The sequence below is a fragment of the Mastacembelus armatus genome, chromosome 17 (assembly GCF_900324485.2).
Source record: "Mastacembelus armatus chromosome 17, fMasArm1.2, whole genome shotgun sequence".
NCBI classification, from domain to species: domain Eukaryota; kingdom Metazoa; phylum Chordata; class Actinopteri; order Synbranchiformes; family Mastacembelidae; genus Mastacembelus; species Mastacembelus armatus.
In genome coordinates, this window is record NC_046649.1 from 24471538 (window position 1) to 24543626 (window position 72089).

At 37.5% G+C, this 72089-nt stretch overlaps 1 long non-coding RNA gene and 3 gene segments (V, D, J or C); 2 read left to right on the forward strand and 2 right to left on the reverse strand.

Annotated features, from left to right (window-relative positions):
• Positions 1–679: 679 nt before the first annotated feature.
• LOC113134419 (M1-specific T cell receptor alpha chain-like) lies at positions 680–44939 on the forward strand. The segment is given in 5 exon segments: positions 680–755; positions 42846–43037; positions 43241–43276; positions 43367–43474; positions 44649–44939. Coding segments are annotated over 5 exon segments (399 nt in total).
• Positions 44940–50574: 5635 nt separating this feature from the next.
• On the forward strand, positions 50575–53749 carry LOC113134446 (uncharacterized). Its single transcript, XR_003296066.2, has 2 exons — positions 50575–50913; positions 52033–53749. It is a non-coding gene; the product is annotated as an uncharacterized LOC113134446 (long non-coding RNA).
• Positions 53750–65414: 11665 nt separating this feature from the next.
• On the reverse strand, positions 65415–65915 carry LOC113134430 (T-cell receptor alpha chain V region CTL-F3-like; the record flags this gene model as incomplete). The annotated part of the segment is given in 2 exon segments: positions 65415–65719; positions 65810–65915. Coding segments are annotated over 2 exon segments (351 nt in total), but the record flags the coding sequence as incomplete, so codon positions are not given.
• Positions 65916–68339: 2424 nt separating this feature from the next.
• Positions 68340–70632, reverse strand: LOC113134427 (T cell receptor alpha variable 3-like). The segment is given in 2 exon segments: positions 68340–68870; positions 70487–70632. Coding segments are annotated over 2 exon segments (402 nt in total).
• Positions 70633–72089: the final 1457 nt, after the last annotated feature.

Genomic DNA, 72089 nt, shown 5'->3' on the forward strand with positions numbered 1-72089 from the left:
CATTTTTAAAAACTGAGTGTGAGCCGTGTTTGCTGCAGCTTTTTGTACTGAGGCTTCAGGAACCAGTGGTGGTACGATCTTTGGAAATGACAACAAACTACGTGTTTATGAGCTGAAACTCCTTTTACTTTGTTGACAGACGCATCATTACAATGATAAATAGATCAGAACCCAAAGATTCTGCTCTTTGTCTTTACTGCACCTGAAATATGAAATTACATCTGAGTTAACGTGTAAAAATATGGTTTACAAACAGCATCTAGTTGTTGGGACTGGACTGGAACTATTGAGTCGGACGTAAAAATGCTATTTTTGTAAATGAAGTTTGGTTTAGTGTGCAGAGTTTGTGTTATGCTGCTAAGTGCTGTGTGACTACTGGAGGTGCAAATCAATACAAAATCCTCTTTGGACGTGGAACCAGATTAGTGACTGAACACAGTAAGTAGATTAATATTATTTATAGACAGTAGAACACAAACAGAACTTTGACAGTGTTTACAGGAATGAATCACGTCATTTATGGAAAAGTCTTAAATTAGGATTTAATGCAAAGATCAAACCGACTACAGTTTATTACATTATTTTAAATATCTTATTTAAAGTCCAACGTTTAGCTGTAAAATGTTATTGTTCTAAATGGAATCTGCCTCAGTACGTCAGTCTGAGTTTGTGTTATGGAGCTTCATGATGTGTGATGACTGGAAACCAAAATAGGCTCATCTTTGGAAGTGGAACCAGTTTAACCATTGAGCCCAGTAAGTACAGATGGCGATCAATAACTTTATCTGTGTGTTTAAAGTTAAATTGGACACATCAAATCAGAGTAGAGGATAAAAATTGTGATCATAGTAAAACACATTAGTAGAGAAAGTTTCGATATTGGACAGAAAAACATTTATTTTATTTATGTGAAATTAACAAAACAGAAAAGGCTCAAATTTAAAAATGATGCATTTCTAAATGAAGTTTGGTTCAGCTCATCTGAGTTTGTGTCATGGAGCATCATGTTGTGTGAAGACTAGTGGAGGACAAAAGATCATCTTTGGAAGTGGAACCAGTTTAAACATTGAGCCCAGTAAGTAGATGATGTTCAGTGTTCAGGCTGAATCGAACTGAAGCTGCTGAGCAGTTAAAAGTTGTTCTGACAGTAATAATCAAATTATAAAAAATCCATCAGCCCACACAGTATTGATCAGAATCATCAATGCATTAGTTCAGAGCATCAACACTAAAACTACAATTAAATATTTGGGTGTATAATTTAAAAGGTAAAATTGACATTTTTTAAATGGAGTCTGGTTTGTGTTATGGAGCTTCATGTTGTGTGAAGAGTGGAAATCAGTTTAAGATCATCTTTGGAAGTGGAACCAGTTTAACCATTGAGCCCAGTAAGTCCTGACACTCGTCATAAACAAACCAACCTCAGTATTTGACATAATAATATACAAAAAGTGGAAAACAGATAAAAACATCATCAACACGTAGTTATCTGGACTCGGTCTGTGACATTGACCTTGATCATAATAAGCAGAAATATAAAGTAAGAAATGATTAATCAATAATAGTTATCATTAGGTCGGTATCTGTGTCTGTATGCAAACATCAGAATTTCTATATTATTCATGATTTTCTAGTGTTTTTAGTGACTGGACAGAATTCTCAGTTAAATTGATGTTTTTCTAAATTAAGTTTGGTTCAGTTCATTTCTGCTCAGTTTGTGTTATGGAGCTTCATGTTGTGTGAAGACTAGTGGATATGAAAAGATCATCTTTGGAAGTGGAGCCAGTTTAACCATTGAGCCAAGTAAGTCCTGATACAGACTGAACATATCAGTAACTAATTATTAGAATTATCAATACATCAATACATTTAGATACTTCTAGTAAAATTTGAATGATTCAGGTTAAAGTCATTTTTCAGTCGTCAGTTTTGTGAATGGAGTCTGGTTCAGTTTGTGTTATGGAGCTTCATGTTGTGTGACGACTGGTGGAGGTGGAAATAAGATCATCTTTGGAAGTGGAACCAGTTTAACCATCGAGCCCAGTAAGTCCTGATACAGATCATCAACATTATGAACATGAGACGTGATTGAAAACAAACTAATTTGACTTTCTAACGTTATAAAATCAAAAAACAAATGTTCGTGTTGCGTCTGTAGATAAGTTTCCGATGAGCAATAATCACTGACAGATTGTTTGATCGTAACAATCTTCTATCGTCACACAGTCGTCATGTTGTTCGTCAGGAGCACTGACTTTAATGTGCTGTGCTTGTCACCCTGGACATTTATTTTTTATATGTATTTAGAATAATTTATTATAAAGAAAAACTGGGACTTTAACTCAGCGCACGTTGTTAAAGTGCTTTGTCTTTTAAGTAGGATTTGGTCGTGGTGGGAACTGAGTTTGTGTTATGGAGCTTCATGTTGTGTGAATACTGGAAACAGAAATAAGATCATCTTTGGAAGTGGAACCAGTTTAACCATTGAGCCCAGTAAGTCCTGACACTGGTCAGAATCATTAGATTTTAAAAACAAACTGAGGTGTTTTACATATTTACACTCAGAACCAAAATACTGGATAGAAAAGCTTTTTAAACTGGACTCATGACTGTGTGAGCCTAAAGTCATTCAGTGGAACAGTTCTGCTAAAATACATCCGTCATATTATTTATGGAAAAGTCTGAAATTAGGATTTAATTCAAAAATCAAACTGACTGCAGTTTATTACATTTGTAGATTTAAAATCACATATTTAAGCATAAATTTAAATTGTAAAAATTCTAGTTTTTCCAATGAGGTTTGGTTCAGTTCGTTACTGCAGAGTTTGTGTCATGGAGCTTCATGTTGTGTGAATGATGGAACAAATAAGCTCATCTTTGGAAGTGGAACCAGATTAACCATTGGACCCAGTAAGTCCTGATACAGATCCTGTTCAGTGTTAAAATGGTTAAATGATTCCGATCAGATCAATATCACCAAAGTACAGTTAATATTCACATATACATTCTGTTTACTGTGTAAAAGTAAAAACAGATCATTTTCCAATGGAGGCTGGTTCAGTTTGACTGAGCTAAGTTTGTGTTATGGAGCTTCATGTTGTGTGACGACTGGTGGAGGTGCAAGAAAGATCATCTTTGGAAGTGGAACCAGTTTAACCATTGAGCCCAGTAAGTCCTGACACTGGTCAGAATCATTATGTAGCTGGAGCGTCAATAATAGTTGTAATTTCTAAAATAGTATAAAATTGTCGTCAGTCCCAAAACTCGTAGGATCAAAACATTAGCACCAACAGCTAAAACACTGATTTGATGAAATTTCTCTCAGCATGTCGTTATAAAAAGATCTTCTTGGTCAGAATAATCAAATCTGAGTCATCAATGAAATAATCAAGGACACTGATCAGAAAACAGCTTGATGTCAGCACCGTCAGAGGTGAAACCATCTGTTTCTAAATGAAGTTTGTCACTGCAGAGTTTGTGTTATGGAGCTTCATGTTGTGTGAATGTTGGAAATCAAAAGATCATCTTTGGAAGTGGAACCAGTTTAACCATTGAGCCCAGTAAGTAGTGAAGCAGCCCATTAATAGAATTTCTGTGAAGCGTCTGGAAAAACAAAGTTTAGTGTTTAACATGTCGACACTTTGAATTTACCATCGTTAGGCAGCTTATTATTGTCAGTATAATTTCATCCTGCAAACAAACGTCTCAAGGTAAAAATGATGTTTTTTTAAATGAAGTTTGGTTCAGTTGGTCACAGTGTTGAGTTTGTGTTATGGAGCTTCATATTGTGTGAAGAGTGGAGGTGCGGGAAAGATCATCTTTGGAAGTGGAACCAGATTAACCATTGAGCCCAGTAAGTACTGACTTACTGCATGTCTGATATTATTTATGTGGTAGGATACATAAAGAACAGTTCAGGATCATTAAGTCTTCCTGAAAATAATTTAGTGTAAAACTGTCAGAGTGAGAAAACTACAGCAGTGTCATCCTGCCACAACCAAAGGTTCAAGTTTCTTTGGCCATAAATGGTTGAAAATGATCAGAACAGAAACACCAACATGAGCATTTATTAACTGTTTATACCGTCAAAATAATGTGTTTTCTCAATGGAGTCTGGTTCAGTTGGTCACTGCTGAGTTTGTGTTATGGAGCTTCATGTTGTGTGAAGACTGGCACATATAAGCTCATTTTTGGAAGTGGAACCAGTTTAACCATTGAGCCCAGTAAGTAGAGATCCTGATGATGTTCAGTGTTCAGGCTGAATCGAACTGAAGCTGCTGAGCAGTTAAAAGTTGTTCTGACAGTGATAATCAAATTATAAAAAATCCATCAGCCCACACAGTATTGATCAGAATCATCAATGCATTAGTTCAGAGCATCAACACTAAAACTACAATTAAATATTTGGGTGTGTAATTTAAAAGGTAAAATTCACATTTTTTAAATGGAGTCTGGTTTGTGTTATGGAGCTTCATGTTGTGTGAATGCTGGAGGTGGATATAAGCTCATCTTTGGAAGTGGAACCAGATTAACCATTGGACCCAGTAAGTCCTGATTCAGATCCTGTTCAGTGTTAAAATGGTTAAATGATTCCGATCAGATCAATATCACCAAAGTACAGTTAATATTCACATATACGTTCTGTTTACAGTGTAAAAGTAAAAACAGATCTTCTTCCAATGGACGCTGGTGCAGTTTGTGTTATGGAGCTTCATGTTGTGTGAATACTGGAGGTGGAAATAAGATCATCTTTGGAAGGGGAACCAGTTTAACCATTGAGCCCAGTAAGTAGTGAAGCAGCCCATTATTAGAATTTCTATGAAGCGGCATTAAAAACAAAGTGTAGTGTTTAACATGAAGACATAAAAACTGTGCAGTAACTTTACTGCACAGTTTTTATGTCGACACTTTTAGTTTACCATCGTTAGGCAGCTTATTATTGTCAGTATAATTTCATCGTGCAAACAAACGTCTTAACGTAAAAATGATGTTTTTTTAAATGAAGTTTGGTTCAGTTGATCACAGTGTTGAGTTTGTGTTATGGAGCTTCATGTTGTGTGTATACTGGAAATAAGCTCATCTTTGGAAGTGGAACCAGTTTAACCATTGAGCCCAGTAAGTCCTGACACAGACTGAACATATCAGTAACTAATTATTAGAATTATCAATCCATCAATACATTTAGATACTTCTAGTAAAATTTGAATGATTCAGGTTAAAGTCATTTTTCAGTCGTCAGTTTTGTGAATGGAGTCTGGTTCAGTTTGTGTCATGGCGCTTCATGTTGTGTGTATGCTGGTGGAAATAAGATCATCTTTGGAAGTGGAACCAGATTAACCATTGGATCCAGTAAGTAGTGAAGCAGCCCATTAATAGAATTTCTATGAAGCGTCTTTAAAAACAAAGTGTAGTGTTTAACATGAAGACATAAAAACTGTGCAGTAACTTTACTGCACAGTTTTTATGTCGACACTTTTAGTTTACCATCGTTAGGCAGCTTATTATTGTCAGTATAATTTCATCGTGCAAACAAACGTCTCAACCTAAAAATGATGTTTTTTTAAATGAAGTTTGGTTCAGTTGGTCACAGTGTTGAGTTTGTGTTATGGAGCTTCATGTTGTGTGAATACCGGAGGTGCGGGAAAGCTCATCTTTGGAAGTGGAACCAGATTAACCATTGAGCCCAGTAAGTAGTGAAGCAGCACATTAATAGAATTTCTGTGAAGCGTCTTTAAAAACAAAGTGTAGTGTTTAACATGTCAACACTTTTAATTTACCATCGTTAGGCAGCTTATTATTGTCAGTATAATTTCATCCTGCAAACAAACGTCTCAACGTAAAAATAACATTTTTTTAAATGAAGTTTGGTTCAGTTGGTCACAGTGTTGAGTTTGTGTTATGAAGCTTCATGTTGTGTGAATACTGGTGGAGGTGTAGGAAAGATCATCTTTGGAAGTGGAACCAGATTAACCATTGAGCCCAGTAAGTCCTGATTCAGATCCTGTTCAGTGTTAAAATGTGGGTTAGTAGAAAAGATCACAGCTGTCAGGTGGAAATTATCACCTGGACAAACAACTAAAACTGTTCTAGTTTCGTCTGGATGATGCTGCAGTTTATCCAAAAATTTACAGACGATTGATTAAATGATTCCGATCAGATCAATATCACCAAAGTACAGTTAATATTCACATATACATTCTGTTCACAGTGTAAAAGTAAAAACAGATCTTTTTCCAATGGAGGCTGGTGCAGTTTGACTGAGCTAAGTTTGTGTTATGGAGCTTCATGTTGTGTGAAGAGTGGAAATAAGATCATCTTTGGAAGTGGAACCAGTTTAACCATTGAGCCCAGTAAGTCCTGACACAGACTGAACATATCAGTAACTAATTATTAGAATTATCAATCCATCAATACATTTAGATACTTTTAGTAAAATTTGAATGATTCAAGTTAAAGTCATTTTTCAGTCGTCAGTTTTCTGAATGGAGTCTGGTTCAATTTGTGTTATGGAGCTTCATGTTGTGTGAAGAGTGGAAGTGTAGGAAAGATCATCTTTGGAAGTGGAACCAGTTTAACCATTGAGCCCAGTAAGTACTGATCAGAAACACTGCTGGGATCAGGTGTTTGAAAAGTGATTTAGTGGAAACTTTAACAGACCAACAAACAGATTCAAAGGAAAAAATCCTCTTTGTCTGCACCGATCGTTAGTGTGTGTGTGCAGGTTCAGGCTGAATCGTACTGAAGCTGCTGAGCAGTTAAAAGTTGTTCTGACAGTAATAATCAAATTATAAAAAATCCATCAGCCCACACAGTATTGATCAGAATCATCAATGCATTAGTTCAGAGCATCAACACTAAAACTACAATTAAATATTTGGGTGTGTAATTTAAAAGGTAAAATTGACATTTTTTAAATGGAGTCTGGTTTGTGTTATGGAGCTTCATGTTGTGTGAAGAGTGGAAATCAGTTTAAGATCGTCTTTGGAAGTGGAACCAGTTTAACCATTGAAACCAGTAAGTCCTGCCATCAATCAGAAACCTTATTTAAACAAAGTGTCTTCAAACACAAACTTTAGTGTAGGGGATTAGTTATAGTCGGACTGGCTCAGAATCGGCCGGGCTCAGAATCAGCCGGGCTCAGAAAGTCATAACGACGTGTCTCCAAAACATCAGCAAACAAGAAAACAGTCTGTAAATAACAAGAATCGTCAAGTTAAAATTAGAACCGAAGACGTTTTCTTAAATGTTCTGATCATGTTGATCGATAACTTTAATGTTTTTAGGAAGTGTCAACATTTACATTTTATTGATTATGTCATGATTACAGGTTATAATTTTAATTTGTTCTTCACTGGGCAGCAGTCCCAGTTTTAAAATTAATGTTTTTCTCAATGAAGTTTGGTTCAGTTCATGTTATGGAGCTTCATGTTGTGTGACTGGTTCTAATCAATATAAGATCATCTTTGGAAGTGGAACCAGTTTAACCATTGGACCCAGTAAGTCCTGATTCAGATCCTGTTCAGTGTTAAAATGGTTAAATGATTCCGATCAGATCAATATCACCAAAGTACAGTTAATATTCACATATACATTCTGTTTACAGTGTAAAAGTAAAAACAGATCTCTTTCCAATGGAGGCTGGTTCAGTTTGACTGAGCTAATTTTGTGTTATGGAGCTTCATGTTGTGTGAATGCTGCTGGAAATAAGCTCATCTTTGGAAGTGGAACCAGATTAACCATTGAGCCCAGTAAGTACTGACTTACTGCATGTCTGATATTATTTATGTGGTAGGATACATAAAGAACAGTTCAGGATCATTAACTCTTCCTGAAAATAATTTAGTGTAAAACTGTCAGAGTGAGAAAACAACAGCAGTGTCATCCTGCCACAACCAAAGGTTCAAGTTTCTTTGGCCATAAATGGTTGAAAATGATCAGAACAGAAACACCAACATGAGCATTTATTAACTGTTTATACCGTCAAAATAATGTGTTTTCTCAATGGAGTCTGGTTCAGTTGGTCACTGCTGAGTTTGTGTTATGGAGCTTCATGTTGTGTGAAGACTGGCACAGATAAGCTCATCTTTGGAAGTGGAACCAGTTTAACCATTGAGCCCAGTAAGTCCTAACAGAGCCTGTAAACTGTGTATAGGAAAGAAAATAACTATAAAACCACCAATTCATTTCAGTCTGTGTCTCTGCTGTAGATCAGCTGCGAAAATTTACAATCTTATGTTTTTAATGGAGACAAATCACTGAACTTCCTTCAGTCTCAAATACAAAATGATTGAAATGATTTTAAAATCTGAAGATTTAGCTGCAGAAATATTTTTTCTATTTTCTAAATGGAGTCTGGTTCAGTTTGTGTCATGGAGCTTCATGTTGTGTGAATACTGGTGGAGGTGGATATAAGCTCATCTTTGGAAGTGGAACCAGTTTAACCATTGAGCCCAGTAAGTCCTGACACAGACTGAACATATCAGTAACTAATTATTAAAATTATCAATCCATCAATACATTTAGATACTTTTAGTACAATTTGAATGATTCAGGTTAAAGTCATTTTTCAGTCGTCAGTTTTCTGAATGGAGTCTGGTTCAGTTTGTGTTATGGAGCTTCATGTTGTGTGAATACTGGTGGAACTAAGATCATCTTTGGAAGTGGAACCAGTTTAACCATTGAGCCCAGTAAGTCCTGACACAGACTGAACATATCAGTAACTAATTATTAGAATTATCAATCCATCAATACATTTAGATACTTTTAGTAAAATTTGAATGATTCAGGTTAAAGTCATTTTTCAGTTGTCAGTTTTCTGAATGGAGTCTGGTTCAGTTTGTGTTATGGAGCTTCATGTTGTGTGAATACTGGTGGAACTAAGATCATCTTTGGAAGTGGAACCAGATTAACCATTGAGCCCAGTAAGTAGAGATCCTGACAATGTCGACACTTTTAATTTACCATCGTTAGGCAGCTTATTATTGTCAGTATAATTTCATCCTGCAAACAAACGTCTCAAGGTAAAAATGATGTTTTTTTAAATGAAGTTTGGTTCAGTTGGTCACAGTGTTGAGTTTGTGTTATGGAGCTTCATGTTGTGTGAAGACTGGAGGTGCGGGAAAGATCATCTTTGGAAGTGGAACCAGATTAACCATTGAGCCCAGTAAGTCCTGATTCAGATCCTGTTCAGTGTTAAAATGTGGGTTAGTAGAAAAGATCACAGCTGTCAGGTGGAAATTATCACCTGGACAAACAACTAAAACTGTTCTAGTTTCGTCTGGATGATGCTGCAGTTTATCCAAAGATATACAGATGATTCATTAAATGATTCCGATCAGATCAATATCACCAAAGTACAGTTAATATTCACATATACATTCTGTTCACAGTGTAAAAGTAAAAACAGATCTTTTTCCAATGGAGGCTGGTGCAGTTTGACTGAGCTAAGTTTGTGTCATGGAGCTTCATGTTGTGTGAATACTGGAGCTGGAAAGCTCATCTTTGGAAGTGGAACCAGTTTAACCATTGAGCCCAGTAAGTACTGATCAGAAACACTGCTGGGATCAGGTGTTTGAAAAGTGATTTAGTGGAAACTTTAACAGACCAACAAACAGATTCAAAGGAAAAAATCCTCTTTGTCTGCACCGATCGTTAGTGTGTGTGTGCAGGTTCAGGCTGAATTGAACTGAAGCTGCTGAGCAGTTAAAAGTTGTTCTGACAGTAATAATCAAATTATAAAAAATCCATCAGCCCACACAGTATTGATCAGAATCATCAATGCATTAGTTCAGAGCATCAACACTAAAACTACAATTAAATATTTGGGTGTGTAATTTAAAAGGTAAAATTGACATTTTTTAAATGGAGTCTGGTTTGTGTTATGGAGCTTCATGTTGTGTGAATGTTGGTGGATATAAGATCATCTTTGGAAGTGGAACCAGTTTAACCATTGGACCCAGTAAGTCCTGACACTGGTCATAAACAAACCAACCTCAGTATTTGACATAATAATATACAAAAAGTGGAAAACAGATAAAAACATCATCAACATGTAGTTATCTGGACTTGGTCTGTGACATTGACCTTGATCATAATAAGCAGAAATATAAAGTAAGAAATGATTAATCAATAACAGTTATCATTAGGTCGGTATCTGTGTCTGTATGCAAACATCAGAATTTCTATATTATTCATGATTTTCTAGTGTTTTTAGTGACTGGACAGAATTCTCAGTTAAATTGATGTTTTTTTAAATGAAGTTTGGTTCAGTTGGTCACAGTGTTGAGTTTGTGTTATGGAGCTTCATGTTGTGTGAAGACTGGAACTGGAACTAAGCTCATCTTTGGGAGTGGAACCAGTTTAACCATTGAAACCAGTAAGTTCTGCCATCAATCAGAAACATTATTTAAACAAAGTGTCTTCAAACACAAACTTTAGTGTAGAGGATTAGTTATAGTCAGCCGGGCTCAGAATCAGCCGGGCTCAGAATCAGCCGGGCTCAGAAAGTCATAACGACGTGTCTCCAAAACATCAGCAAACAGGAAAACAGTCTGTAAATAACAAGAATCGTCAAGTTAAAATTAGAACCGAAGACGTTTTCTTAAATGTTCTGATCATGTTGATCAATAACTTTAATGTTTTTAGTAAGTGTCAACGTTTACATTTTATTGATTATGTCATGATTACAGGTTATAATTTTAATTTGTTCTTCACTGGGCAGCAGTCCCAGTTTTAAAATTAATGTTTTTCTCAATGAAGTTTGGTTCAGTTCATGTTATGGAGCTTCATGTTGTGTGACTAGTCAATATAAGATCATCTTTGGGAGTGGAACCAGTTTAACCATTGAGCCCAGTAAGTCCTGATTCAGATCCTGTTCAGTGTTAAAATGGTTAAATGATTCCGATCAGATCAATATCACCAAAGTACAGTTAATATTCACATATACATTCTGTTCACAGTGTAAAAGTAAAAACAGATCTCTTTCCAATGGAGGCTGGTTCAGTTTGACTGAGCTAAGTTTGTGTTATGGAGCTTCATGTTGTGTGAATGCTGCTGGAAATAAGATCATCTTTGGAAGTGGAACCAGATTAACCATTGAGCCCAGTAAGTAGTGAAGCAGCCAATTAATAGAATTTCTATGAAGCGTCTTTAAAAACAAAGTGTAGTGTTTAACATGAAGACATAAAAACTGTGCAGTAACTTTACTGCACAGTTTTTATGTCGACACTTTTAATTTACCATCGTTAGGCAGCTTATTATTGTCAGTATAATTTCATCCTGCAAACAAACCTCTCAACGTAAAAATGATGTTTTTTTAAATGAAGTTTGGTTCAGTTGGTCACAGTGTTGAGTTTGTGTTATGGAGCTTCATGTTGTGCGTATACTGGTGGAACAAATAAGCTAATATTTGGAAGTGGAACCAGATTAGCGATTGAAACCAGTAAGTCCTGACTCACTGCATGTCTGATATTATTTATGTGGTAGGATTCATAAAGAACAGTTCAGGATCATTGACTCTTGCTGAAAATAATTTATTGTAAAACTGTCAGAGTGAGAAAACAACAGCAGTGTCATCCTGCCACAACCAAAGGTTCAAGTTTCTTTGGCCATAAATGGTTGAAAATGATCAGAACAGAAACACCAACATGAGCATTTATTAACTGTTTATACCGTCAAAATAATGTGTTTTCTCAATGGAGTCTGGTTCAGTTGGTCACTGCTGAGTTTGTGTTATGGAGCTTCATGTTGTGTGAAGACTAGCACAGATAAGCTCATTTTTGGAAGTGGAACCAGTTTAACCATTGAGCCCAGTAAGTTCTGCCATCAATCAGAAACATTATTTAAACAAAGTGTCTTCAAACACAAACTTTAGTGTAGAGGATTAGTTATAGTCAGCCGGGCTCAGAATCAGCCGGGCTCAGAAAGTCATAACGACGTGTTTCCAAAACATCAGCAAACAGGAAAACAGTCTGTAAATAACAAGAATCGTCAAGTTAAAATTAGAACCGAAGACATTTTCTTAAATGTTCTGATCATGTTGATCAATAACTTTAATGTTTTTAGTAAGTGTCAACATTTACATTTTATTGATTATGTCATAATTACAGGTTATAATTTTAACTTGATCTTCACTGGGCAGCAGTCCCAGTTTTAAAATGAATGTTTTTCTCAATGAAGTTTGGTTCAGTTCATGTTATGGAGCTTCATGTTGTGTGACTAGTCAATATAAGGTCATCTTTGGGAGTGGAACCAGTTTAACCATTGAGCCCAGTAAGTCCTGACACTGGTCATAAACAAACCAACCTCAGTATTTGACATAATAATATACAAAAAGAGGAAAATAGATAAAAACATCATCAACATGTAGTTATCTGGACTGTGTCTGTGACATTGACCTTGATCATAATAACCAGAAATATAAAGTAAGAAATGATTAATCAATAACAGTTATCATTAGGTCGGTATCTGTGTCTGTATGCAAACATCAGAATTTCTATATTATTCATGATTTTCTACTGTTTTTAGTGACTGGATAGAATTCTCAGTTAAATTGATGTTTTTTTAAATGAAGTTTGGTTCAGTTCATTTCTGCCCAGTTTGTGTTATGGAGCTTCATGTTGTGTGAAGACTAGTGGATATGAAAAGATCATCTTTGGAAGTGGAACCAGTTTAACCATTGAGCCCAGTAAGTCCTGATACAGACTGAACATATCAGTAACTAATTATTAGAATTATCAATCCATCAATACATTTAGATACTTCTAGTAAAATTTGAATGATTCAGGTTAAAGTCATTTTTCAGGCATCAGTTTTCTGAATGGAGTCTGGTTCAGTTTGTGTTATGGAGCTTCATGTTGTGTGAATACTGGTGGAGGTGTAGGAAAGATCATCTTTGGAAGTGGAACCAGATTAACCATTGAGCCCAGTAAGTCCTGATTCAGATCCTGTTCAGTGTTAAAATGTGGGTTAGTAGAAAAGATCACAGCTGTCAGGTGGAAATTATCACCTGGACAAACAACTAAAACTGTTCTAGTTTCGTCTGGATGATGCTGCAGTTTATCCAAAGATTTACAGACGATTGATTAAATGATTCCGATCAGATCAATATCACCAAAGTACAGTTAATATTCACATATACATTCTGTTCACAGTGTAAAAGTAAAAACAGATCTTTTTCCAATGGAGGCTGGTTCAGTTTGACTGAACTAAGTTTGTGTTATGGAGCTTCATGTTGTGTGAATGATGGAGGTGCAAGAAAGATCATCTTTGGAAGTGGAACCAGTTTAACCATTGAGCCCAGTAAGTCCTGATACAGATCATCAACATTATGAACATGAGACGTGATTGAAAACAAACTAATTTGACTTTCTAACATTATAAAATCAAAAAACAAATGTTCGTGTTGCGTCTGTAGATAAGTTTCCGATGAGCAATAATCACTGACAGATTGTTTGATCGTAACAATCTTCTATCATCACACAGTCGTCATGTTGTTCGTCAGGAGCACTGACTTTAATGTGCTGTGCTTGTCACCCTGGACATTTATTTTTTATATGTATTTAGAATAATTTATTATAAAGAAAAACTGGGACTTTAACTCAGCGCATGTTGTTAAAGTGCTTTGTCTTTTAAATAGGATTTGGTCATGGTGGGAACTGAGTTTGTGTTATGGAGGTTCGTGTTGTGTGACTGTTTCTAATCAATATAAGATCATCTTTGGAAGTGGAACCAGATTAACCATTGGACCCAGTAAGTCCTGATTCAGATGCTGTTCAGTGTTAAAATGGTTAAATGATTCCGATCAGATCAATATCACCAAAGTACAGTTAATATTCACATATACATTCTGTTTACAGTGTAAAAGTAAAAACAGATCTTTTTCCAATGGAGTCTGGTTCAGTTTGTGTTATGGAGCTTCATGTTGTGTGAATGATGGAGGTGCAGGAAAGATCGTCTTTGGAAGTGGAACCAGTTTAACCATTGAGCCCAGTAAGTCCTGACACTGGTCATAAACAAACCAACCTCAGTATTTGATATAATAATATACAAAAAGTGGAAAACAGATAAAAACATCATCAATACGTAGTTATCTGGACTGTGTCTGTGACATTGACCTTGATCATAATAACCAGAAATATAAAGTAAGAAATGATTAATCAATAACAGTTATCATTAGGTCGGTATCTGTGTCTGTATGCAAACATCAGAATTTCAATATTATTCATGATTTTCTAGTGTTTTTAGTGACTGGACAAAATTCTCAGTTAAATTGATGTTTTTCTAAATGAAGTTTGGTTCAGTTCATTTCTGCTCAGTTTGTGTTATGGTGTTTTATATTGTGTGAATGCTGGAGGTGGAACTAAGCTCATCTTTGGAAGTGGAACCAGTTTAACCATTGAGCCCAGTAAGTAGAGATCCTGATGATGTCGACACTTTTAATTTACCATCGTTAGGCAGCTTATTATTGTCAGTATAATTTCATCCTGCAAACAAACGTCTCAACGTAAAAATGACGTTTTTTTAAATGAAGTTTGGTTCAGTTGGTCACAGTGTTGAGTTTATGTTATGGAGCTTCATGTTGTGTGAAGAGTGGCGGAACACAAAAGCTCATCTTTGGAAGTGGAACCAGATTAACCATTGAGCCCAGTAAGTAGTGAAGCAGCCCATTAATAGAATTTCTATGAAGCGTCTGTAAAAACAAAGTTTAGTGTTTAACATGTCGACACTTTTAATTTACCATCGTTAGGCAGCTTATTATTGTCAGTATAATTTCATCCTGCAAACAAACCTCTCAACGTAAAAATGACATTTTTTTAAATGAAGTTTGGTTCAACTGGTCACAGTGTTGAGTTTGTGTTATGGAGCTTCATGTTGTGTGAAGAGTGGAAATACAAACAGAGTTTTCTTTGGAAGTGGAACCAGATTAACCATTGAGCCCAGTAAGTCCTGACTTACTGCATGTCTGATATTATTTATGTGGTAGGATACATAAAGAACAGTTCAGGATCATTAACTCTTCCTGAAAATAATTTAGTGTAAAACTGTCAGAGTGAGAAAACAACAGCAGTGTCATCCTGCCACAACCAAAGGTTCAAGTTTCTTTGGCCATAAATGGTTGAAAATGATCAGAACAGAAACACCAACATGAGCATTTATTAACTGTTTATACCGTCACAATAATGTGTTTTCTCAATGGAGTCTGGTTCAGTTGGTCACTGCAGAGTTTGTGTTATGGAGCTTCATGTTGTGTGAAGACTGGAGCTGCAAATAAGATTTTCTTTGGAAGTGGAACCAGATTAACTGTTGAGACCAGTAAGTAGGAATAAGCCCATAAATCATATTTAATATATATTTCATAGTGTTTGACATATAAACTTCCCGAACAGTTAATGTTTACTTTATAAACCAACATTTGATTTTAATTTAAAAAGTAGCAGGAAAAAAATTATTCATGGAAAATCAATTGATCGATTTAAAATTGCGGTTTGAATTATTCAGTTTTGTAAATGAAGCCTGGTTCAGACTGTCACTGCTGAGTTTGTGTTATGGAGCTTCATGTTGTGTGAATGATGGATACAGGATCTTCTTTGGCAGTGGAACCAGTTTAACCATTGAAACCAGTAAGTCCTGCCATGAATCAGAAACATTTAAACAAAGTGTCTTCAAACACAAACTTTAGTGTAGAGGATTAGTTATAGTCAGCCGGGCTCAGAATCAGCCGGGCTCAGAAAGTCATAACGACGTGTCTCCAAAACATCAGCAAACAGGAAAACAGTCTGTAAATAACAAGAATCGTCAAGTTAAAATTAGAACCGAAGACGTTTTCTTAAATGTTCTGATCATGTTGATAAATAACTTTAATGTTTTTAGTAAGTGTCAACATTTACATTTTATTGATTATGTCATGATTACAGGTTATAATTTTAATTTGTTCTTCACTGGGCAGCAGTCCCAGTTTTAAAATGAATGTTTTTCTCAAAGAAGTTTGGTTCAGTTCATGTTATGGAGCTTCATGTTGTGTGACTAGTCAATATAAGATCATCTTTGGAAGTGGAACCAGTTTAACCATTGAGCCCAGTAAGTAGAGATTCTGATGATGTCGACACTTTTAATTTACCATCGTTAGGCAGCTTATTGTTGTCAGTATAATTTCATCCTACAAACAAACGTCTCAACGTAAAAATGACATTTTTTTAAATGAAGTTTGGTTTAAAATGGTCACAGTGTTGAGTTTGTGTTATGGAGCTTCATGTTGTGTGAAGACTAGTGGAACATATAAGCTCATCTTTGGAAGTGGAACCAGTTTAACCATTGAGCCCCGTAAGTAGAGATCCTGATGATGTTCGGTGTCGGCTTTGTAGAATCAGCATCGAGTAGAAAACGTTTCAGGATAAAACTTGTCACTAGGAAAGAAAAGTGTTTCTGCTGTGTCTGGATGAAGCTGCAGTTCTGGACTTAGGTAAAGACTGAAAGACCAAACAGCTCAAAGATCCTCCTGACAGGATTAATGAAATTGTAATAAATACCTCAGTCCACACAGTATTGATCAGAACCATCAGTGTGTTAGTTCACAGCATCAACACTCAAATACCTCAGTCTCACTAATATACAGTTAATATTGATGTTTTTTTAAATGGAGTCTGGTTCAGTTTGTGTTATGGAGCTTCATGTTGTGTGAAGACTAGTGGAACAAATAAGATCATCTTTGGGAGTGGAACCAGTTTAACCATTGAGCCCAGTAAGTCCTGACACTGGTCAGAATCATTAGATTTGGAGCGTCTTTAAAAACAAACTGAGGTGTTTTACATATTTACATTCAGAACCAAAATACTGGATAGAAAAGCTTTTTAAACTGGACTCATGACTGTGTGAGCATAAAGTCATTCAGTGGAACAGTTCTGCTAAAATACATCCGTCATATTATTTATGGAAAAGTCTGAAATTAGGATTTAATGCAAAGATCAAACTGACTGCAGTTTATTACATTTGTAGATTTAAAATCACATATTTAAGCATAAATTTAATTGAAAAAAAAATTCTAGTTTTTCCAATGAAGTTTGGTTCAGTTCGTTACTGCAGAGTTTGTGTCATGGAGCTTCATGTTGTGTGAATGATGGAAATAAGCTCATCTTTGGAAGTGGAACCAGATTAACCATTGAGCCCAGTAAGTCCTGATACAGACTGAACATATCAGTAACTAATTATTGGAATTATCAATACATCAATACATTTAGATACTTCTAGTAAAATTTGAATGATTCAGGTTAAAGTCATTTTTCCGTCGTCAGTTTTCTGAATGGAGTCTGGTTCAGTTTGTGTTATGGAGCTTCATGTTGTGTGAAGAGTGGAAGTGTAGGAAAGATCATCTTTGGAAGTGGAACCAGTTTAACCATTGAGCCCAGTAAGTCCTGATACAGATCATCAACATTATGAACATGAGACGTGATTGAAAACAAACTAATTTGACTTTCTAACGTTATAAAATCAAAAAACAAATGTTCGTGTTGCGTCTGTAGATAAGTTTCCGATGAGCAATAATCACTGACAGATTGTTTGATCGTAACAATCTTCTATCGTCACACAGTCGTCATGTTGTTCGTCAGGAGCACTGACTTTAATGTGCTGTGCTTGTCACCCTGGACATTTATTTTTTATATGTATTTAGAATAATTTATTATAAAGAAAAACTGGGACTTTAACTCAGCGCACGTTGTTAAAGTGCTTTGTCTTTTAAATAGGATTTGGTCGTGGTGGGAACTGAGTTCATGTTATGGAGCTTCGTGTTGTGTGACTGTTTCTAATCAATATAAGATCATCTTTGGAAGTGGAACCAGATTAACCATTGGACCCAGTAAGTCCTGATTCAGATCCTGTTCAGTGTTAAAATGGTTAAATGATTCCGATCAGATCAATATCACCAAAGTACAGTTAATATTCACATATACATTCTGTTTACAGTGTAAAAGTAAAACCAGATCTTTTTCCAATGGAGTCTGGTTCAGTTTGTGTTATGGAGCTTCATGTTGTGTGAATGATGGAGGTGCAGGAAAGATCATCTTTGGAAGGGGAACCAGTTTAACCATTGGACCCAGTAAGTCCTGACACTGGTCATAAACAAACCAACCTCAGTATTTGACATAATAATATACAAAAAGTGGAAAACAGATAAAAACATCATCAACATGTAGTTATCTGGACTTGGTCTGTGACATTGACCTTGATCATAGTAACCAGAAATATAAAGTAAGAAATGATTAATCAATAACAGTTATCATTAGGTCGGTATCTGTGTCTGTATGCAAACATCAGAATTTCTATATTATTCATGATTTTCTAGTGTTTTTAGTGACTCGACAGAATTCTCAGTTAAATTGATGTTTTTTTAAATTAAGTCTGGTTCAGTTTGTGTTATGGAGCTTCATGTTGTGTGAATGTTGCTGGAGCTGGAACTAAGATCATCTTTGGAAGTGGAACCAGATTAACCATTGAGCCCAGTAAGTCCTGATACAGACTGAACATATCAGTAACTAATTATTAGAATTATCAATCCATCAATACATTTAGATACTTCTAGTAAAATTTGAATGATTCAGGTTAAAGTCATTTTTCAGTCGTCAGTTTTGTGAATGGAGTCTGGATCAGTTTGTGTTATGGAGCTTCATGTTGTGTGAAGAGTGGAAGTGTAGGAAAGATCATCTTTGGAAGTGGAACCAGATTAACCATTGAAACCAGTAAGTCCTGACAGAGCCTGTAAACTGTGTATAGGAAACAAAATAACTATAAAACCACCAATTCACTTCAGTCTGTGTCTCTGCTGTGGATCAGCTGCCAAAATTTACAATCTTATATTTTTAATGGAGACAAATCACTGAACTTCCTTCAGTCTCAAATACAAAATGATTGAAATGATTTTAAAATGTGGCGATTTAGCTGCAGAAATGATTTTTCTATTTTCTAAATGGAGTCTGGTTCAGTTTGTGTTATGGAGCTTCATGTTGTGTGAACACTGGTGGAGGACAAAAGCTCATCTTTGGAAGTGGAACCAGTTTAACCATTGAGCCCAGTAAGTCCTGACACTGGTCAGAATCATTAGATTTGGAGCGTCTTTAAAAACAAACTGAGGTGTTTTACATATTTACACTCAGAACCAAAATACTGGATAGAAAAGCTTTTTAAACTGGACTCATGACTGTGTGAGCATAAAGTCATTCAGTGGAACAGTTCTGCTAAAATAATCAATCACAATAATCAATCAGTGAACATTTGATCAGTCTCTGAAATACACAGTAAATATCAAAACAGACTATTTGTGATATTTCTGTTTATATAGAATAAAAACTGTTAAACTACTGTTACAGTGTTTACAGGGATACGTCATATCGTATAGATAAAAGTCTGAAATTAGGATTTAATGCAAAGATCAAACTGACTGCAGTTTATTACATTTGTACATTTAAAATCACATATTTAAGTGTAATTTAAATTGTTCTGTTTTCTGAATGAAGTCTGGTTGAGTTTCCTGCCGTGCTGTGTTTGTGTTATGGAGCTTCAGGCTGTGTGACTAATGCTAATAAGATCATCTTTGGAAGTGGAACCAGTTTAACCATTGGATCCAGTAAGTAGTGAAGCAAATCTTAAATCTTTTAGATGCAGCTTCTTTAAAAGCAACTTGACTGTGTGTGTTCATATAAAACATAATTATTAGTAATCAATAGCGTTGCATCAGTCGGCTGGACTCTGCAGACAGAATATTAAAACCTTTAGAAAATATTTCAGTATAAAAGTTGTCGGGTAGAAAACGTGTCTCATGCAAACAGCTGTTTGGAAACTAATTCAACCATCCACAGTGAACAATCATCCAGTTATAACAAAGATTTAAATACGTTTTTAATTTGAGGAAAATTATTGATAATGAGCAAAACAAATAGACTTTAAGGATTTATTGTAGTGTAAATGTCATAATGTACTTTTTCTGTTTAATAGAATCATTTATTCTAAACTTGGGACTTTATTTACATGTCAGTGAACTTCAACTGGAAAAATTATGTTTTTTCCAATGAAGTTTGGTTCAGTTCATTACTGCAGTTTGTGTCATGGAGCTTCATGTTGTGTGGATGCTGGTGGAGGTGCAGGAAAGCTCATCTTTGGAAGGGGAACCAGTTTAACCATTGAGCCCAGTAAGTAGTGAAGCAGCCCATTAATAGAATTTCTATGAAGCGTCTTTAAAAACAAAGTGTAGTGTTTAACATGAAGACATAAAAACTGTGCAGTAAAGTTACTGCACAGTTTTTATGTCCACACTTTTAATTTACGATCGTTAGGCAGCTTATTATTGTCAGTATAATTTCATCCTGCAAACAAACGTCTCAACGTAAAAATGATGTTTTTTTAAATGAAGTTTGGTTCAGTTGGTCACAGTGTTGAGTTTGTGTTATGGAGCTTCATGTTGTGTGAAGACTGGCACAGATAAGCTCATCTTTGGAAGTGGAACCAGTTTAACCATTGAGCCCAGTAAGTCCTGATACAGACTGAACATATCAGTAACTAATTATTAGAATTATCAATCCATCAATACATTTAGATACTTCTAGTAAAATTTGAATGATTCAGGTTAAAGTCATTTTTCAGTCGTCAGTTTTCTGAATGGAGTCTGGTTCAGTTTGTGTTATGGAGCTTCATGTTGTGTGAATGTTGGTGGAGGTGCAGGAAAGATCATCTTTGGAAGTGGAACCAGATTAACCATTGAGCCCAGTAAGTCCTGATTCAGATCCTGTTCAGTGTTAAAATGTGGGTTAGTAGAAAAGATCACAGCTGTCAGGTGGAAATTATCACCTGGACAAACAACTAAAACTGTTCTAGTTTCGTCTGGATGATGCTGCAGTTTATCCAAAGATTTACAGATTAAAATGATTCCGATCAGATCAATATCACCAAAGTACAGTTAATATTCACATATACATTCTGTTAACAGTGTAAAAGTAAAAACAGATCTTTTTCCAAAGGAGGCTGGTTCAGTTTGACTGAACTAAGTTTGTGTTATGGAGCTTCATGTTGTGTGAATGATGGAGGTGCAAGAAAGATCATCTTTGGAAGTGGAACCAGTTTAACCATTGAGCCCAGTAAGTAGTGAAGCAGCCCATTAATAGAATTTCTATGAAGCGTCTGTAAAAACAAAGTTTAGTGTTTAACATGTCGACACTTTTAATTTACCATCGTTAGGCAGCTTATTATTGTCAGTATAATTTCATCCTGCAAACAAACCTCTCAACGTAAAAATGACATTTTTTTAAATGAAGTTTGGTTCAACTGGTCACAGTGTTGACTTTGTGTTATGGAGCTTCATGTTGTGTGAAGACTAGTGGAGTTGGATATAAGATCATCTTTGGAAGTGGAACCAGATTAACCATTGAGCCCAGTAAGTACTGACTTACTGCATGTCTGATATTATTTATGTGGTAGGATACATAAGGAACAGTTCAGGATCATTAAGTCTTGCTGAAAATAATTTAGTGTAAAACTGTCAGAGTGAGAAAACAACAGCAGTGTCATCCTGCCACAACCAAAGGTTCAAGTTTCTTTGGCCATAAATGGTTGAAAATGATCAGAACAGAAACACCAACATGAGCATTTATTAACTGTTTATACCGTCAAAATAATGTGTTTTCTCAATGGAGTCTGGTTCAGTTGGTCACTGCAGAGTTTGTGTTATGGTGTTTCATGTTGTGTGAATGCTGGAGCTGCAAATAAGATTTTCTTTGGAAGTGGAACCAGATTAACTGTTGAGACCAGTAAGTAGGAATAAGCCCATAAATCATATTTAATATATATTTCATAGTGTTTGACATATAAACTTCCCGAACAGTTAATGTTTACTTTATAAACCAACATTTGATTTTAATTTAAAAAGTAGCAGGAAAAAAATTATTCATGGAAAATCAATTGATCGATTTAAAAGTGCGGTTTGAATTATTCAGTTTTGTAAATGAAGCCTGGTTCAGACTGTCACTGCTGAGTTTGTGTTATGGAGCTTCATGTTGTGTGAATGATGGATACAGGATCTTCTTTGGCAGTGGAACCAGTTTAACCATTGAAACCAGTAAGTCCTGCCATGAATCAGAAACATTATTTAAACAAAGTGTCTTCAAACACAAACTTTAGTGTAGAGGATTAGTTATAGTCAGCCGGGCTCAGAATCAGCCGAGCTCAGAAAGTCATAACGACGTGTTTCCAAAACATCAGCAAACAGGAAAACAGTCTGTAAATAACAAGAATCATCAAGTTAAAATTAGAAGCGAAGACGTTTTCTTAAATGTTCTGATCATGTTTATTAATAACTTTAATGTTTTTAGGAAGTGTCAACATTTACATTTTATTGATTATGTCATGATTACAGGTTATAATTTTAATTTGTTCTTCACTGGGCAGCAGTCCCAGTTTTAAAATTAATGTTTTTCTCAATGAAGTTTGGTTCAGTTCATGTTATGGAGCTTCATGTTGTGTGACTGCTACAAATCAATATAAGATCGTCTTTGGAAGTGGAACCAGTTTAACCATTGAGCCCAGTAAGTCCTGACACTGGTCAGAATCATTATGTAGCTGGAGCGTCAATAATAGTTGTCATTTCTAAAATAGTATAAAATTGTCGTCAGTCCCAAAACTCGTAGGATCGAAACATTAGCACCAACAGCTAAAACACTGATTTGATGAAATTTCTCTCAGCATGTCGTTATAAAAAGATCTTCTTGGTCAGAATAATCAAATCTGGGTCATCAATGAAATAATCAAGGACACTGATCAGAAAACAGTTTGATGTCAGCACCGTCAGAGGTGAAACCATCTGTTTCTAAATGAAGTTTGTCACTGCAGAGTTTGTGTTATGGAGCTTCATGTTGTGTGTTTACTGGAAATCAAAAGATCATCTTTGGAAGTGGAACCAGTTTAACCATTGAGCCCAGTAAGTCCTGACACTGGTCAGAATCATTAGATTTGGAGCGTCTTTAAAAACAAACTGAGGTGTTTTACATATTTACATTCAGAACCAAAATACTGGATAGAAAAGCTTTTTAAACTGGACTCATGACTGTGTGAGCATAAAGTCATTCAGTGGAACAGTTCTGCCAAAACACATCCGTCATATTATTTATGGAAAAGTCTGAAATTAGGATTTAATGCAAAGATCAAACTGACTGCAGTTTATTACATTTGTACATTTAAAATCACATATTTAAGTGTAATTTAAATTGTTCTTTTTTCTGAATGAAGTCTGGTTGAGTTTGCTGCAGTGCTGTGTTTGTGTTATGGAGCTTCAGGCTGTGTGACTAATGCTAATAAGATCATCTTTGGAAGTGGAACCAGTTTAACCATTGGATCCAGTAAGTAGTGAAGCAAATCTTAAATCTTTTAGATGCAGCTTCTTTAAAAGCAACTTGACTGTGTGTGTTCATATAAAACATAATTATTAGTAATCAATAGCGTTGCATCAGTCGGCTGGACTCTGCAGACAGAATAATAAAACCTTTAGAAAATATTTCAGTATAAAAGTTGTCGGGTAGAAAACGTGTCTCATGCAAACAGCTGTTTGGAAACTAATTCAACCATCCACAGTGAACAATCATCCAGTTATAACAAAGATTTAAATACGTTTTTAATTTGAGGAAAATTATTGATAATGAGCTAAACAAACAGTCATTAATAAATTAATAGAAGAATTTAAGGATTTATTGTAGTGTAAATGTCATAATGTACTTTTTCTGTTTAATAGAATCATTTATTCTAAACTTGGGACTTTATTTACATGTCAGTGAACTTCAACTGGAAAAATTATGTTTTTTCCAATGAAGTTTGGTTCAGTTCATTACTGCAGTTTGTGTCATGGAGCTTCATGTGGTGTGAATACTGGGAGTCGAAAGATCATCTTTGGAAGTGGAACCAGTTTAACCATTGAGCCCAGTAAGTCCTGATTCAGATCCTGTTCAGTGTTAAAATGTGGGTTAGTAGAAAAGATCACAGCTGTCAGGTGGAAATTATCACCTGGACAAACAACTAAAACTGTTCTAGTTTCGTCTGGATGATGCTGCAGTTTATCCAAAGATTTACAGACGTTTGATTAAATGATTCCGATCAGATCAATATCACCAAAGTACAGTTAATATTCACATATACATTCTGTTCACAGTGTAAAAGTAAAAAAAGATCTTTTTCCAATGGAGGCTGGTGCAGTTTGACTGAGCTAAGTTTGTGTTATGGAGCTTCATGTTGTGTGAATGCTGGAGCTGGAACTAAGATCATCTTTGGAAGTGGAGCCAGTTTAACCATTGAGCCCAGTAAGTCCTGATACAGACTGAACATATCAGTAACTAATTATTAGAATTATCAATCCATCAATACATTTTGATACTTTTAGTAAAATTTGAATGATTCAAGTTAAAGCCGTTTTTCAGTCGTCAGTTTTGTGAATGGAGTCTGGTTCAGTTTGTGTTATGGAGCTTCATGTTGTGTGACGACTGGTGGAGGACAAAAGCTCATCTTTGGAAGTGGAACCAGTTTAACCATTGAGCCCAGTAAGTCCTGACACTGGTCAGAATCATTAGATTTGGAGCGTCTTTAAAAACAAACTGAGGTGTTTTACATATTTACACTCAGAACCAAAATACTAAATAGAAAAGCTTTTTAAACTGGACTCATGACTGTGTGAGCCTAAAGTCATTCAGTGGAACAGTTCTGCTAAAATAATCAATCACAATAATCAATCAGTGAACATTTGATCAGTCTCTGAAATACACAGTAAATATCAAAACAGAGTATTTGTGATATTTCTGTTTATATAGAATAAAAACTGTTAAACTACTGTTACAGTGTTTACAGGGATACGTCATATCGTATAGATAAAAGTCTGAAATTAGGATTTAATGCAAAGATCAAACTGCAGTTTATTACATTTGTAGATTTAAAATCGTTTAAGTTCAAATTTAATTGTAAAAATTCTAGTTTTTCCAATGAAGTTTGGTTCAGTTCATTACTGCAGAGTTTGTGTTATGGAGCTTCATGTTGTGTGACTGGTACCAATCAAAACAAGATCATCTTTGGAAGTGGAACCAGTTTAACCATTGAGCCCAGTAAGTAGTGAAGCAGCCCATTAATAGAATTTCTATGAAGCGTCTTTAAAAACAAAGTGAAGTTTGGTTCAGTTGGTCACAGTGTTGAGTTTGTGTTATGGAGCTTCATGTTGTGTGAAGACTGGATATAAGCTCATCTTTGGAAGTGGAATCAGTTTAACCATTGAGCCCAGTAAGTAGAGATCCTGACGATGTTGACACTTTTAATTTACCATCGTTAGGCAGCTTATTATTGTCAGTATAATTTCATCCTGCAAACAAACGTCTCAACGTAAAAATGATGTTTTTTTAAATGAAGTTTGGTTCAACTGGTCACAGTGTTGAGTTTGTGTTATGGAGCTTCATGTTGTGTGTATGCTGGAGGTGGAAATAAGCTCATCTTTGGAAGTGGAACCAGTTTAACCATTGAGCCCAGTAAGTCCTGACACAGACTGAACATATCAGTAACTAATTATTAGAATTATCAATCCATCAATACATTTAGATACTTATAGTAAAATTTGAATGATTCAGGTTAAAGTCATTTTTCAGTCGTCAGTTTTGTGAATGGAGTCTGGTTCAGTTTGTGTTATGGAGCTTCATGTTGTGTGACGACTGGAAGTGTAGGAAAGATCATCTTTGGAAGTGGAACCAGTTTAACCATTGAGCCCGGTAAGTACTGATCAGAAACACTGCTGGGATCAGGTGTTTGTAAAGTGATTTAGTGGAAACTTTAACAGACAAACAGATTCAAAGGAAAAAATCCTCTTTGTCTGCACCGATCGTTAGTGTGTGTGCAGGTTCAGGCTGAATCGAACTGAAGCCGCTGAGGTTCAGTCTGGTTTTTATCAGGCCCAGAAACGATGTGTGACTCTGGGGAACAAGCTGCTGTTTGGCCTCGGAATCAGGCTGAAGGTTCAGACACGTAAGTTTGCTTTAATATTCTCTGTGTATGGGCTGAAGCTGCTGTTCACACATCCAGTCAGTTTAGACGCGTCATCAGTACAAACTGATGCAACTTGAATTTTGAATCATTTTGACCCTGAAAATTTTCATAGTCTGAAGCCGAACATGAAGCTAACACGAACAAACAACATGCTCCCTAGAGTCCACTTCCAACACCGTGTGTTCCTTCCATCCATCCATTTTCTATACCCGCTTTTTCCTGAAAGCCAGATTCCCTGGGATCTGCTGGAGCCTATCCCAGCTCTCTCTTGGGTGAAAGGCAGGGGTACACCCTTGACAGGTCACTAGTCCATCGCAGGGCCACATATAGACACACAAAGACAGACAACCTCACACACTCACACTCACTCCTATGGGCAATTTTAGATTCACACTGTGTGTTTTAGTCTGTAATTCTGAATGTGTCAGGTTTGTGCACTGAGGCCTCACACTGTGTGAATGTCAACAAGATATTCTTTGGAAGCGGCACCAAGCTGCACGTTAAAACCAGTAAGTTCACTTCTTTTCACACTCACCTAAAAAAATCTGACTGGAAAGTCGTTGAATCCTTTATTTAACTTTGACACAAAACCCCGTCAGTGCATTTCTCTTATTACAGTGACAACATTTTTGTAACGTGACATAGAAATAAGATAAAGTTTATAACTTAGTTTTCAAAGTATCACATAAAATCTAAGTTTGGAAAAAGAATCAATCCTGTAACAATATAAATCACCCAGTTTAAATACTAAGTTTTGCTTCATGTGTTTGACACATTTGAGTCTAAGAAGGTTTTTGTCCCGTCAGTTTTCACTGTGGGACAAACACCGGCAGAATGACTTTTGGAGCTGGAATCAGTCTGATTGTAGAGACACGTGAGTTCACTCATCCAAACCATCTGATATTGATCCTTCTCATATAGCAAAAATTTGTTTTTATCCAAATCATGGAGGTGAAATTTATGATTAAAATTGGTCGGGCTTTAAATGCAGCTGTCAGCAAATGTGTTGATTTATTTTGCCAAAGATTCATCAGCACCACCAAGTAATTTTCTTCATATAGAACAATCCCAATGAAGTGACACAATACACAACAAACAATGTAAACGATACACATCATCTCTGCTTCTTGTCAGCGACATGTTTACCTTTGTTTGTTAAGTAGGGAGATATAAATCAACACAGCATGCAACTGTTTGCAGATGATGTTATTACGTTTATCACTGACTGTTCATTCATCAGTTATTGCTCTTGAAGGAAGTGGATAAAGTGCAGATGTAGCAGACAAACATCAGTTTGTCTCAGGCCTTGTTATGTGAAAATATGAAGTGTAAAAGTAGAAGAACTGATTTTGCATTAGGATGTTTAATGTTGCTCCAGTTAATGCATTTAGCACATTGATTCAGTTCAGTCCATTGAGACCCTGTGAGCTGTTTGAGTTCATGTGAAGCTGTTTGGAGTTTTTGTATTAGAGTCTCGTGTTGTGTGAATACTGGAAATTACAAGTTGGTCTTTGGTTCGGGGATCAGACTGAACGTTGAAGCCAGTAAGTCCAGTTAGAGATGTTTGTTTTTTAAAAATCCATAATTCCATCAATATTGATTTCAAAATTGATTTTCTTTCCTTAATAGAAGTCAAAGGAGCTTGAAGTTAAATGTCCATTTCATCCTAAACCTTTGCAATGATGAAGTCTTTGGATTTAAACATGACTCTGAATGTGCCATTTGGATTTTAGTCATTTTAAATGTTCTGAATTTAAGGCATCATAGTGTCCACCCAGTCTGCTGTTTTCAAACCCTTATACTCAGGTCAGTTCTCCAGCTACAATATAAGAAACCCAAAGTTTACTGATCGTCTTTCCTCTGTCAGTTTTTCTGATGGCAACAAACACAGTGTGTCATATTCTACCATCACGTTTGGCCAAGGCATAAAACTGATCATTGATTCAAGTAAGTTCAAAGCCTGATGGGATTAAACAAAGACTAAAGTAGACAGTTGAATTTAGCTGATCACTATTGTCAGGTTTGTTTTTAAAGCATAAAATGGATAAAAATGGTGGTTAAGTCAAAATACTATGGAGGAGGAAAGAGTCTGTGTAGTTATTGTTTAGATCAGATTCACTGTGTGACTATTTCTGGAAACAACAAAGTCATCTTTGGATCAGGAACCAAGCTGAGAGTTCAGAGCAGTGAGTACCAGGAAGATATATCACAGCCTAATATCTTAATTTGGCACAAGGTTCAGATTGAAAATGGCCGTTACAGATGTGGCAGCCTGTCGGTTTTTACTCAGCTGTGATGATAAGTTGTAAAGGTTTGAAATTCAGGACATTTAACCTCTGACTTCATCTTTACAAACTCAACTTGTCATTGGTTACTTTTTTAATCAAAAGTGAATATAAAGCTTTCCAACATGCCAACTATAATGTTTGAGTATCCTACAAGACAACTGTCATTTTTCTATATGATCAAATCAAATCATCTCTTTAAAAACTGTTTCATCGTTGAATCAAAACAACAAATTAAAGCTAAAGTAAAGTTCTTTGCAGATGATGAGATTATATTCATCTGTGTCACCTCGGACGTTATTGTTGAGGGTTGAAACATTGTGAGACTGGAACTGGAAACCAAAAAATGCTTTTTGGTGAAGGAATAAAATTGACTGTTGAATCAAGTAAGTAAAATTTACACCTTTTCAAGGATTTTGAGAATAAATATTAGTAAAGTAGTAAATAAATAGTGTAAATAATATTACGTTAAACTCCACAAACCTTTAGTCTGCTATAGAAAGTTATAATAAAAATATATAAAAACTTGTTACTTAAAATAAATATTCCATTTATTCTTTAATCTCCTAAAATTTCAAAAGGTTTTGTTTAACTAAAACTTTTAACTCTCATAAAAACTCATAAATTCACATATTTTTGCTCTTAATGTTGAATTTACTGTGAATTTTAAAAGGAACCCAGGGCTGATTAACTCTACCTCCTGTGTCTGCATGAGGAAAGAGTTCATGTAGTTATTGTTCAGATCATGCTCAGTGTGTGACATCATCTGGAAACTGGAAAATCTATTTTGGACGAGTAACCAAACTAACTGTAGGGAGCCGTGAGTATCCAGAATCCAAATATTCAAAGGGAGTTTTACATTTTGACTTTTTCCATTCATATCCTGGTGTTGTTAATTAGGAGGTGAAATGACAGTAATGAGATGGTTGATGGTGTTTTCTAACAAAACGAGCTGATGCAGCAGATGCTTGTTGACTGTTGTTAACGTTACTGAGTTCGTCACAGTGCGACTGGCTCTGCAGCAACTAAACTCGTTTTTGGTTCTGGCACAAAACTGAAAGTGGAATCAAGTAAGTAAAAACCTAGATGAACCCAAAAGATTCAGAGTCTTTCTACATCATCTCCACAAAAACTCTTTATTTACTTTGGTGCATTTGTTGCTGTGACCGTAATTAGAAGCTGTAAGACTTAATCTAAAACTATAAAACCTAACTATAAACCACTGAAATCTAAAAGAAGGACATGTGTAGTATTTTAAATAGCAGTAATAATAATACTCCATTAATTGTTACTACCTGGTGGAATAAATGAGCTTAGTGTTCAGGTGAGATTCACTGTGTGACAACCGGAGCAGCAAACTTCAAACTTACTTTTGGAGAAGGAGCCAAACTAAATGTAGAAAACAGTGAGTATCACAAATGTATTAACTCTTTAAAGTGATGATGTTTAGTGATTAAGTATTGACTGACATTAAAAGAAAAGTCATGATTGGAGAAATAATCTCTGTCCAATCTAATGACATTTTTTAGCATCAGCAATATTGAATAAAAAGTTGTCTCAAACTGAGCAACAGTGGGTTAGGTCTGAAAATCAAATTGTCCATGGGCCATAAATCATTTTGAGGTGACTACATTAATGACTCTTGATGTATTTATCATCATTAGTCATTTTTAGATGACCCTGTTTTTATCAGTTCACCCAGAAAATGACAGTTTCAGATTCACTGATTTCACCTTTAATCCAACACATTTGAGCTGTCAAGTCTTTTCCACAGTCATTTCCTAATCTCTGCTACATAAACACCCAAACATCCAGCTCTGTCTAAAATCCAAGTATAATTATTTACAGGTGAGGTCCTTAAACTCATCACCATAAGTTTCTTTAGCATCAGTTACTGTAGTGACAGGGAACGATGTGTGACTGGTTCTGGGGCAGCAAGCTGGAAAATATATTTTGGAGAAGGCGTTAAAGTGACTGTGGAGACCAGTGAGTATTATAATAATGAATAATAATTCACAAACGTTTGCTTTTTAAACTGACGTATCCAAACACTTGATGGATCAGACTGAGATCAGCTCTGTGAAAATGTAAAAACTATGTTATGTTTGTTACGTTTTTTTAAAGCATGACATTTTCTGACAGACGGTAAAATTCATTTCCCTCAGCAGCTCAACAAACACAAAGTGAGCCAGACGTTACATGTTGAATTAAGTATCTATCTATCTGTCTTGAATCATATTGTCATAAAACTTCTCATGACCTCATTAAAAACTAATAATCACACACATAAACCACTTTACCCTGATAACTTTAAATAGTGGACACTTTACATTGATGTTGTGTTGAACTGATGCCTCTTATTACCTGTTATATCAGAAATGAATCCAATAAACCAGCTGGATGAGTTTAGTCTGTTCATGTGGTGACGTTTCTCAGAGTGTGACTGGCTCTGGACTCACTAAACTCATCTTTGGACCTGGGACTCAACTGACTGTTGTTTCTAGTAAGTTAAGTAAGTTAGTTAATCTTAGCTTTGTAATTTAATATTGTTGAGGCAAGATTTAGATTTTATAGCAAACTGTAAGAATAAGACTTTCATGTCTACAAAACCCCAGAATGACGACATGATATGATTCAGTTTTGAAAAGCTCTAAACCCCTGAGCTGTGCACCAACAGGAAAATAGGAAATCACACTGATGAGTAGCTCTGACCAGTAATGTCAGTAATGTCACATGATATAACAAATTATTCTTGTTAGTAGCATTTATTTGAAATAGCATTAGCTACAAACATGTAGTGTAGCTCAATAATGGAATAGTCCATAGATCAGTTGTTCAGATCAGTCAGTTTGTCACTACTGGAATCAATAAACTAAATCAATAAACCTACAGTAGAAACCAGTCAGTATTATATTTGTCTGTTCAATAATAAATTATAAAGATAGAATTTGTTGTTTCAAAAAGTGAAGCCATTTACAGCCTAAACATCATGACAACAAAATGTCAAATCAGTTCAATTTTATTTTATTCGTACAATCAGATCGTCACTTTTTAAAATAATGAATTTGATCTAAACTCACCGAAGTTTTTCATAAATAATAGAAACAAACTTCCAGAATATTTTCAATTCCCTTTCTCTGGTTTTATGTAGTTGGGTTTTTCAGGGTGTGACATACTCTGGAGCATCTAAACTCGTCTTTGGCTCTGGTGTTAAACTCACAGTGAAGTCCAGTAAGTACATTTAGTGTTTTTCCTCTGGAAGCTGGACAGACGTTGAACCAAATCTTGTTCCTGTGTTGGACGTCAGCTAAAACGAGCTTATTCATTTAGTTATTGATGAAGTTTATTTTTCCATTTTAGATGTTACTTAGATCTTTAAGATATTTAAAAAATAATTAGGCATCTAGGTTTTAGCCAGAACTCACCCAAATTAAATGTTTCCATAATCATTTAATGATAATTTGCAGCAATAAAGTCGAATGAGTCCATGTGATTATTGTTCAGAGCAGTTCCACTGTGTGGATGCTGGAGGAGGCAGAAAGTTGATTTTTGGGAAGGGAACCACAGTAACGATAGAAAACAGTGAGTAACAGTGAGAATCTATATATTCATGTGTTTACTGTACAACATTTACTGTGTAGTTTATCCTCAAAATGAAAAGTACCAAAACAAAACCTAGATGAACCCAAGAGATTCAGAGTCTTTCTAAAATGAACGAATATGTTTAGGCTCACAGAACCATCCACAGTCTGTAAAGGTAAAGCTGTTTGCAGATGATGGTTTAATGTTTTACGCTGCAGTTTTTGTTGAGAAATCTAACATTGTGTGACTGGGACTGGAGGCTGGAAACTCTTTTTTGGGGCAGGCGTCAAACTGATCGTGGAGAACAGTAAGTTCAGTTGTTGTTGTTGTAAATGGTCTTTAGTTCATTAGATGGATCCCTAGAAATACATTAACACATGACTGGACAAATATTCCCTTTAGTCCTGTTTGAGAATATGTGTGTGTGTGTGTGTATGTGTGTGAAATGTTAACCTGCTGCACTGTGCAGCAAATATTAACTCAATTTATGGCCATAACAAATATTCCTGAATATTATGACTGTGTTCTGATCCATTTATTCTTTATTAGCTCTAAAACACTGATACAGGACAGAGAACAGTGACCGGCTCAGGTTCAGGTTCTACGGAGAATATTTAGCTGTAATTTATGAGAAGAGATAAAACTGATGTTTTGTGTTTTGGTGTTTCTCACTGTGTGACTGGTTTTGGCAATAAGATCATCTTTGGTTCCGGCACTAAACTGATAGTTCACTCAAGTAAGTGATTTTATTTATGATGTTGCAGCTCATATCTGAAACTCTCCCCTTTGCTTAATGTTATAATTAAATGAACCCGTTTAAATTAAAATATAAACAGAAAAGCTTCATGAGAAAATGTCCCGTCATCTCAAGGTTTAGGCAGCTACGTTTCTCACTGTGTGTCTGATTATGGAAACTCAAAGTTCTTCTTTGGTTCTGGCACAAAACTGAGAGTTGAATCAAGTAAGTTCATTTATTGATCGACTGGATCGAATTCTGTTAAACTCCAATAATCATTTGATTTCTCCAAAGCTCTAGTGTAGCTACAGTACAGTAGGTAGAATATGGTCTGAGTTTACATAGAAAACTGGTGCCCAGTGAGGAACCACTGAAACCTCAGGGTTTATGTAGTTGCCTTTCCTGTTGTGTGACTGACTATTCAGATAGAAAACTAATTTTTGGCCCTGGCACCAAACTAACAGTTGGATCAGGTAAGGTACTTTTTCTATTTGTTAGACTTGATCATTTATCTAAAGAGACTCACTGAATTCACCATTTATCACCTGGTTCCATATAAAAAATATAAAAATTAAACCTGGACCTTAACTTCATAAAAAATAATAATATGTTTTTCCACGTTAGCAAAATATTTTCCCAAATGGTTTGTTTATAGACATAGAGATGAAGACGCCCTTCCTACAAAAACACTATGTGTTTGGTTTATGTTGTTGCTTTTCTTACTGTGGGACTAACTTTGGGAATTCAAAGCTCCTCTTTGGTTCTGGCACTAAACTGAGGATTGAATCAAGTAAGTTTTTTACTCCCTGATAAGAAAAATGCTGATTTATTCAGAATAAAGTATCATTACTCAGCATTTATCAGCCGGTACTACATTTGGATGAAATGTTCACCAGCAGCTTCAACACAGATGAAAAAACGTTTCTGTACATTCTCAGCTGTTTTGATATAATCAGAGTGTGTTTATGAGGAAAGAGTCCAGGTCTTTGGCCTCAGGGTTTATGCACTTAGATTTCCTATTGTGTGTCTGGCTATTCAAGTAACAAACTCCTCTTTGGTTCAGGAACAAAACTGAGGATTGAATCAAGTAAGTTCATCCATTTGTAAGAAGTTATCACTGTGAAATCATCTGGTTTAGCAGCAGCTCATAGTTAAAGACACCAGACTCAGCTTTAGTCCAGACAGAAACAGCTTTCGAACTCCTGCTGGTTCCTGCAGTCTTTTCTATTTTCTGTACAGACAAAACCCAAATATTTGTGTTACATATAAAAACTGTGCTGAAAATGCAGCAATACGTCATGTAACAATGACTGGAAATGTATTGATGTAAAATATAAATAGAGCATGATCATGAAGAAACAGTTGGTGTCTTAGGGTTTATGTAGCTGACTTAGTCAGTGTGTGACTGACTACTCCAAACTCCTCTTTGGTTCAGGAATAAAACTGAGGGTTGAATCAAGTAAGTTCCAGAAGTGACTCTTGTTCTATTTTACCTGGTTCTACAGCGGCTGAAACGTCCAGTTGTAGCTTCGGTTCAGAAACAGCAGAGAAACCTTCAGACAAAATGCAGCTTCAAATTTTTAATTGTGTAGAAGTTATTGTGTTTCCTCCTTAACGAGGAGCTGGTCAGTGTTATTGTGTGGAGCAGATTCACTGTGTGACTGCGTCAAGTGTGAAGCTTATTTTTGGACAAGGGACCAAACTAACGGTAGAGAACAGTGAGTATTAAAAGTTTTAGTCTTCAAGATGAATATATCAAATAGATGTGATGGACAAATGGTGATTGTTACAGATCATAACAGGTCTAACACAAGTTTTCCTGTGAAAAGAATCTTAATAATCTTAATGTGATTGTTTGCAGATGACTGTTGTTTAGTGTCCAGGGTTGGTTCTGTTTATTGGTGGAAATAACCCACCGACACTTTTCTCTGAATATTTAATCAATATTCAATAGTTCAGGTGTTTTTGACTGATGATGCTCCTGAGGACAGTGTGTAGTTATTGATCAGGTCTGGCACATTGTGTGACTGCTTCAGGATCAAGCTGGAAACTTATTTTTGGAAAAGGAACAACACTGATTGTAGAAAACAGTGAGTAGATTGTAAATATTCAGTAAGTCAACATTTACTGTTTCCATAACTTAGAGAAGTATGTCAGGTGAAGATTAGTTTCTTAATGTACCACAGATGAACTGATGACTATCAGTGTTCACACAAACTACACAATATACAGTAAAATTTGTGGTAAACACAACATTAATCAATACTTAAGTTAATCAATACTTAATCAGCAGCTAACAGCAGATTACTGTAGAAAGATCAAACTCTTTGCAGATGATGCAATTTAATTTGTTGTTGCTAGAAACTTTGCACATAGTTATTGTTCAGAAGAGAAACACTGTGGTCAGGAAACTGGAAATTCATTTTTGGTGAAGGAATCCGTCTGACCATTGAGTCCAGTAAGTCCTGCTGGTTTATCCATTTATTTTTTCATCAGTGCACTTTTGATGGATACATTACGTCTGCTGTGGTCAGACAAGATGACAACTTTACTACATAACATACCTTCAGTGACTGCAGTTTAGCTAAATAAAAACAACGTTATACAACCTAAAGCCCAAAATGCACTTTCACTTTTAAACTGTGGTTTATGACCCTGAAATATTCCAATATAAAATATTCCAATACAGACCAGCCCTTGAAAAGACAGATGTGTTTTATAGTCTGTGATCGCTGAGATCATGAGTTTCACTCACCAACAAATCAAAACTTAAATATAACCAGTTTAAGTTTCAATGTTTTACTTAATTATTGATGAGTATTTATAAATTACAGTATATATGAAAACAAATCCAGTATCTGATGATACAATTAAACACTTCCTGTTAGTAAAACCACCAGTCTATCAATAATAATAGAAAACATCTTATATTTGCACATATAATTACAAATCTAAATGTGTCTTCTTGTGTTATATTCATATCACCAGTCAGCTTCTGTGGTGTGAGTGTTTGTGTATGTGAGTTTCACAGTGTGTGACTGACTCTGGCGGTTTCAAAATCATCTTTGGTGGTGGCACAAAACTGATAGTCGGCTCCAGTAAGTGAATAACGTTACTGCACCATTGAACCATTATGGCTTTAACATGTCACAGACTTTAATTTAAAATGCAAACTAGAGACGTTATCGTCCACTGTGAAATTAGTACAGTCTGATTTCACATACTTCTCTTCTAACGTTTCATAGGCTGCTGTTCATTTTTAAGTCCAGTCTCGTTAGTGTCTGTCCAAACAGAGACCTGAAGCCACCTCGGACCTGGGGCTTTGGCTCCAGGTGTTTTTGTTGAGCCTGTTTCCAGTGTGTGAATGCTGGAGTGAGGCTCCTCTTCAGCACTGGAACGACTCTACGTGTAGAAACAAGTAAGAAAAAAGAATTGTGGTTATTCCAAATTAGCAAATGTCTCTCAGTGAAAGTCAAAGTTCAATTTAGACACTGAACTGATAAAACAAGTAAGACCTGATAACTGGTAAAGGTTCAGCAGGAGATGGTGAAACAAGATGTTCATTGCAAACACCTTCATATAAAAAACACTGAAAATCCTACATCATGTTTCCAAGAAACATGTTTCAGTGTTGCTGAGCTGAGATCAGTTTCTGTAGCTGTGGCTGTCACAGTGTGACTGGAACTGGACTTTATAAAATCGTCTTTGGGTCTGGCACTAAAGTCACTGTTGAATCCAGTAAGTTTGTCTCCTTTATGTCCAACAAATCGAAGGTCGGTCTTTGTTCTCCCATTAGACGACAGAGTCTCCTCGGCACGTTGCACTGACAGAACTTTAAATCTTATTGTGAGGAAACAGTCAGCGTTTAAAGGGATGAACGAATTACTGTTCATTAACTCATTAACTATGAAGTTATTATATTTTATATTACAGTTTATACACTTTACAGTCCTTTAGGCCCGGTTCTGATCTGTAAGAGACGTTAGGACCCGGTTCTGATCTGTAAAAGTTGTTTAGACCCGGTTCTGATCTGTAACAGTCGTTTAGACCCGGTTCTGATCTGTAAAAGTCGTTTAGACCCGGTTCTGATCTGTAAAAGTCGTTTAGACCCGGTTCAGATCTGTAACAGTCGTTTAGACCCGGTTCTGATCTGTAACAGTCGTTTAGACCCGGTTCAGATCTGTAACAGTCGTTTAGACCCGGTTCTGATCTGTAACAGTCGATTAGACCCGGGTCTGATCTGTAACAGTCGTTTAGACCCGGGTCTGATCTGTAACAGTCGTTTAGACCCGGGTCTGATTGGTTACAGTCGTTAAATTAGCTGAATTAGTTTTTGTTGCTCTGGTTGTTGTTGTGTGAATCTCGGAGGAACCAAACTTCTCTTCGGCAGTGGGACGACTCTGTTGGTGCAAACTAGTAAGAAAATGACTTTAAGTTTTCCTGTGGAAAATAATTATAGTTAACAATTTACTCCATAAATTCACTTCTTCACCCAGTTTGCCCAGTTTGCCCAGTGTCTACTTATAGATGAGGTGCTGTTTACTTAGTTTGTTCACCTACAGATAAGTTGAAAAATAGGCGTGAAAATGAATATACGTCCTAATAATGTCCCAAAATAAACTTGGGACAGTTTGTAATTCGGTGACTTTTCCAAACGAGATCAGTCCAAGCAGCTTAAGTTTTTGGTTCATAGCTGAACGTTGTGTGACTGAGTCTGGAACCAGAAAACTTCACTTTGGACGAGGAGCCAGATTAGTCATTGAAACCCGTGAGTCAAATCTCATTAGTGAACTCACCTGTTCATAAACAGGCGATTTCAACTGTTTTCACTTGATCTTAAACACCATGAAATCAACAAATCACGTTAAACCTTCAAATCGTCTCTACACTTCAATATGGTTGGGATGTAACATCATTGATTTAATATCATTTTTAATTTCATTTTAATTTTGAATATAATTTTTAATTAGCAAACAAACATCATGTGATTTCAGACGTTCCTGTTCTTCATGTTCCTGTTATCAGACACCACCAAACACTCAGAACAGAACAGAACAGAACAGAACAGAACAGAACAGAACAGAACAGAACAGTTTAAATAGAATTAAATTAATAAAGATAATAATTCAAAGTTACATTAACATTTCAAAGCTGCCATAAAAACATGTCTGTGAAGTATCTGGAGTTCATCACAGTTGGTGTGTTATTGAGCAGCCTTCCTGAACTGTGTAAATGCTGCTGGTTTCCAGAAAATCCAGTTTGGCTCTGGAATTAAACTTGTCGTCCACGACCGTGAGTAAAAACTGTTTATTCCAATGAATCTTAAAGACAAACACAGTTCACAGAAATATTCTGTCCATTATTCACCTTGTACACACAGTTTCATTCCTTTGAATCTTAATGAAAGTTTGTTTTTCATAAAGTTGTTACAGGAAAATACAGTAAATCTGGATACACACAAATACTAATACACACGTTCAACACAAATACTAATACACACGTTCGACACAAATACTAATACAAAACTTCAAGCCAAGTTTATTTGTACAGCACGATTCAAACAGAGTAATTCAAAGAGCATTTTTACAGAAATAAAAGACAAGTTAAAAATCAAAACAGGAAACAGCAAATAAAACACCGTCAGTTGTCACATGCTGAGCTAAAGAGAAAGGTTTTTATCTTGGACTTAAACATTGTCGGAGATGAGGCTTGTTTTAAATTGATTTAATTTTAAAAACGTCAGATGTTTGACATCAGTGAGTTTATGTGCTGAAGTGTGTGAGTGTGTGAATGACGGGACTGGAAGGCTGATGTTTGGACGAGGAACTGAGCTGAAAATACACAACAGTAAGATCTTTAAACATCAAGTCACTAAATGATTAACAAGCTGGAAACAACATTTGTGGAGATGTGTCATATAGTTACAGCTGTGAAGGTCTGTGACTGATAGATGACAGGAAGTAAAGCTGTTTGACTACATTATGATTTAATGACAAAGTCCGTGTTGGTCAAAAGCAGAGACATAAAACACTTTTGTCAGTTATGTCAGTCTGTCAGTTATTGTTCAGCATTTCAAACTGTGTGACTGGAGCTGGTTTCCAAAAACTCCAGTTTGGATCTGGAACTAAACTGATCGTCCATGACAGTGAGTAAAAACTCAATCACGACAAATAAACTTCAGTTAATATAAAAACTCATTTCACTTACTGTTGTTCCCTGTAGAACAATCCATCGGATAATGAAAAAAGATATTGTCGATTATTGATGAGGGAAATAAACTCTAATCCTTGGGAACAAACTAAACTCGTGGTGGGAAAAAGCTTCTTCCCTGAACTGTGAGACTGGAGCTGGTTTCCAGTTTGGATCTGGAACTAAACTGAAGGGCAGGACAGTGAATAGAAACTAGTTATGGTTCGACACAATACAACATTTTAAGTGAGCACTGGATTATTTGACAGAAGTGGGATGATGGTAGCAACACACTCTTTGTATTTTCCTTTTAAATGTGATTATTTACTTAAAGCTGGTCTTGAGTTAAATATTTGAGAACTTCAGCTTGTGAAGAAGAACCTGAGTTGTTGTTCAGCCTCTCTGAGCTGTGTGACTACAACTGGGTCCCAGAAACTCCAGTTTGGGTCTGGAATTAAACTCTTCATCCAGGACAGTGAGTGAAAACAACAGAAGATTTAACAAATAGAAACTCACTCTGAGATGTTTTATTTATTTATTTATTTATTTTTTGCTCTTGGTTGAAAATATTTTCCTCCATGATCACAGTTTTAAAAAACAGCAAAGTATTTACTCCAGTAAAATGTTGTAGAACAAATGGTTTGTATTGGGAAGGGAGAAGAACCAGTGAAAGTCCAAAACAAACAGCGACGTCATTTCAGTCCAGTTTGAAGCTTTAAATCAACAGACTCGGTTCATATTTGCACTGGACTCTGACACTGTGTGACTTATGGTGGCAACAAATGGGTTTTTGGATCAGGCACAAAACTGACAGTTCACACCAGTAAGTCACTAAATGTTCATTTAAAGCTAATAAGTAAAAGTCATTAGTTTCTGATATGAACGTTGTGTGTTAGAATCATCAAATAACAGTTAATTACATTTAATTCCTAAGTAAAATCAACACTTAATCCAAAGACAGCAGCTACATTTGACCTTTAACCTTTTAATATTAATGCTACTTGTTAAACACGTGGTGCTATCGTGTGTGTAGCTTTAAAACTGGAAGGTTTTGGAGCTGGACACTGAAACAGTGTGAATGATGCTGCACTCAAGCTCATCTTTGGGAAAGGCACCAAACTCTTCGTTCACACCAGTAAGAATAACAGATTTTCCTTTGATAGTTTTATTTATTTACTCAAAACGTTGGTTAAGACAAAAGGAAAGTTAAGATAATAAACTGTTAGGAAAGTGTAAAATAATTTTCATCAAAACAATAATTTATTGTCTTATTTTGGATAAAATATACAAGAAACCCACAGGAGAGAATCTGTGTCTAATCAGACTCATCTGAAAAAGTACAAACCTTCACAGAGCAGGTCCAACAGTGACTCAAAGGGTGAGTTTGTGTCGAGAGGCGTCTCATGGTGTGAATGACGGGACGCGAAGGTTGATCTTTGGACGAGGGACTGACCTGAAAATAGAGAAGAGTAAGATTCTGCTTTAAAATAACTGAATCTGTCAGTGAAAACTCTTTAATTCACTGCTCAGTCTAAAACCTTCAAAAACCTGAAGCATCAGTGGAGATTTTTAATATAACTGGTGGATGTTGCTGATGTTAATCAGCTGATTGACAAAAAGCAAACTGGCAGTTTGGACAGTTGATAATTTTATTATTGTCTCTGTGTCAGCAGGATATTTATTTGTTGGGATATTTGTTTGGTTATTGACTAAACAGGAGACAGACTCAGTCAGAGCTTCATGGTCAAAGCAGGTTTTGGTTAAAGCACTTTCTGATGTGTGACTCAGAGTGGACTCCAGAAGATCCAGTTTGGATCAGGGATTCGTGTCTCAGTAGAAACAAGTGAGTCCTGTTTCACTTCATTAAGCAGTTGAAACTATTAACTTGCAGACTTTAGAGGGTTAATGTGAAACCAACACCAGACCCATAGATCCACTGTGCGTCAAAATCTGCAGAACGTTCACAGAAACATAGAAAAGCTCTTAAATAAATACTTTTCTCATGTTTCCCTGACGTGTTTACGCCGCATCGTTTATTACTATCACCCAGCAACACATGACATTTCTTCCTGTGAAGAATAATCTTAAAAATGAATTCAGCAGAGACGGTTTGATAAACAGTGATTTGATAAACTGTGACAATGAACCTGCAGGGAAAGGTGGAGATGTGTTTTTGTGGAGGACTGAACTTCTGTGTGACAAGTGACTGGAAAATGTTGTTTGGCTCTGGGATCACGTTAAACGTGCGGCTGAGTGAGTCCTGATGTTTTATTATTATTTACCTGAAAGACAGTTAGTCCTAATTACGTCGGAGGCAGAACTTGTTGAAATCGCACTTCGTTATGTGTTTAATTAGGGTTTTATTTGTAAGTAGCTGTATCATAAACAGCAGCAACATATGGCCGACACACCAAAACAAAAATGACGTATTTCACATCTTTGTTTGTACCAAAGTCGTAATTATAGTGAAGTGACTGTGGAAACAGAAGTTAAAGAGAAGAACAAGACAAAGACGTCCTGCAGAAACAACAGCCTAACTCTGCTTTAATGTTTAGAGACGTGTGTGTTTTCATTGCTGCTGTTTTTGCTGCCACTTCACACAGTGTGTGAATAACAACGTCAGGACTGTGTTTGGCTCTGGGACTAAACTCAGTGTCGAGACAAGTAAGTGTCAGCTTTCAATAGACTGAGGTCAATATTTCATATCACCTGTAGAAACAGAGCAAACCAAACATGTTGAGGTATTTGTCCAACAACACGACGACGTGTGACACAGTTCGGAGCAAACAAACTCATCTTTGGTGCTGGAAGTAAACTTCAGGTAGAAAACAGCAAGTTTATGATCATAAAATGATTAGATCAAATGTAAATGTAAGAAAACTAACTTATTCAGAGTCAATGTTGCAGGACTGTGTTAACTTCAATTACTTCAATGAGCGCTTTGTGTTGAGGACCTGGTTTTTGAGGACCTGGTATTTGTACCTGGTTTAGTTCCTGTGTGAATAACAACTTCAGGATGGTGTTTGGATCTGGAATCGGACTGATGGTTCTATCCAGTACGTGTCTTTTCATGCTGAATCAGAAAGTTTTAAACAGGAAAATTACACGAATTTTACAACTTAATGTTGTGACAGAACCGGACTCATCAAAAGGTTCTAATAGACACGTTAATGTGGAACAAGTTGGCAAAAACAGAGGCTGGTTGATCATAAAGACCTGTTTATTATTAACTTCATAACTTTATTCATGTTGTTATTAGTGAATTAGAGCTTTTCAGCTTCAGAGCCAATTAGTCAAAATAATTTAAATTAAAAATCTGAATTATAATAAAATCAAAGGGCTAAAATTACATGTTATTTAAAACTCAGCGACAATAGACAGAATTAGATTAAACATCATGTTACCAAGTGTGAGGCTGAACTTTAGTCGTTTTACTGACAGATCTAAATTACAACACGTCATTAGTGTAGTGGACAATATTTGTCCAACAACACAACAACGTGCGACACATTTCAACCTTCACACATTGTCAGCGACTTCAGACCAACACGAGGTCCAGTTTCTTTTATTTCTGTTCCTGACTTTAACATGATAAACTGAGTTTCTGACAGCAACAAAATCCTGTTTGGATCAGGATCAAAACGCTCACAGACCCACGTGTAATAAGTATCTTAATAAGAAAACTTAACTTTTGTAAAGTCAGAGGAATCAAAGTTCATTTCTAATCTGCTGTTTTCACGTTGTCATGAGAAAAACTGTGACTAACTCGACGTCTGACGATGGATACATGATTATTCGGACTATTGCCACTACACTGCTGCAGCTGAGTTTTTGGAGCAGGTCTCAGTCACTGTGTGTCTGAGTGACGTCGACGTCTTTGGATTTTGGTTTGATGCTGTTTGATTGTCTCAGTTTTCTTCAGCTCAAACAGAAACAGTGGATGAAGAGTCATGTTGAAAATGCCTGAACATGATTCATGTGTTATTGACCTGTTGTTCTGTTGTGTTTTGCAGAGGATGAGCACCCACCGTTCTACTACGAAGTGGGAGATAATGACATCCAGCTATGCCTGGCCACTGGTTTCACCAGATTGAACGCCACCAAAGATCATATGTCAAACCAGACGCTGCCAGTTCGAATTTCAGATGACTCTGTGTACAACCAGGTGTCCTTCTTATCTTCTTCCAACGACATGTGTGGAGGAGGTACGTTTGAGTCGAACCTTACTGACCATTTACAAATATCATAAGTAATAATTGATTAATAATTGATGGAAAATCCTGGGACTTAAATGGGAATCGACCCAAATTAAAACCTTAAATAAAAACATGTAGTGGAAAACAAAACAGGCTGACCATGTTTTCTGTGTCAAAGCTAATGAGCGTCTGTTGTGTCTGATGTTTTTCAGAAGAAACTCCTGAGTGCAGCAACGACTGGGAACCAGGTTTGTCATCAATTTCTTTGGACCATCTTTTTGAAGGTTTAATGAAAAGCCCTTTGGTCCTGACTGAGTTTTCCTGATGTGGTTTTGCAGATTCGAAGGTGAACATGACGTTCGTGATCGTAATGGGCCTCAGGTTGATCTTCCTCAAAACCATCGTCTTCAACGTCCTGATGACGCTGCGGATGTGGCTCAGTCAGTGTGAGTACGAAACCACACACAGACCAGTTTGGACTCAACACAGGCCTTTGTTTCTGATTCGCTTTGGTTTAAACCTTTAGTCTGCTTCATTTTCTGGATATAAACTCAAACTGCGTTTTTCAAAGAATAAATTACTGGAGAAATAATAGAAACTTCAGTCAACTTCCTGTGCGGCTTTTTCAAATTAAAATTCAAATGACACAATTCCTTCATTTCCTGGCAGACTTTTAATGTGAAACATCTTCAGAAATTGTGCAGTTCAGTTAAGAGTAGATTTATCTAACGTTACCAAAAGGAGGAAAATCTTATAAAGCGTGTCTTTTAAAACACTTTTTCTTTGGCAGTTTGTTGACTATCAGCAGGAAGTTTTGGATGATCGCTCAGACGTCAGATTTCTGCTCAGGGGAAGTTTAAGGAAAAGTTTAACATTGAGGGCTGTGAGATGGGAGCACTTCCTCCACAGTGTCTCCTCTAACGTTTCACTTTGCTTTGCTAAATGCACTTAGGACAGACGGGATTGTTTTCTCATGCAGCAAGTGTGAAATGATTTTGTTTTAGGGATCTGGAGGTGAGCGGGTATAAAAGGACCTGAGGGTTGTGGAAAGCACAATTTAAGCCTTTCCCACGCACCATATATGTTAATGCTAAATAACTGTAGGCGACAGGTTATGGACGTGATTTCTGATTGACGGTACAGTGGAAGGACACATGGAGACAGAATTTTATGCGACATCGCCCCCGAGACATAAAACAAATCTCATCTATCCTGAAGATCAAAGCCAAGGTGAACGTGAAGTTTTCCTTCCCAGTGTGTGTCTTGTGAAAGTCCAGCAGATCTGATCCTTTTGTGCTTAGTACAGTTGGCGGATTAAATAGTTCTGTCTTAGCTCACGCTGATGTTTGCTCTGATGGACTTTGAAGGCTTAGATGGTTCATTTGCTCTGGATGCTGTTAGAAAGCTGCGTCTGTCATTTCTCGTTCGGTCTGACGTCAAACAAAAGACACTTTGGTCCAGAGGAGCTTTACTATATTTTTCTAGATTAGACTTTAGATAGAGCTTCCTAAAACAGATTCACACTGATTCCTGCAGACTCAGCAGATCTTTGTCTGTAACTCATAGTAAACATGACTCAGGTCCCGTTCATTAAAGTTCTTGTTGTGTTTTCTTTTTCAGGAACCTGGCAGAACTTCACCAGAAGAAAAGATGAAGAACTTTGCTGAAACATCTAGTTGGGGCTCAGCTTTATTTCTGCTTCCATCTCATACGTCTGTCATGTATAATAACATGTATAAATATCCAGTCACCTGTCAATCACCCTGATGTTATCATGTGACACACGTGGTGTTAATCATGTCGTGTATTTACTATTCCTGTGCTGCCTGTGTACATAGATCAGCTGTTTGACATTTTCTCTTTACGTTGTTTCAATAAAAACTGGAAACTGAACGACTGTTTGTTAAAATTCATGCGTCTCTGACTGAATTTGTAGAAATAATAATTACAACAAACAGAAAAGTGTTTAAGTGATAACTGATACAAACTGGACTCGAACATTTGATGATAAAAACACTAAAATGGCCAAAAACAAGATTCAATGAAAATGTAATAAATGAATAAGCAAAAATATATTTTCCCTGTTTGTCCAAAAGCTCCTCACAGGTAAAGGTCAAACACAGTTAGACCTGTGATGACGTCTCTGCTTTACACATCAAAGACAAATTAAAGGTTTAAAAAACAGGTTTTACAGCAAATTTGGATAAAAGGGCCGAGCATCTGAATCCTGATCATGACTCATAACAAAACGTCAGAGGAGAAACACTGGCAGAAACAATCTTCCAATATACTGCACATGGTGTAAATGTGCGTTGAAACACAAGGATTAACCTGCTGCTGTGACCCTGACACTAATTTTATCACATAAATTTAAATACTCATGATGCAATAACCAGATCTGGGTTAATCTGCCTCATCGGGGCTGCATTGGACTGGTTAGGGTGACAGGAACTAAACTGATGGTTTATTCACACCTACTGTAACATTTCCATTCATTGGCACACACGCAGTTTTTCAAGGTTTTTGGCAGTTTAATAGTTGACAGTCCAGACAGGGAGGGAGTCCACCTGTAGTCCACCTGTAGTCCAGCTGTAGTCCAGCTGTAGTCCACCTTTAGTCGAAATGTAAGAATGTGCTAGTTCTTGTACAGACTCTAGTCGTCGGTGCAGATCATGCACAGTGTGTAATGCTGCTGCACGTTTTTCTCCCAGCGTAGCTATGAACCTTTGAGTTTAGTCTATGTATTGTATATTTACTATTTATTCCATATTTGTATTTAATTAATTTCTAATTCTCATCAAGATGATCAGGTATATTATCTCATCAGGCAGTGACTCTGTTGTGTCCTGTAACGAAACACAAAGCACAAAAGAAGCTGCATCGAGTTGTTGTCGCAGTCAGTTTCCTGTCATGAACACAACAAGCTAAATGATCTCAGTTTCAGTAACGTCAGTCTGATAAACATCTCGGGCAAACAAGCCTGTGTCATCGGCGTAACAAGAACATTATAGATGCAAGTCTGGGTTGGAGACATAATCCCGTAATGTGGAATGAATTTTATTAACTGTTAGAATTTTTAGCATGAGGTGAAACTAATAACATTAAGTTGTAGTGAAGTGAATCAAACAAATATTTTTATATGGCGGCTGGTTCCTTTGGTTTGTGTGTCAGTGTTTGGAAGAAATGGCCAAATAAGGTAAAATAAACATCTGCACCTGTGACTTATGTAAAAAGATGTTCTGTGATGTGGCCCTGCTGTAAAAAGTGATTAAAGATGCTTTAGTCGCTTTTGAAACTCTAGCACAGAGAAACCAGTGTGTTTAGTATCACGTACAGGAAGTGTATACACTTTACAGATTCCACTGGACATTAAAACTGTCTGAGGGAGACTGGACCCAAGTGCAGACCAAGGCTTTTCTCTTTTTTTATTATTTCATTAACTGAAGACAGGGTTAACTGAATAGTGACGGTAGCAGGAAAATCTCAGGTGAAGGAAAAGTGAAACAAAAGACACACTGGGTTAGGGTCCACACAGTGTTTTCAGGCAAGCACGCCGAGGACACACATGCAATATCTGTATGATGTGTGTACATGAACCATAGACCAAGGCAGGGATGAAAGGAATAGGAATAATAATCCAGCACCAAACAAAGCAAAAGGCCCGTATGTATAGAATTTGGGCCTGAGGCTAATAGAAAGCAGGTTGGACTCATTAACTATAATTAAGCCCAAGTTACCTGAAGCCACCTGAGCCTAACAGGAAGTAAATAAACTTTCTAAATAGACTATGGTCCATCCCTGGACCAAAACAAAAACTTATTTTTATATTATATATATATATATATATATATATATATATGATGTAAGTGTGAGCTGCTTCTTGTGACCTAATATTATTTTTGTTATTTGACGTGACATTATTTGACTCAGTTTAGTTTGTTGTTTATGTGATCTCATCTGGTCTCATCTGGTCTCAAATAGTCTCAAATAGTCTCATCTGGTCTCAAATGGTCTCAAATGGTCTCAAGTGGTCTCATCTGGTCTCATTTGGTCTCATCTGGTCTCATCTGGCCTCATCTGGTCTTATCTGGTCTCCTGCAGTTGTTTTTTCAGGAGCTTCTGTCTGCAAGAGAAATAATTTGGGGCTTTCTTAGGCTGTTAATGATCAAATGGAGCCATTATTGATCCTGTTGAAAACAGTAAATCTGCACAGACGAGACACATGAGAAATGAAAACTGTTCATTTAAAGGGAAAAGCTGAATTTTTTTGGAGGAAATGATCAAAGTTTCCGTGTTGAAATAATTTCCTTTAACAAGTAGGCAGGTTCTCAGAAGAAGAGCTGTTTGTTATACAGATGTAAGTGTTTCTGTTCTGGTTTCTGTACTTTATTAGGTTGTTGTTCTGTTGTTTGTGCTGAGCCCATGCTGCTGATGTTAACCACGGATAAGAAGGGCACAGATCAGACACAGCAGTAATCAGTGGTTGTGATCAGCAGAGCTGCTCACGCTGCAGCGAGCTGCGATTCTCTGTGGTTTCCTGTTTGTTTGCTGCACAGAGCTCAACAGTTTCTGTCAGGACCAATGTGACTTTCAGACCTTGAAACTAAAAACATTTAAAAAAAACATTTTAATCTCAACAGTAAAGTAAAATACAGTGTTTATTTTAAACTCTTTGTCATAGTGACAGTGTTGTGTTGAACATGTGATGGCAGCAAACTGGAAATGAACTGTCACTGTATCACGGTACATTAAGATTTTAACTTGAAGTCCTGGAAACTACATTTATGTCTGTTCAGATTTTTGAGGTCAACAGTACATTCCTGCAGCACAGAGGTCGAGTTTGCTTTAGGGCACAAAGACGCTTTGGTTAAGGTGAGAGGAAAGGTCAGAGTTCAACAGGAGAGGAGCTTCCCACGTCAGTTTGGAGACATTTTACACTTGTCAGTTTATTCCTATGGAAGTTGCTCTGATGATTTATCAGGCTGTACATGATTCAGGCCTGATGTGCAGAGCACGCTCAGTAGCACCAGACTTCATTTGTAGAAAGAGGGATTTCATTTGGACATTTGGCCACTAGACCACAACGAGGCAGCTTCAGTTCTACAGCACAGTTCAAACACAGAGACAAAGAAAACATGATTCTCAGCCCAGCTCAGCTCCTGGGGGGTCACAGGTTTGCTGGAGCAGTGTAGTTATGGAACATACTGTGTTCTGAGCCTTTCCAGTCCTGTGACCAGCAAAGATAAGACTGTGTCAACATGTCACGTCTCAGAAACAAGAAGCAAACTGGGATCTGTGTTATCCCAGCCGAACGCACCATCACTGACCATGGAGGAGGACACTTCTGTTAGTCGGTGTATTTCCTCCTGAAGGAGACACAGATCGATGCATGTTTGTAGTTCACACTTACAGATTCTGTTGGCTGATCACTGAATGTGTGTCATCACTTCCAGTTTGTACAACCAGACTGAATGGAAACGATGGAAACCACAGACTGAAAGCACAGCTGTGTGTGTGTGTGTGTGTGTGTGTGTGTGAGAGCCACTTCCACTCCACCTGTTTTCCACTGGCACTGTCCCAGACTGTGTGTGTTCAATAAAACTAAGATATTGGAGTGATTTGTCAATATTGTTATAGTATATAACAATATAACAGGCTTTGGGTTTTTAGAGGAACCAGTGCAGGGACCAGACTGTCGGTCGACTTCATGTGTACTGTGTCACCTGCTGCTGTTCAGGACTCTTAGGCCAGGTCCAACAGCATCAGTTTTCATTAGGCCAAGGTAAAAAAAGGTTTGCAGTTGGTTTATTGGCAGTGTGAGGCCAGAGCTGCAGAATGATTAACATAGTGTTGCATAATTTCTTTTTGTTTAAAATATTAAATGGTAACATGTATTATCGGTCCCAGCCCAGGTTCTGTCCCAGTTCAAGTCAAAAACACTCCAAATGCCCTAAAGTGCTTTGGGAGGAGACTTTGAACCAGCAGTGATGCTGGAGGCTCATAACCGCTCATGATTATTATTAATGTCATTTCACAGCTGCACCAAGTTTAGTCTTCAGCTTTTGTGCAGGTTCAAAGTTACTTTTTGAAGTTTATTAAAATAATGTCTGTGTGGAATTAGCTCTGATGCTTTATGAGCTGTGAGGAGGAAGCTTTCAGTCCATGGTCATCATCCAGTTGGTACCAGCTCTGATGTCTGTGGAGTTTGTTTCGTTATAAACAGTCATACTCATGTAGAGCTGTGTGTATGGCTAACAAATACAGATGGTTTTCACAGTTTGCTGTGGAAACGCTGAAAGACTGGAAGCAGCAGACAGAGCAGCACATTCGTGAACATGGTGTGACACTGTTAACCACAAATTACTGACTGAAGTGATGAAAACACCTCCGACAATTACTCTCAGAACTGTCTTCTAACTTAATTTATCTATGAATGTGAAACAGTGTGGGATTAACCTTCTAGACTTATGTTATAGCTAAGCTCTGTCTTCATGTGTATTTGGATTTGACTGGTGCAGAAATGTATGAAACCTTCACTGTGTTCAGCTGAAAGTGAAAACACTATGGGCGACTTTAGTTTCTACGTATTTTCATGTTCAAATCACAAAATAGAATAGTAGAAGAAGGCGTCACAGTTGTTTCTGGACTGAAACTATTTAAGCTGGAGAGTTTTTTAAAATACAGAAGTTTTTTTTGCTAATGTAACTTACATATTCTTACATGAGCATAAACTGAAGTTACATTTTAAAAACCATATATAGATTAAATATAAAGATTAAATGAACTTCTTTTTGAAATGTTTAAATGATGAGTTGCAATTCTGCGTAGGTGTCTGTATCTGCAACCTGATTGGCTGCTGCTGCTGCTGGAAAATCTTCTGCCTCACTGTTTCCACAGGATGTGGTGGCACGATGTGTCGAGCTGCACGAAGACGTCACAGACGGAGGCGCTGGCGGTTTCTGCCTCAAAGCCTGCTGGGACAGGAAGTATGTGTGGGCGGGGAAATCGAGGCCAGGCGGTGCTGAGATGAAGATGCATCATCAGGTGTGGCCTTAGAACCAGCGTGAGAAAGGACGCCAGACGCCTAAATATAACCCAGCTGCAGCTGCTCCTGTGTGACAAACATGAGTTTAAATATTCAGGTGTAACTTACAGAAGCAGGTGGACACACAAACACCTGCTCAGGGGCCAAGGGGCCACCAGAAGACCCCCAAACATTCTGCCCTCAAAAAATTTCCCGTTCAGTTTTGTATTTTCTGGATTTTTATTTTTGTGTCATTGTTTAAAGCTCCCCAGTTACCGTGTTCATTTTCGGTCAGTGTTTATGTGCTTAACATTACTGCTGATAGGATGTGGTTTTTCTTTTAGACTACACACAGAGTAAATTCAAGCAAAAACAAATAAGAAACAATCTAAGGCAAAATAACAAATATTTGGTTAAAAATATTACGTGTTGAACCCGTTTCTTTCCAAAGTTTCAGACCTTTTACGTTATAGACAGGTACCGAAAATATTTGACCACGAAGAAATTCATTCATTTGTTGCACTTTCAGTCTGTCTTCTATCAGGACACTTTGTCATTATCACTTAGGAATTTCTTTTCTGATTCGCACATTTTATTTATCTGTATTTCTTAGAATGGGCTCATGTTCTTTCTAGTAAAGTTTTAAAAAAGAAACTAAAATAGAAACAGACAATATAGTGAGAACTCAGCGACAAAAGGAGTGAGAACAAAACAAGTGGCAGGCAACTTTCAGCAGAGTGAGAATCCAGTCGTCCACTGATTCCTGTTTGTTGGGCTTTGTTGGTCTGCTCTCAGTCCTTTGAATTTCCTTCTCACAGACACAGACGTGGTAGTTTATCAGGCTGTGTGGCCTCGGATATGGTAAGATGAACAATAATTATATAAAAAATAATTAATGGGAAAATAATAGTTACCAGCACATGTTCATTTATCTATATTAGCATGTCTACATTGTGTTTACACTGCAGATTCATTTTCATTTTGACAAAACAGGTTGTAAGACCGGACAGACAAGTGACTTAATAACTAATAATAATAATAATAATAATAATGATAATAATAATAAATTCATAAATGACAATAATGTAGAGCAGTAAAAAGTAGGAGTCAACTGAATTATTGAAATTAAGATATAATACTTATTGTTCTGTTTGTGTAGGGCTCATATTGTGCATGTTGTAAATCCTGAATTTAATCAAATGAACATGGATTTCAGACTTATTCTAATCTTTATGTTTTTGTTGTTTTTTTTTTTATAAATCCTGGCTCTTTGAATCACTTCCTGTTGTGTAGTTACTATAGATAATAGCACACACATGCTGATATTTTCTGCCTCTTCAATATTTTTCTTAGGTTCATGTTGAAGTCAGTTTAACATGTCTGGTGGCCCAGAATTTGCTGTTGGGCCCTATTAGTATTAATATTATTATTATTATTATTATTGTAGTTGTTGTTATGTATCACGGGCAGCTTCTTTGCAGCTTGATTTGTCAGAGAAACCTGGAAACCAGCTTGGACTCCTCTGCTTAGAAAAGTACCTGCTGCTGGTTTTTCTGTGCTATTTAGTAAAATGCACCATATGGGCACAGTATAAACTGATATTCTATATCATGGTACTAATTCCAAACAAATTAGCAGTGAACCAAATCTTTAAAAAGAACCTGACATACAGGGAAGTTGAGGACTGTGGATCCCCTGGGGGTCTGTGGCCTGGCCTACATTCTGAAAGTCGTGTACAGTAATAAACACTGTGGGATGTAATATTTTTATTTAACTTTATTTCACCATTTGCTTCTAATGTTAAAATCTACAAATGTTTAGAGATTTCAAAAACGTCATCATCGACATAGAGTCTGACCTGGATTTAGCCGTAGCTCTGTGTGGTCTGCTGTGACAGAAACCAGATGATTCTGTACCAACCTCCAACCACAATGGAACAACATTTGCTTGTTTGTTGGTTTTGTTTGTTGTTTTCTGCAGCTTCACCGCTGACAGGAAGAGTGCAGCACGCTGTGCATGAGGTTAAAGGAGGAAGAAACAAGGCTGCAGCAGAGTGAGGCTCTGAGGTCAGGTCAGACACTCACAAACATCCGTCAGCAGCAAAGAAGAACAAAAACACGACCTCACAATGTTTCCAACACAAGAGGTGGAAAAATGTGCAGCTGAAAGGTTTTTAAACTTCCAGGAACTTTGTAACAATAAGAATCAATAGTAATATAAAGACACAAATGAATAATAGGACACATAAAAGATATGGTAATGCTGTTCTCTACCAGTCTCCATTTAGAATCTATCACCACTATACAACCATCAATAAATGTTTCCAACTGTGGATTGTAAGTAAATGAAAAAGAATATGTTTAAGTGTTTAAATGTTATATAGATATTTTATATGATTTTTCCAGGTCTAGGCATCCACAGGAGGAGTTGGAGCTTGTGACTAATACAGTAAATATATTATAAACAGCTGCATTACAGTCTGATAGAAACCAGTTAGTACATCAGCATAAATAATAGTTAAATACTGCCAAACATACAAGTACATTTTTCATTTTTCAATTTTTCATATTATATTTCCAGGTCACATCTGAAACATGTTTATAAAGCAAAGCAATAATCTACTTAAAATCATTTTTAATTGCGTTATTGATGATTCAGACACCAGAGCTTCTGTGAGGTCCAGGACTGGTGCTGGTGATGAGACACGGGTCTTGCTGGATTGAGTTGAAGCCAGGATTCTGTGCAGGCCTGTCAGACTCATCCAAAGCAACCTGGGAAAACCGTTTGTGTCTGAAGGTGCTTTGTGTCATTTAGCTCTTTATTAGTGTCAAGGCTTTGTCTTATCTTGGTGTGTGTAATAGTAACCTACTGACTCAAAGGAAGAAGAGGGTTGGCTGAGCTGAGGCCACATCCGGTGTTTGCTGAAGACATTCTTCAGGTTCTGTTGTGTGAGCTCATTCTAAAGGACGTAGTCAGCTTATAGGTTCTTGACAGAAAGACTGATCCTCAGTCCAAGTCAACACTGAACACTACAACACTCAACAACAAATGGATCAGTATGGGAATCAAGTCATATGAACCCAGTGCCTGAATGAACAGTGTTGCTTTCTAAAATGGCAGAAAATTAAGATTTCCCTCCTTAGGTCTCAGAGAATCACACCCAGACCTGAGTATACTGCAGTGTCCACATACTTTGGGACATATAGTGTATATTTGATTAAAACTGAGTAAAACATAATAAATAACACAACTACTGCTCATCATAATGGAAAGTTTTTAATTATATATTTACCATTAAGATGTTTTCACCTTTGGTGCTTATATTTTTATGGTCATTCACTGTATGTTTATTATCATATAATGCTCTAACAACATTTGGCCTTTGTACTTGTCACTTTAGGCCTCATGTACATTGGAGTAGATATCTATATTGATTTCCTCTACTCTGGGAAAACATACTTGTCATTAATGTGTATTAGATACCAATAAATAAATTTTGTTTTTGTTTTTTTTAATTTAAACTGATCTGTTGTCTTCTCAGAGCAACAGGAACATCAGAGGTCAGAGGTCAGGGTCTGGAGCATGGAGGTTTGGAAAGAGAATCTTTTGCAATTGATTAGATTTTTTATCATGTAAAATTAAAACTCAAATTTTCCAGTTACCATCTGTTGTAAATTAAATGAACCTTTGAGAGCTACAATATTTAGTTGTGTGTTTTTTATGTTTATTGATTTCTTTGCCTCTGTCAGGATACAATTATAGACTCTTATTATCAATCATAGCTCAGATAATATAAGATGATGGAGAGCTCATTTCACAACAAACTGTATCCTGTAAAATGCACATTCAGAGTTTAGCAGGTTACAGCTCATCAGAAATAAGCTGAAGCTGCAATGAGTCTGCTGTTAGACCGAGTTCAACTCAAGTCCAGTAGGGGGCACAATGTAAACTCTTTGTTTGGTTTTTTGATGTGACACCAGCACCACCATGTGGGTTTTCTTGTGAACTGTTAATCAACACATCCTGAAGGAAGCAGGTACACTACTTTCTACCATATGATAGAGGCTTGTTGTTTTTTTCTTTTTGGCAATACAAATCAGCACCAGGCAGATAATTCTCATGTTAAATGTTAAATGAAGGAAAACAAATAAGTGTGAGGTGAAAATTTATTAAAACGATATAAAACATACTGAGACTTGGCCTAAATATCCCTGTTGACACATAAGAATTATCATGGTAGTCCTAATGATGTTTGTTTTACAGGTGGTCTCACAAGAAAGTTATTTAAAATTCTTTCAAAGAAAATTCCTGTTACAGCAAATATCAGATATTGTGCTGTGGTAGCACTGAGAGTCTTGGTGTTGTGATGGCTTCATGGAGGCTGAGTGGCTGTTGGGCTGCTTGGGAATAAGGAGACACATTAAATATCATTGCGCAGCTGAAATAGACTTATATCTGGGCTGAAACACCAGTGACTGCTTGACTTTATGTTACTCACAGCGGCTCCTCTGCACTGGGACCAAACAGGAGACTCTCTGAGAACAGGCCTGGCTCCTAAAATAAGCACATTAGTGGTTTTTAAGGCACTGGAGGAAAAGCCAAATCTTCAGACACACCTGTATTCATATCTGTGCAATACTATGTGTCATTACTCTTCATTATCATTATATAAACATTTTTATTTATTATGACAAAAATTGACAAATCTTTATTTTAATCATGAAACATTTAACAAAATGATGTGTGATTGCCAAAACATCTCACAGCACACCTGGACTTGTTTCATTGCACCATTTGGGAACCACAGCTTTAGAGTCATAAAATTCTCAGGTAAAGTACAAATACCTCAAAACTGAACTTTAAATACTTGGGACTGTTAGCCACCCTGTGTCATGGTAGTCCAGCTAAGCTTCCCCTCATTCTTCTGTCTTTCACAATTTCAGAGAAAGTCAAAATAAAGAATAATGATAGAAATGACCCTGACTGAGCCATATGACCTGTATTTGCAGTATGGCAAATTTAATTTTTCAAGTGACACTATCGCCACCTTTTGGATTTTGTCAGGAACTGTTACACAGTCCTGGATGAAACCCATTCTCCATCATGTGATTTGGGAGGCTCTCTGTTTATTCTTTGCAAAAGTATGAACAAACCATGAATCACTTTATAGCAGCAAGTTCTGTATATTGTTAGACATGTGTCAAAGTCATTCTATTGGGCTGGCTCTAACTAAAAATGTCTATGTTGCTGTGTTTATATAATAAATAATGTAGCATTCAATTATATTATTTTCTCTCCTTCATTGTTGTTAGGATAAACTGCTAATCCCTGAGGGGAAGTCATGTTCATGATCATGTTGGTGAGTCATCTGCCATTGGCTGAGGTGCTGTGGAGCCTGATGGCGGTGGGGATGAAGGATCTCCTGTATGGTTCAGTCCTGCAGCTCAGTGAGGTGAGTCGTCCACTGCAGCTGCTTCTCTGATGAGTGTGTTCCAGGATGGTCTCTACCTCTGTCTCTCCACCACAGCCTCCAGTGAGTCCAGCCTAATTCCAGTCACTGAACCAGCTTTTTGCATCAGTTTGTCCAGCTGCGTTGGCTCCTTCTGCTTTATGAAGCAGACTGCAGCAACCTGCGCCAACTTTGTTATTTTACGGCACATTTTACGGCACTTTCAAATCGCGGTAAAAAGAGGCGCCACATTTGAAACTTAACGGCGCTGACGGACAAAATACCGTAACCGCGGTGAAGGCGGTGGCCTGACTGCGTGGACGCCGTGAAAAGCGGCATTTTTCAGGCTTTCTGTGTGCGGTAAATGCACGGACGGCGGAACACGGACTGAGGAGACCGGGAAGAAGGATTCGGGAGATGAGGCTGTCCAGCTATAAATATATTAATATGCAAACGGAGCAGTTGACCGGCTTTGGCACGCTGAGACTTCTGTGCTGTAGTTAACGCGCTTCTGGACGAAATAACGGGTTTGGACAGTTACTGCGTTGATACTGTGATGTTGTAAAATAGTTCTGCTATCAGAGAACACATGAACTAGCTAGTTCTGGGTAACGTTAGCTAACTAATACTAATGCTATTGTGAGTCGATGTTAGCTAGCTAACGTTAGCAGCTATGCTAAACCGATGGAGGCTAAAGCTGGACTTCTTCCCTTAAGACGACTGTAAGGTAAGAAAATGAACCTATACTGTTGTATATTTTTTTAAAAAAGGTTTATGAGTTACTGGCCTTAAAGGCTGTAATGTGGTTTGATGTCTTTAAATTGCACAAAAAAGCTTTTTCGTCTGAACGATTTCTTCTAGCTAAAGCTAAGAAGCTACAAAAGCTATACGTGGGTACAATATATATATAGTATATTGATATCGATGGATACGTAAATAAATACCAGGTAAAGTGACTACAGTATATTGCACTGATGGTGATTTACCATTTAATACAGTATTGAAAGCTGTAAAGTAAAGCCGTTAAAGATACTGATAGAGATGCACTTATGTACTTGCCAATACTGAATATACAGTGGGTACGGAAAGTATTCAGACCCCTTTAAATTTTTCACTCTTTGTGTCATTGCAGCCATTTGCCAAAATCAAAAAGTTCATTTTATTTCTCATTAACCTGTTGTCTACCCCGCCCCCTTTTTTGCAAATGGCCGAACAACACGTAGTTAAATAAAACTAGCTGTTGTTCTTACATTTTAAGAGTTATATTAATGACCTTGGTGCCGTTTGAAGCAAACGCTTCCCAGTTTTCTATCGGCGCGCTGTAATATGTGAAACATGACTCCTCCCCCTCTAGCGTCGAGCGCTGCTTGACCAGCGTTGTCAAGGCAACATTTACAGTAAGGAGGGGCTGCGTTAAAGCCCACTGTTGCGTCATCTGGCTCGACTTCCCATATATTGTTGCAAAGGTCTCATCATTGGCTACAAGATGCATCAATCACCATTTACGAACAATTTGACTGGCTAATTCCCCTGTCAGAATATGCCTCCTGACTGGGATTTTCTCTGAGGATGTGAATTCTATTGGTTTTACCGTTAGTGACGCTGTGAAACATAGCAAACACGTTTGATTGAGGCCTCGTGATTCACAGAAGCTTGCTATGTCAAACCTTATTGAATAAACGGACAAAACAGCCGTAAAACGAAGCGGTTTATGGCTTTTTATGAGGACGACGATGGATTTATGGATTTACTGTACAATATTACATCTTTTTGGACTAAAACATGGGTGCACTTTGTTCTATGGAGTCTAACGAACAAAACGATATGCGACACTCCATATTTGAGTACACATATGAACTAACGCGACGGAAAGGTAAGGAACAGCGTATTGTACTGTATTTGTACTTTTGTTAAATATTAAGAAACTGTAGTCGCTGTGATTATTCAATCCAAAATTGCTTTATGTCATTTGAATCGTGAGACTCTAAGGTTTTATCAGACATAAAATTTATTAGACTGTATCCACATTTTCCGACGATCTTTTTGAGACATATCAGGACATACAAAAATCGGCTCGGGTCCGATCCGGGGGTGACTATTTAATGTACACTCAGGACACCATCTTGACAGAAAAAAACAAATGTAGAAATTTTTGCAAATTTATTAAAAAAGACAAACTGAAATATCACTTGCTATATGCAAGTAACAATGTAGTATTTAAACTCTTAACAATTTTCACTGCCATTATTCCAGTTATGTTAGTAAACGTTTCTGACTGAATTTCAGCAGCCTATGTAACAGTTCCTAACATAATATATCTGATACAGTAGTTTGTAACCTTTTTAGGATTGCTAATCTATTTTAGGTTGTAAATATTGTCAACAGCTCAGAACACATTTAGGAGTGCATAACGTCATTAGAGGTCATTGAAATTGCAAATAAAAATGGGTGCAAGCTCAGAAAGTAGTGTTTTCACAGAATAAGTTTATTATATAATGTTAATGCAGGAATGTCATTTTTGCAGGATTAGATATATATTTTTATATTGTAAGTATTTTAGCACACAGAGGAAGTTCAACAAATTTTTATAATTCAGGATATTACTACGAACACTGGTTATGTTACTCTGAATGATCTAACTGGAATCTTAATATCAGTGTTGTTTTCTTCCACTTTGATTTGTTCTGATTATTTTAGTGCTCTTCCTCTGAGCACAGCCAACTCTGTGGTTTGAGGGGGTCTGTTCATTAACAGAAGATCTAGTAAAGCCACAATCAATAAATGTTTCATATACAATTTTTTGTGTTTGTTGTGTACTTTATCTTAGATTATGTAGTTTATACAGATAGCTTAGAGTTTGAGATGTTCTAACAATATATGATGTATTAAGTCCAGTGGAGAGACCGAATTTTTCATTTGGGTCTTGAGATGAGAAAGTTTGGTGACCCCTGGTTTGGTGTGCGAACGTAGGACCAAGTGAGTTAACTGCCGAGCATGTTTGTGTTCTGCTTGTTCAACAAGCATTAGATGAATTTCATCTCTCCATTACTGGTGTAGTTTTTGTGTATCGAACATCGTCAGTGCTGTGTTTATCTGACCGCCCCTCATCATCCTTGATGGAAACGAGGCAGCAATGCAGAGCTTGCAATCAGCTTTACTTATGTGACTAACTGAAATGCCACCTCTTCTGCTTAACTGCTGGCTCTAACAACATGAGGTACATCTCATCATTAACTGTTATTGGTAAAATGGGTTGGATAATTTTTTTGAGTAATACAAGGTGCCAAGTTTGAACTGTTGAGTGCTAACATACTGTCCCATACAGCAGCTAACGCTGTGTCGGAGAGGAGGCTGTGATGAAGAAATGGATTGCTGTACAATAAAGAATTTTTAAAGTTGATCACTTTACTGCTGTTTGCATTTTTTCAATAAATTTAACCAGGTAAAAAGAACTGTTTAACTACATGGTTTTACATTTTCACCTTTCATGTGAGCAGACTGCACCTGTAACATTGAGACTTATGCTGGAGTCCTTTGCTGAGGATAATTATAAGGTAGGAAAAACTCAGTTCTTTTTTTGTGTAAGAGATGTTTTACAGGTCTAGTGCATTGAGAGAGATCCTTTAAAGAATATGTAATTAGCTATGGAGTGCACTTCTTTCGATTTTTCTAGTTTGTTGCTGGCACTGATACTGTTTTCATGGTCCTATTAGTGAATGTTAGCACTTGAAGACATTTTAGTAGCAATGTTAATTTACTAATGTTGTCAACTGCCAGTTGCTCATCCTAAACTGACTCCGCACTGGTGCTAAATGACAAAGAATTGTGTACCGGGAAGAAATACTTGGCGCTGAAAGGTGAGAGGATAAGGAGTGTGCAATGTACAGTGACAGTCGTGTGCATAATGAATAAAGGCTGACTACACCCAGATTATGTAAACATAATCTGGATAGAAGACAATAAGAGAAGCCTGTCAGAAAGAATTGTGCACATTTAGGGATGGTAAGACGATGAAATAGACTTGCTTAAACAGACATTTTCACAGGTGAGTATTATTACAGTCAAGTAAATGAATTAGTGACCAGGCTGTTTGAACCATGTTTAAAGATGAAACACCAGTGTAAAAAACATAATACTGACTGAATGCATCTGTTAGTTCTGTTGTTCCTAATATGTATTGCACAAAAATTATACTTCCACAAATTTTTATTTTTTGAATTTTTTTAAGTCTCACATACATGTAACATTCATTCAGCCATTACCTATACATGTTTATTCCAATTTATGGTCAAGGGATCTGCTGGGGCGTATCCGAGCTCTCTTTGGGTGTATGAGACATGAAGTCCACTCTTTAGCACCAGTAAACAGGGGACACTGGTGCACAGTAAAACTTTTATACCTTGTCCACCTGCTGTGTCACCTTATCACACAGCGCTGGGATGCATTTTTCACTGAAAGACTGAAGACATGTTTTTGTGGACCTTAGTTCCAGTATCATTTGTTAAAACTGCAAATTCTCAACAACACTGCAGGGACACATGTCCTCGTAAATGGCTGTAGCTACTGACTTCAGCTGGGTGGAGTCAGCAGCTAATATGAGAGTAGCTGCTATCACCAGCAGTGTCACTTGCCTCAAACTGACTACTCCCACAACTGACTGTGCTATGACCAGTACTTCCCTTTTGATTCTACACTGTCGTAGCACGATGCAGTTCGCTGTGCTCCTTGGAAACGATGCAGGCATTGCTGCAGTTGCTTTACAAAGAATCTTATTGTTTTACAGAATATAAAATTGTTCCAGAATGTAACCACAGATGAGCTATTATGTTTGACATGGTCTCTGAAAAGTTTCTATATTGACCGACAGTTTTGTTTTAGGACCTGGAGAAAAGTCAGTGTCAATACGAAGAATCCAGACTGTGATGACAAACTACTGAAGTTCAACAGTGTGTGTCTCCCTCTGGTGGATGTTGTGGAGTATTGTATTGTCTTTGCTCCAAAGGTTTTTGTACAGAGTTTTGGTGTTTCCTGTCACTGTGGGCTGCAGAGCACAGTAGTACACAGCAGAGTCCGACAGCTGAAGCTTCTGGATCTTCAGAGGAATTGATCTGGATTTGGAATTCAGTGTGGATGAAAATCTCTCTTTAAACAGGTCCTTTGTTTCCCCTGTGCCAATCTTAAATCTGCTCAGGATGAACGTGGGGCTGTTGTTTCCATCCTGTTTGTACCAGTAGAGATAATTATTTGTTGAACTGCTGTTATACAGACAGCCAAGTGTTACTGCCTCTCCTTCAGTAGCAGTCACATCTCCTTCTGGCTGCAGCACGTTGTCTTTTTGTGCTCTGCATTCTGTAAAACACCAACAAACAGTGTCAATGTGCTGTTAAAGAGTCATGTCAATGCTGGAATGATATCAGAGAAACAGAGTTGTGTTCATACCAAGGCACATAGCAGCCAGCAACACTGAGATGAACAGAGGCGTCATATGTGCAGTGTTGAGGAACTGGGAGCTCCAGCCAGTATGAAGAAGGCTGTGATCTCTCTGTTTAGTCTTCATCAACACTAAGTTGGTGGATTAGAAGGAGGAGCCTGATCACAATGACAGGGCTCATTCACAGCCCTGTGTTATTCCCCTGCTGACAACTTTACTCTAAACACAGTTTGGACCAGTCTCCTTTTTTTGTGCAGACATGGTGGAGTGGATCAAAGACTACCTCACTGTGCGGCCACAGTTTGTTCGCTTAGATGGCTGCATATTTGATATGGCGATGAGCAGCATTGGTGCACCCCACAGAACTGTACTTGCACCATTTCTGTTAACACTCTACACTTCAGACATCGGCTACAACTCGGGAACGTGTAACCTCCAGAAGTTCTCTGATGACTCTTCAATCATTGGATGCATCAATAATGATAATGAGGAATACAGACACTTGATAAAAAGCTTTGTTGTGATTGCTGTAACTCCAACTGTCTAAAGCACAATATCAAGAAAACCAGAGAACTGGTGGTGGACATTAGGAGGAGCAGAAGACCCCAGTCACTGTCTCCATCCTTGGAGATGAAGTAGAGATTGTGGACTCCTACAAATACCTTGGAGTCCACATTAAAAACAAACTGGACTGATCAAACAATACAGATGCACTCTTCAAGAAAGGACAGAGCAGACTGTTCTTCCTCAGGAGACTCTGTTCCTTTGGTGTGTGCAACAAGCTACTGGAGACGTTCTATCAGTCTGTAGTAGCGAATGCACTGTTCTTTGCAGTTGTGTGCTGGGTAGGTGGCATCAAGGCTGGTGAGGCCAACAGACTAAACAAGTTGATCAGGAAGGCAAAATCTGTTGTTGGACTAGAACTGGACAATCTGGAGGATGTGGCAGAAAGGAGGATGATGCACAAAATCAGCTCCATACTGGACAATCCTGCGCACCCACTTCATGAGTAATTGTAGTGAATGGGGGGTTCATTCAGCCACAGACCTCCTAAAGCCAAGACTGAGAGATTCAGGAAGTCTTTTGTGTCCACGGCCATGAGACTCTATAATTCCACAATATAAACAACGCACACACACACACAAACCCCCCAAAATAATTTATTACATTTCTACATACAAATTAATTACTTTAATTAATATAATGTAAATATTACATTAATAACTTTAAATTAGAATAACTGCTATAACAATTGAATTTCCACTTCGGGGTTCATAAAGTACTTCTTCTTTCAGTGTCCAACTTGTCTTGGGAACCTGCTACGACCCCTTTAATATCTTTTATCACAAATAGTACAAGCAAACTGAGAAGGAATATTTGACAAATTCTCTTCAGGATTTTTTTTCTCTTGAATGTAAATATTATGTTTGGTCAAATCAGAGATGGTGGATTTGTTGTTGAAACTTCAATCAAAAATGTTGAAACTTAATAAAAATCTTCATCTCTGAAAGTTTGAATCTTTTGTTATTTTGGGGTTTTTCTGTGTATTTTGATGTCTGAACATATGAACTAGTGATGTCAGTGTGTTATTAGTTAATACTTTAGTGTGAATTTGGGCTGTAGTTCTCCATGTTTCCAAGGATGGTGAACAATGGAAGGAGCTCATTGTGGCCTAATGACCCACAGTGTATGAAGAGGATTAACCGAGTAAGTCAGTCTGTTTATTTGTTTTCATGGTCTCTTGTGTCTGAAGCATCAACAGTTGGTTTGTCATTGATGTGGATTTGCTGCTGATGTGAATCCTCCCCCAGTGTTTCATTAGCAGCTGTAACCACAGGGACTCTGATCAAACAGGAATGAGCAGAATAAATCTGATATGAAGCTGTGGTTTGAATCCCACTTCCCTCCTCTTTGAAGAGTAGTCAGATATCTGTGTTCAGGTTTTTGTACAGACTCTTTTCAACTTTGTGTCACTGTGTATCACGTTCTAATGCACAGTAGTAGAGTGCTGTGTCTGCCAGGGTTAGACTCTTTATGGTCAGTTCAGTTGATGCATCTGATGTTTGGGATTCATATCGATTATCAGGAATATATTGACTATCACTGCGTCTTCTTGCTCCTTTCCAGAGTATAAACTGAGGAGCTTCCAGGTCTGAATGATGTTGGTACCAGTGGAGATAAACATAATCTTCAGTTGTTTGATAGCGACATGTGAGTTTGACAGATTCTCCTTCTCTTCCAGTGACTTCATCTTTTACAGGAGAGATTGTGTCTCCAGCTGTTAGTCCTGGAAAAAGTAGAGAAAATGAAGCCATTAGATGAACATTGTCCATGAGGCTGAGAGGAGAAGACAGTGGAAAATGTCAGTGTACAGTGTTACTCTGTGGACACAAACTGTTGACCAGGACTTCCTGACAAAGACAAATTCATTGCGAGGTTGAATGAGTCGCCTGTTTGTGGTCAAACTCACCTATGAAGTGAGATAAAAAGAGAAAGAAGTAAAGCAACATGTCTTTGGAGTTGTTGAAGTCAGACAGCAGATGAACAGTGTTCTTCCACTGCAGTAGAATGAAACAACTAAACAGTGTCTGCTGCACAGCTCTTCTCCTCAGCATCAAGCTGATTGTGCTTTGACTTCCTGCAACAAACCACTGAAGTTTAACAGTGTGTGTCTCCCCCTCTGGTGGATGTTGTGGAGTATTGTGTTGTCTTTGCTCCAAAGGTTTCTGTACATAGTTTTGGTGTTTCCTGTCACTGTGGGCTGCAGAGCACAGTAGTACACAGCAGAGTCAGACACTGCAGCAGAGGAGATGTTCATGCTGATTTGCTTTTCCTCCACTTTGACCTTCAGTCCAGGAACTGGATTATTTCCCACTTGTCCTGAAGCAGAGTGTCAGATGAGGAACTCTGGTGGTTTTCCTGGATATTGGTGATACCAGAAGAAATAATCACCAGTTGCTGGCTTGGAGTATTTGTAGGACAGAGTGACAGTGCTGTCTTCTGAACTTAACTTTTCATTGTTGACTGGAGTCAGATCTTCACAGCCGACACCTGAAGGGAAAAATATATAATGTTGTAAAAGACTGAATGAACAATTGTCATGCAGAAGTTCTGGGAATAAAGCTTTGTGTGCTGCTTAATGTAACATACCTAACAGTAGTGAAAGAAAAGATTAGTCCAATGGCAGCATTTTGAATAAATGTGATGTTTCTGGTTTGTATCCTGAACTGTGAATGTGGAAGTTCCTCTCTTCTATAGTTCAGTAACAGATTAACTCTTCCCTGAATCTCTCCATCTTCATTTAGATCTGTGTTTTTTCTTCTCTGTTGCGCTTCCTACTTATCAGAGCCACAGCAGCATTTTCTTTGTCTGTGTCTGTTGCTGGTGATTTCTTCACAGTGGGGGTGTTATAGAAATGAAGTTGGAATGATTGACAGCCTGGGTCATTTCATCAAAGTTAGCACACACTGAACAATCGCCTGACTGTACTATTAGTACTTTGAGAAAAGATGAGCTGCTGATGTGAATCCTCCCCCAGTGTTTCATTAGCAGCTGTAACCACAGGGACTCTGATCAAACAGGAACGAGCAGAATAAATCTGATATGAAGCTGTGGTTTGAATCCCACTTCCCTCCTCTTTGATGAGTAGTGAGATATCTGTGTTCAGGTTTTTGTACAGACTCTTCTACACTTTGTATCACTGTGTTTCTAGAGCACAGTAGTAGAGAGCTGTGTCTGCCAGGGTTAGACTCTTTATGGTCAGTTCAGTTGATGTATCTGATGTTTGGGATTCATATCGATTATTAGGAATATATTGACCTGTTTCCCCTTTTGCCCTTTTCATCAGTATAAACTGAGGAGCTTCCAGGTCTGAATGATGTTTGTACCAGTAAAGATAAACACCAGTTCTATCTGTTTGATAGCGACATGTGAGTTTGACAGATTCTCCTTCTCTTCCAGTGACTTTATCTTCTACAGGAGAGATTGTGTCTCCAGCTGTTAGTCCTGGAAAAAGTAGAGAAAATGAAGCCATTAGACGAACATTGTCCATGAGGCTGAGAGGAGAAGACAGTGGAAAATGTCAGTGTACAGTGTTACTCTGTGGACACAAACTGTTGACCAGGACTTCCTGACAAAGACAAATTCATTGTGAGGTTGAATGAGTCGCCTGTTTGTGGTCAAACTCACCTATGAAGTGAGATAAAAAGAGAAAGAAGTAAAGCAGCATGTTTTTGGAGTTGTTGAAGTCAGACAGCAGATGAACAGTGTTCTTCCACTGCAGTAGAATGAAAAAACTAAACAGTGGCTGCTGCACAGCTCTTCTTCTCAGCATCAAGCTGATTGTGCTTTGACTTCCTGCAACAAACCACTGAAGTCTAACAGTGTGTGTCTCCCCCTCTGGTGGATGTTGTGGAGTATTGTATTGTCTTTGCTCCAAAGGTTTTTGTACAGAGTTTTGGTGTTTCCTGTCACTGTGGGCTGCAGAGCACAGTAGTACACAGCAGAGTCAGACACCTGAAGCTTCTGGATCTTCAGAGGAACTGATCTGGATTTGGAATCCAGTGTGGATGAAAATCTGTCTTTAAACAGGTCTTTTGTTTCCCCTGTGCCAATCTTAAATCTGCTCAGGATGAACGTGGGGCTGTTGTTTCCATCCTGTTTGTACCAGTAGAGAGTTGGACTTGTTGAACTGCTGTTATACAGACAGCCAAGTGTTACTGCCTCTCCTTCAGTAGCAGTCTCATCTCCTTCTGGCTGCAGCACGTTGTCTTTTTGTGCTCTGCATTCTGTAAAACACCAACAAACAGTGTCAGTGTGCTGTTAAAGAGTTATGTCAATGCTGGAATGATATCAGAGAAACAGAGTTGTGTTCATACCAAGGCACATAGCAGCCAGCAACACTGAGATGAACAGAGGCGTCATATGTGCAGTGTTGAGGAACTGGGAGCTCCAGCCAGTATGAAAAAGGCTGTGATCTCTCTGTTTAGTCTTCATCAACACTAAGTTGGTGGATTAGAAGGAGGAGCCTGATCACAATGACAGGGCTCATTCACAGCCCTGTATTATTCCCCTGCTGACAACTTTACTCTAAACACAGTTTGGACCAGTCTCCTTAGTAATATAGAAATAATACAAGCAAACTGAGAAGGAACATTTGACAAATGGGACTTTGATTGATTGAAGTGAAAAAAAATCCTGAAGAGAATTTACAATCAGTCTTTATTTGTATAGCACCTTACAACAACTCGGGTTGGCCAAAGTACATCACAACATTAAAAACAACTGACTAAAAAATAAAGGATATATGCAATAATAAGGAGTATAAAATACACCCGACACACAAAAGAAAAAAAAAGGCAGGGTCGTGCTATGAACCAAAAGTCAATCTGAATAACTGAGTCTTAAGTTTAGCTCTAAACAGGGGCAGGTCATTGAGGGAATATAATTCAATGGTTAGAGTGTTCCAGACATGGTGGAGTGGATCAAAGACTACCTCACTGTGCGGCCACAGTTTGTTCGCTTAGATTGCTGCATATTTGATATGGCGATGAGCAGCATTGGTGCACCCCACAGAACTGTACTTGCACCATTTCTGTTAACACTCTACACTTCAGACATCGGCTACAACTCGGGAACGTGTAACCTCCAGAAGTTCTCTGATGACTCTTCAATCATTGGATGCATCAATAATGATAATGAGGAATACAGACACTTGATAAAAAGCTTTGTTGTGATTGCTGTAACTCCAACTGTCTAAAGCACAATATCAAGAAAACCAGAGAACTGGTGGTGGACATTAGGAGGAGCAGAAGACCCCAGTCACCGTCTCCATCCTTGGAGATGAAGTAGAGATTGTAGTAGATCTGTAGTAGCGAATGCACTGTTCTTTGCAGTTGTGTGCTGGGTAGGTGGCATCAAGGCTGGTGAGGCCAACAGACTAAACAAGTTGATCAGGAAGGCAAAATCTGTTGTTGGACTAGAACTGGACAGTCGAGGCTGTGGCAGAGAGGAGGATGATGGACAAAATCAACTCCATACTGGACAATCCTGCGCACCCACTTCATGAGTAATTGTGGTGAATGGGGGGTTCGTTCAGCCACAGACCTCCTAAAGCCAAGACTGAGAGATTCAGGAAGTCTTTTGTGTCCACGGCCATGAGACTCCATAATTCCAAAATATAAACAATAACGCACACACACACACAAACCCCCAAAAATAATTTATTACATTTCTACATACAAATTAATTACTTTAATTAATATAATTTAAATATTGCATTAATAACTTTAAATTAGAATAACTGCTGTAACAATTGAATTTCCACTTGGGGGTTCATAAAGTACTTCTTCTTTCAGTGTCCAACTTGTCTTGGGAACCTGCTACGACCCCTTTTAATATCTTTTATCACAAATAGTACAAGCAAACTTAGAAGGAACATTTGACAAATTCTCTTCAGGATTTTTTTCTCTTGAATGTAAATATCATGTTTGGTCAAATCAGAGATGGTGGATTTGTTGTTGAAACTTCAATCAAAATGTTGAAACTTGATAAAAATCATCTCTGAAAGTTTGAATCTTTTGTTTTTTGGGGTTTTTCTGTAAGTCAGTCTGTTTATTTGTTTTCATGGTTTCTTGTGTCTGAAGCATCAACAGTTGGTTTGTCATTGATGTGGATTTGCTGCTGATGTGAATCCTCCCCCAGTGTTTCATTAGCAGCTGTAACCACAGGGACTCGGATCAAACAGCAATCGGTGGAATCCATCTGATAAGAATCTCTGGTTTGAATCCCACTTCCTTCCTCTTTGAAGAGTAGTGAGATATCTGTGTTCAGGTTTTTGTACAGACTGTTTTCAACTTTGTTTCACTGTGTATTACGTTCTAATGCACAGTAGTAGAGAGCTGTGTCTGCCAGGGTTAGACTCTTTATGGTCAGTTCAGTTGATGTATCTGATGTTTGGGATTCATATCGATTATCAGGAATATATTCACTATCACTGCGTCTTTTTGCTCCTTTCCAGAGTATAAACTGAGGAGCTTCCAGGTCTGAATGATGTTTGTACCAGTGAATGTAAACATACTCATCAGTTGTTTCAAAGTTACATATAATTTTGACAGATTCTCTTTCTCGTCCACTGATTTCATCTTTTACAGGAGAGACTTTTTCTCCAGCTGTTAGTCCTGGAAAAAGTAGAGAAAATGAAGCCATTAGACGAAGATTGTCCATGAGGCTGAGAGGAGAAGACAGTGGAAAATGTCAGTGTACAGTGTTATTCTGTGGACATAAATTGGGAAATTTAGACTTTAAACTTTAATTTTTATGAAAGCTTGGAAAGCGATTACTTTTTTCTTACCAAAGCAAAGAGCAGCAAGAATAATCCACAGCCAATGTTCCATCTGTCCAAGCAGGTTGAAATGAACAGGAGAAACTAGCTGATGTTCAACATTCAGTCTGAGAATTGTTCTTATTGACACAACGGTTGAACACAGGGCAGAAGTAGTGCACCGCCTACTTGATAATGTGGCCCTCTAGTGGAGGTAAACCGTTGACTTCAACAGTGTGGAAAAAAGGCTTCCAGCAGCTTGTCAGTGTGTCAGCTTGTGTTTTTGTACAGAGACTGTGGGTTTGCTGTCACTGTGGGCCTCACAGCACAGTAGTACAGAGCAGAGTCTGTCACTGGAGCAGAGGAGATCTGCAGATCCATCTGGGTTTTATCCTCCCTCACTTTAAAATCCAGTCCAGAGACGACCTCATTGATTTTCGTTCCTGTTCCTGTGTGAGACAAAAGGAACTCTGGTGGTTTTCCTGGATATTGACGATACCAGTAGAATTCATCACTACCAGCTGCTTGTTTGGAGTATTTGTAGGACAGAGTGACAGTGCTTTCTTCTAAACTGAACTCTTCATTGTTGACTGGACTCAGATCTTCACAGCCGACACCTGAAGGGAAACATAACTCTGTTATAACATGTTGGGAAAGTCTCAATCCATAAATCACATTCAGGTAACACTGGAACTGAACTTCTTTATGCACAATCTTACAAACCTCTTAGAAACAATAGCAACAGTAGAGAAAGTACATAACAGTCTAACGGCAGCATGTTGAATGAAGATAATGTTTCTGGTTTGTGCCTTGAACTCTGTTGAATATGGAAGTTCCTCTCTTCTATAGTTCAGTTCCAGATTAGCTCCTCCCTGAATCTCTGTCTCCTCTTACATATGTGTTTTCTAAGTGTCTCTGCCTTTCACAAGTTGATTGTGTATCTCAATAAATAGTCAGATGTGGAAACATAAAATACAGTGAAGCTCAGAGCAAACTTGGTTTGATTCAGTTTTAATTTTGCGTCTATATTACAGACTATTCCTGAATGAAAGTGAATGTGCTTAGTGACTAGATGAAGAGTCAGTGTTTCCTCAAAGCAGCTTTGTATTTTCAGCAGCAAACAGCAAATGTATGAAACATGAAGTCCACTCTTTTTAACACCAGTAAACAGGGGGCACTGGTGCACAGTAAACCTTTTGTCCCTTGTCCACCTGCTGTGTCACCTTATCATACAGCGCTGGGATGCATTTTTCACTGAAAGACTGAAGACATGTTTTTGTGGACCTTAGTTCCAGTATCATTTGTGAAAACTGCAAATTCTCAACAATACTGCAGGGACATGTGTCCTCGTAAATGGCTTTAACTACTGACTTCAGTTGTGTGGAGTCAGCAGCTAATATGAGAGTAGCTGCTATCACCAGCAGTGTCACTTGCCTCAAACTGACTACTCCCACAACTGACTGTGCTATGACCAGTACTTCCCTTTTGATTCTACACTGTCGTAGCACGGTGCAGTTCGCTGTGGTCCTCGGAAACGACGCAGGTGTTGCTGCAGTTGCTTTACAAAGAATCTCATTGTTTTACAGAATATGAAATGGTTCCAGAATTTAACCATAGATGAGCTATTGTGTTTGACATGGTCTCTGAAAAGTTTCTACACTGATGGACAGTTTTTTTTCAGGGCCTGGATTAAAGTCAGTGTCAATACAAAGAATCCAGACTGTGATGACAAACCACTGAAGTTTAACAGTGTGTGGTTCCCTCTGGTGGATGTTGTGGACTACTGTGTTGTCTTTGCTCCAAAGGTTTTTGTACAGAGTTTTGGTGTTTCCTGTCACTGTGGGCTGCAGAGCATAGTAGTACACAGCAGAGCTAGACACTGCAGCAGAGGAGATGTTCATGCTGATTTGCTTTTCCTCCACTTTGACCTTCAGTCCAGGAACTGGATTATTTAATACTTGTCCTGAAGCAGAGTGTCAGATGAGGAACTCTGGTGGTTTTCCTGGATATTGGTGATACCAGAAGAAATAATCACCAGTTGCTGGCTTGGAGTATTTGTAGGACAGAGTGACAGTGCTGTCTTCTGAACTGAACTTTTCATTGTTGACTGGACTCAGATCTTCACAGCCGACACCTGAAGGAAGACATAACTCTGTTATCACTTATTGCTTCAAAGGTTTTATCAGTGAATTCTGTTTTACATTTCTATGTTCACTAGTGAATTTTCTCCTACCTGTCAGTGTGGTCAGAAACAAAGCTGAAAACAGATGTAAGTGCACTGACTCCATCTTAAAGATAGAAGCTGTTTCTGCTTTAAACTCCACTGTGAGAGTTTCAGTCTTTTCTGTCCTTCAGTCACAGTTTTGCTCCTCCCTTCATCTCTTCATCTCCTCCTTTCATACAGGACTGACGACTTTTCAGCTTCTCACTGGTCTTTATTGCTTTGCATAACATTGCATGGTTTTTATCACTAACTGGCTCATTATCCAGGCTGTGGAGCTTGTTCATAAATGTAGTTATTTTAAAGGGAGATGGCATGATCTGAATAACTATAGCCCCATATCTAAATTATCTTTCATCTCAAAAGTTTTGGAAAAAGTTGTTAATTCTCAGATCTCATCTTCAGTACTTTTAATATTTTTGACACGTTTCAGTCTGGATTTAGATTTATAGATCATGACATCCTTCTTCAAGGACTTGATCAAGTAGCTGGTTTTCAGGGATCTGTCCTGAACTGGTTTGCGTCCTACCTTAAGGACAGATTCTTTTCTGTGAATTTGGGGAATCGTTTCCCATCTCGGGCCCAATTTTCCTATGGTGTTCCCCAGGGCTCTATTCTGGGTCCTCTCCCTTTCTCCCCATATTCTCCCCATATCTCCATTCAAATTGACAACAATACTGTCCTCCCCTCCCCCAAAGTTAAAAGCCTGGGTGTCATCCTAGACGGTACTCTCTCCTTCACTCAGCATATCAGTACCACTACCCGGTCGACCTACTCCCATCTCCGTAACATAAACTGCATCCATTCCTCACTCACCACCGATAGCACTGCCATACTCGTTAATGCCTTTGTCACCTCTCGTTTGGATTACTGTAACTCACTCCTCACTGGTCTACCTCTCAAATCACTTCGCAAACTTCTTGTCCAGAACTCTGCTGCCCGAATCATCACCAGAACTCCATCCTCACATCATATCACCCCTGTCCTTAAACAACTTCACTGGCTCCCTGTGTCCTTCCGTATAAACTATAAAATCCTCCTTCTCACCGACAAAGCCCTCCAATCTATTGCCCCACCATACATCACTGAACTACTTCATATCTATTCTCCGCCTCGTACTCTCCGCTCCTCCAGTTCCACTCTCCTCTGCACCCCTACAGTGCGCCTGGCCACCATGGGCGCTAGATCCTTCAGCCACACTGCGCCCCGCCTTTGGAACATTCTCCCTCATCGCATCCGGTCGTCTCCGGACTTATCAACTTTTAAATCATCACTCAAAACATATCTGTTCCGTATAGCGTTTTCCACCTAACTCTCTTAATTTCTCAAAGCAGCCCGTGATGTTCTACCACCCTCTGCCTATTTCATATTGTCTCATACTGTTTCATATTTGTTGTTCTGTCATCTGGGTTTCTGTATTTCAATTTACTTTTACTGTACTTTGCCCACTTCCTAGATACTCCACACTTTTGCCTTTACATTCTCGCCCTCTGTTTATGCATTGTTGTTACTGTTGTTTTAATGCACTCTATGTACTTCATGCTGTATGCTTCCTTTTCTCTCTGTAAGGTGACCTTGAGACTTTGAAAGGCGCCATAACGTGGGAGCACGTTAC